This window comes from Haliotis rufescens, unplaced genomic scaffold, assembly GCF_023055435.1.
Source record: "Haliotis rufescens isolate VD_foot unplaced genomic scaffold, xgHalRufe1.0.p SCAF_41, whole genome shotgun sequence".
NCBI classification, from domain to species: Eukaryota; Metazoa; Mollusca; class Gastropoda; order Lepetellida; family Haliotidae; genus Haliotis; species Haliotis rufescens.
In genome coordinates, this window is record NW_025964124.1 from 1,393,874 (window position 1) to 1,460,977 (window position 67,104).

At 43.5% G+C, this 67,104-nt stretch overlaps 2 protein-coding genes across 2 annotated transcripts in view; both read right to left on the reverse strand.

Annotated features, from left to right (window-relative positions):
• Nucleotides 1–16,720, reverse strand: part of LOC124119916 — a 26,108-nt gene extending 9,388 nt beyond the window's left edge. The window contains exons 1-2 of the mRNA XM_046482586.2: nt 16,583–16,720; nt 14,219–14,495 (exon numbers count right to left, since the gene is read on the reverse strand). Coding sequence (XP_046338542.2) covers nt 14,219–14,464 — 246 coding nt within the window. The 5' untranslated portion in view covers nt 14,465–14,495; nt 16,583–16,720. The remainder of the gene's footprint in view (nt 1–14,218; nt 14,496–16,582) is intronic.
• Nucleotides 16,721–33,019: 16,299 nt separating this feature from the next.
• On the reverse strand, nt 33,020–59,896 carry LOC125371585. Its single transcript, XM_048382745.1, has 9 exons — nt 59,766–59,896; nt 57,378–57,654; nt 37,166–37,451; nt 36,406–36,966; nt 36,064–36,191; nt 35,272–35,521; nt 34,807–34,890; nt 33,781–33,845; nt 33,020–33,721 (listed from the first exon to the last, which is right to left on the reverse strand). The coding sequence occupies exons 2-9, from the start codon at nt 57,621–57,623 to the stop codon at nt 33,080–33,082; spliced, it is 2,262 nt and encodes a 753-aa protein (XP_048238702.1). The 5' UTR covers nt 57,624–57,654; nt 59,766–59,896; the 3' UTR covers nt 33,020–33,079.
• Nucleotides 59,897–67,104: the final 7,208 nt, after the last annotated feature.

The window sequence follows — 67,104 nt, forward strand, 5'->3', positions numbered from 1 at the left end:
CCTACCGTCCCAAGCGGACACGCCTACCACTGAGAAGCCATGATCAACCACTAACGTCCATAGTGGACACGCCTACCACCGAGAAGCCATCGGAAACCCCTACCGCCGTAACGGACATGCCAACCACGGAGAAGCAATCGGGAACCCTCTACCATCCCTAGCGGATACGCCCACCACTGAGCAGCCATGAGAAACATTTACCGCCGTAGCGGACACATCCTACCACTGAGAAGCAATGGGAAACCCCTACCGCCCCTAATGGACACGCCTACAACTGAGAAGCCATCAGAAACCACTACCGTCCCCAGTGGACACGCCCACCACTGATTAGCCATCAGAAACCCCTACCGTCCCTAGCGGACATGCATACCACTGAGAAGCCATCGGAAACCCCTACCATCCCTAATGGACACGCCTACAACTGAGAAGCCATTGGAAACCCCTACCGTCCCCAGTGGACACGCCTACCAGTGAGAAACCATCGGAAACCCATACCGCCCCTAGCGGACACGCCTACCACTTAGAAGGCATCGGAAACCCCTACCGTCCCTAGCGTTCACGCCCACTACTGAGTAGCCATGAGAAACCCTTACTACCGTAGCGGAAACACGTACCACTGAGAAGCCATCGGAAACCCGAACCGTCCGTAGCGCACACGCCTTCCATTGAGACGCCATCTGAAACCCCTACCGTCCCTAGCGGACACGCCCACCACTAAGAACCCATGATACACCCATACCGCTGTAGCGGACAGGCCTACCACTGAGAAGCCATCGGAAACCCCTACCGTCACTATCGGACACGCCTACCACTGAAGAGCCATCGGAAATGCTGAAATGCATGCCACTGAGAAGCCATCGGAAACCCCTACCGCCCCTAGCGGACACGCCTACCACTGACAAGACATGAGAAACCCCTACCGCCATAGCAGACACACTTAGACTGAAAAGCCATCGGAAACATCTACCATCCAAAGCAGACAAGCCTTCCACTGAGAATCATCGGGAAACCCCTACAGACTATATCGGACACGCCTACAACTGAAGAGCCATCGGAAATCCTGAGATGCATGCCAATGAGAAGCCATCGCAAACCCCTACCTCCCCTAGCGGACACGCCTACCACTGATAAGACATGAGACACCCCGGGATTGCCTAAAAGTCGGGCCAAGAAAAGTCGGGCCGGGCCGGGCAAGCGGGTACTACTAAAAATGAATTGCAGAATAATAAAACGAAACGTGCATATCTAGGCAGATCTAAAATGTCCAGAAACGGATAATTTTGCTCATTTAATTGAGTTTGAATCAAAATGTATCTTCAGCAATGTAATAAACTGATAATTATAGCTACATACCGAGAGTTCATACCGAAAAGTCAGTGTCTTGACTGTGTCTTAACTTGGATGAGAAGGTTTCTCACCGACCTTAGCGTGCAGGGGTGTGATGTCCTGGGCAGGAATTCGAAATGACAGTGTTTTGACTACTCTTCTTTCATTAATTAACGTGTTTGGTATACCTAATTAACCTTTACTAATTCATGTTAAACCAACACAGGATGTTTTCTGCAAGTGGATATTCGCGAATGTCATAGGACTGACACGACACGTGTTAATAACTGTCAAAGCACTTCTAAAATTACAACACATACTTGACATCTATAGACTAATTATAATATCATATCTACCTATATAACACTTTAGTGTCTCATATTTCAGTAGCAAACACGGTGCTTAAAAGTGAAGCCCTTTTCCCTCTACATTCTCTCTATCAGAAGTGTTTCGTTTGTGTTGGTCTGACTTGGCCCGGGCGGTCAAAATCAACTTTAAACACACAGACGTATCTTCAAATGTGTTTACATCTATAGATTAGTGTTATATCTACCTAAATACCACTTTATAGTGTCTCAGATCGCTCTACTTAAAGAAAAGGGGCTCAAAGTGAAGGCCTTTTCCCTCTACATTCTCAACATAGTCTCTTTTTAGAAGTGTTTGTCTTGTGTTGGGTCCGACTTGGCCCGGGCTGTCAAAATCAACTTAAAACACACCAGATGTATCTCCAAATGTGTTTACATCTTTGGATTAGTGTTATATCTACCTATATACCACTTTATAATGTCACGGTACATCGTATTTAAAGAAAACAAGGGGCTCAATGAAGCATTTTTACTGTATTTTCTTAAGAAAATCTATGTCAGAAGTGTTGGGTCCGACTTGGCCCGGGCTGTCAAAATCAACTTTAAACATACAGATCTATCTTCGAATGTGTTCACATCCATAGATTAGTGTTATATCTATCTATGTACCACTTTAAAATGTCACAGTTTATCGCATTTAAAGAAAACCATGAGTTCAAAGTGAAGCCCTTTTTCCTCTACATTCTCAACATGACTAGTATTATATCTACCTATATAACACTTGATAATGTTGCACGATAACTCAAAGAAAACTGGCCTGTTAAAGTCGAGCACTTTCACTGTCTCTTCTCAAGAAAATTTCACCAAATGTGTTGGAGTGAAGTATACTCTTTAAAGTGAAGCCCTTTTTTCATAGTATGTGTCTGGTCGGAAAATCCCTTGCTTTTACATAATCCGTCGTGTTTGTTTTCAAGGATCATACTCACAGGGTAACAGTTGGAGAAGGTAAGGTGAGACACTTTGCATTTCAGGATAAACCTCTCCCTCAACCCTGCTTAATGCTTCTATTATCTATGAGTGTGTTTAGGAAAACAGGATTATCTGAGAGAGTTGTAATCTGCCATACCGCAAGAATACGTGCTGCATCTCCGAGCAGCTCGTTCTGTGGAAACACACTTCTCCTGAACCTGACTTGGACCACTCAGTATTATTGTCGTGATGGTTAATAGACGCCATAAATTAAAGTTCTCTATATATCTAGCAATTTTTTTTATATAAGCAACCCCTAAAGCCCCATCTTGGGTTGCAAACACCACTTTTGCCCCTTTCGGAAACACATTAAATGGCCTGACCGGGCCCGTGTGCGAAATACGCATCAGTCGGAAAGCGCACGTTAAATCTCCAAAGTAAGTAAGTAAGTAAGTAAGCAAGTAAGCAACTTTGTTTTACAGTCGTGATGTTTAAGATTATCAACCACCCGGGACAAGTCGATCCGACAGGTTGAATGATACGCAGGATGCAAAAGGAGGTAAGCGCAAGTACGGTACAGAAACTGAAGTAAGTTGGGCTCTCTTAGTTTTCTGTATGCTTACACATCATCACGTCATACTGGATTCGATTTAGTTTCTTATTCTAATACTGCTAATCTTTGTCAGTGGCCAGTGAAAGTATCACAAGGGAAAATTCCAATATATGCAAAATATACAATTTGTATATATGGTATATCCAAAAATATACAATTTTGTATATATGGTATATAAAAAAATATACAATTTTGTATATATGGATAGATTTTACCACTGCTTTACTCAGTTCCTTTTTACTGGATTCTCACAATATGTGGTTGATATTGAAAATATTACTAATAATACCGGACAGTATTAATGCATGTGACAAATATACTTTAAAACTATGTTCATTATGACAACTATATTTGGAGTGTTATGAAATAATTGGCATTTATTCATGTTGACAGCATTTAACATAATAAAGAAATAGAAGATTTCAGCAGACTTTTGTAACTGTTAGATATATAATACGTCCGCCTACTGTTTACAAATAAGATGATCTATACATACAAGTAGTTCAGAGTAGTTTAAAACAGTGACGGTAAAATAAATTTATCGTGAATAGCGGGAAATATGAATATATACAATTTAATATATATGTTTCTGTTATGCCATGGTATGTTGATTCTGAATCTAAAATATTGCTTGATATTGTTTGCCAAACAGTTGTATGCACTGTCCATCGTGATACTTCTTCTTAAGTATATAAAAAAGGATGTTTGTTTAGACATGCGTTCATTGTAAACAACACCGTGTTTTCGTTTGCTGGTTAGCTTTTACAGGTAAAAGCAAAGTTAATCGCATTACTTCCGTGACGCATTTTAGGCCTGTCATACACTTCCTGAAACAAATATATCCAATACAGCCGATGCAAGTCAATCATATTTGGCAAGACTAGATTACTGCAGTTATATATTTTATCAATATAATCAAACGATTGTTTTTATTTTTGTAAAATATGTTCATTTCAGAAACTAGATGTTAGTCTAGCCAGCAGTCTAAACTCGCATTAATTTGGTTACACGTTTCATGATTTACAGTATTCGTGAAGAATATGTAACAATTAGCCACAATTAGAGCCTTTGGTAGGAGTAGAGGGAATGATAAGCAAAGACTTGCTAAGTATTTTATGATATTCATGATAGCTCAAAAGAAACTTTGATTTATGTTTGTAGTACACCCCAAAAAGAGGGATAACACAAGTGATATATTAGGATGACATACAACTTATACATACTTACGTGTATAAACTACTATCAAACAGTGAGAATAACAGGTGTTTGCATAGAGGTGAGCGTAACCTGCACCACCGGTGGAACAAACACACGCAGAGGCAAGTTAGTTGTTAAACCCGATTATCACAAGTCAAAACAGAGAATTTCATCGGACATAACTCCATTTGCTACTTCTGTGGTAGTCACCAATCAACCCATTTATACTTACAAAAATAGCTTTAACCCTTTTAAAGCTTTGAGAAATTCAACAGTATGGGTTTGGTCTGACAGAGCAAGAAGCACAAATGGGGCATGTTTCGGCCAATGATTAGAGTATTCTTGCAAGTCTAAGGGTCCAACAGGAGTTATTTCTGCGACATGCAATTTCAAAACCCAAAATTCAGAGGGATATATATGAAAAGAAAAATTGAAATAATACAAATATATATTCCTTCCAGGTGAAGGCTATCACTTGAAATCAAATTAACAAAGCAGATTTTAGTCAATGACACATCTCTTGGGGTAGAAGTGCATCTCTGTCACCATGCTATGGTATTTCTGGAAAGGAAAGTTAACTTACAAAGTTGTAATATACGTGAAAGGCTTAATGTTGCTGATTAAGCGCAAAGATATAAACTCTAACTGACTGCTCAGTAACATTCATGTAATATTAGTAATATTCAAATAAGTGTACTTGTTCTAGGTGTGTGTGACGTGGAAACATATCTAAGCGTATAGAAGAAACGTCAACAAACTTGTAACTATGTATAAAATAATAAATAAGCCATGTCCTTCATATGTAACTGATCTTATACCACCAGCTGTGTCACAGAAGGTCAGTTATAATCTCAGAAACCGCCATGATTTTGTAGTTCCATTTGCACGGACATCTACGTTTAAAAGGTCTTATATTATAGATACATTAGGCCAATGGAATAATCTATCAACAGGAATCAGGGATAGTCCGTCAATATCTTATTTTAAAGCTGTCGCATCTGAGCAGCCTACATCACCACCTATGCACTATAATTGCAGTGAGAGATCTACAAACATATTGCACACTAGATTGAGACACAATTGTAGCACACTAAATTCCAACCTGTTTCGTGTTAATTATCTGATACTATTTCCTGTAAACGCGGAGCTCCTTGTGAAAATTCATTCCATTTCTTCTTCCAATGTACCTTATATGATGATATTAGGGAGACATTACTGACAGCTATCGATAATCTTGGAGGACAAAAAACTCTAAATAGTATTCTTTTTTGTGATCCAAACTTAGATGTTTTCCTGAATACAAAAATATTCTTGTCTGTACACAAATTTATAGAAAAAACTAACAGATTCAGTAGCTAGCATATTATTGTTTCCAAACTGTTAATCATTAATATTGTTAAATCTATATACAACACTAACATGTATTATATCAGCATACTGTCTTCACTTTCCAGCACATTGTACATATCCTTCATATGAGCACTGTATATAAATTTATATTGCGCACTATGTTTCCACAATGTGATGCTTCAACTGTAAATTGTTAATTTTCATTATGCAATATTATGTATAAATGTATATAGGGAGAAGGTGGTAATAAGTGCTGCACTTGTGCCCAATCCCTTTGTCTTTTTGGACAATACAATATGTTTAATAATAATAATAATAAGCAACCAATGTATTATGATCAGGGTCCATTGTGAAAAGAATGGCAAAAATGATTTATGAAGGATCGACCAATAACTAATAAAATACATTGTGCTGTAAAGACCTACGCAGCATGCTGTGACAGCGCACTGCATTATTGAAACGGCTGAAGAAATGCATATGTAACCTAGTTTAGACTATGCACTTGTTTTGTATACCAATACGACGGCGAGGTTGGGGCAACCTGACACACATGAGCATGAATTGCCATGTTTACCTGTACTAGTTGAAAGCCAAGGTTGAAGTCATTCATGTGTGAAAAATGTTGTCGAGGCATCTGTAAACGGCTAAAGCAATGAAAATGTAGCCTAGTTTAGTCTATGCACTTGCTTTGTGTACAGATACGACGGCGAGGTAAGGGCAACCTGACACACATGAGCATTAATAGCCATGTTTACCTGTACTTGTACTTGGCTGCCAAAAATGCTGTCGAGGCATCTGTACATCTTCTTTGTCGAATTGCATTATTAAAGTACATCAAGATGAGACATCATATACATTCATATATATTTGTTGAGCACGAAACCTTGAAGTGTAGCCAGGACATTTCCAAGAAACTATGGGCGGCCATGTAGCTTCAATATCTTATAAATTGTATCACTGAACATAGGTCATAGGTGTATTCAGTAAACAAAGATCTGAAGGGCTGTATTTCCTTCATCGAACACACTATGCGCTCATCACAGTTTGTGACGGATTACGGATACGATCGAACTAGCAGTTGTTTGGCAAGTGGGTTTTGCTAAGATTTGTTATCTTTTTCTCTCTCTACCCTTTACTTCCTTAATCACAATTTAAATCCTAAATAGACTTTCGGGCCTAACACTGTGGCAATTTTAGACCCTCTGTTTCTGTATTTACTTGAGCTCATTTCCCCTAAGGTATACACATCTCATAAGACTAAGTCATCAATGATGTCAAAGCTGTCTGAAATGTTTCTTATGAACAGTTTATGAAGCTAAACAATGTCCAAGTGACTTAAGCACAAAAATACGCGAACACTTCTGACATAGAATTTCTTAAGAAAATACAGTAAAAATGCTTCACTTTGAGCACCTTGTTTTCTTTAAATACGATGTACCGTGACATAATAAAGTGGTATTTAGGTAGACATAATACCAATCTAAACATAAGAATCCATTTGATGATACATCTGTAAGGTTTAAGTTGATTTTGACAGCCCGGGCCAAGTCGGACCCAACACAAGACAAACACTTCTAAAAACAGACTATGTTGAGAATGTAGAGGGAAAAGGGCTTCACTTTGAGACCCTTTTGTTTAAGTAGAGCGATCTGAGACACTATAAAGTGGTATTTAGGTAGATATAATACTAATCTAAAGATGTGAATCCATTTGATGATACATCTGTGAGGTTTAAGTTGATTTTGACAGCCCGGGCCAAGTCGGACCCAACACAAGACAAACACTTCTAAAAAGAGACTATGTTGAGAATGTAGAGGGAAAAGGCCTTCACTTTGAGCCCCTTTTCTTTAAGCACAGCGATCTGAGACACTATAAAGTGGTATTTAGGTAGATATAATACTAATCTAAAGATGTGAATCCATTTGATGATACATCTGTGAGGTTTAAGTTGATTTTGACAGTCCGGGCCAAGTCGGAACCAACACTTTTGACATAGATTTTCTTAAGAAAATACAGTAAAAATGCTTCACTTTGAGAACCTTGTTTTCTTTAAGTACAGTGATCTGAGACACTATAAAGTGGTATTTAGGTAGATATTATACTAGTTTATAGATGTGAATCCATTTGATGATACATATGTGAGTTTAAAGTTGATTTTGACAGCCCGGGCCAAGTCGGACCGAACACCTGTGTGACTGTTGAGAGTATAGGGAGAACAGGTCTACTTTAACCAACGTGTCTCAGTGACAGTATAAAGTGGTATTTACTTATATATAGAACGTTCCTATTAATATAAACACTTTGCTCACAGATGGAAATTTGTATCATGATAGCTAGAAGTATTTGATACGTTTCAAATCTTACTTCGTTTAACGATTGCTCTTTTACATGTTACCAAGATCAGCGACGCTTACACACTGCTCCACTTTCTGGTTTTCAAGCGATTTACTCCGAATTACTTATTAATGGTGCACTTTTTTGTTTGGTGATTGTTCATTAATGTCATGTGTGTATGTTGCATCAATTATATGTAGGTATGATCGCCGATAATGAAGTAATTAGCCAGTAACACTTTGGCCCGTCTTGGCCCGGCCCGGCCCGACTTTTAGGCAATGCCAGAAACCCCTAACCGCCATAGCAGACACACGTAGACTGAGAAGCCATCGGAAACCCCTACCGTCCCTATCGGACACACCTACAACTGAAGAGCCATCGGAAATACTGAAATGCATACCAGTGAGAAGCCATCTGAACCCCCTACTGTCCCTTATGGACACGCCTACCACTGAGAAGCCATCGCAAACCCCTACCGCCCCTAGCGGACACGCCTAACACTGATAAGATATGAGAAACACCAACCGCCATAGACGGCACAAGCAGACTGAGAAGCCATCGGAAACATCTACCGTCCCTAGCCGACACGCCCACCACTGAGAAGTCATCGGAAAACCCTACCGTCCCTACCGGACCCTCCCAGCACTGAGTAGTCATGACAAACCCTTATTGCCATAGCGGACACACGAAGTCTGAGAAGCCATCGGAAACCTCTGCCATACCTAATGGACACACCTACAACTGAGAAGCCATCTGAAACCCCTACCGTCCCCAGTGGACACGCCTACCACTGAGAAACCATCTGAAAACCCTACCGTGCCTAGCGGACACGCCAACCACTAAGAAGGCATCGGAAAACCCTACCGTCCATAGCTTTCACGCCCACTACTGAGTAGCCATGAGAAACCCTTACTGCCGTAGCGGAAACACGTACCACTGAGAAGCCATCGTAAACCCGTACCGTCCATAGCGCACACGCCTTCCATTGAGACGCCATCTGAAACTCCTACCGTCCCTAGCGAACACGCCCACCACTAAGAACCCATGAGACACCCATACCGCTGTAGCGGACAGGCCTACCACTGAAAAGCCATCGGAAACCCCTACCGTCCCTATCAGACACGCGTACCGCTGAAGAGCCATCGGAAATCCTGAAATGCATACCACTGAGAAGCAATCGGAAACCCCTACCGCCCCTAGCGGACACGCCTACCACTGACAAGACATGATAAACCCCTACCGCCATAGCAGACACACTTAGACTGAGAAGCCATCGGAAACATCTACCGTCCCAAGCAGACAAGCCTTACACTGAGAAGCATTGGGAAACCCCTACAGGATATATCGGACACGCCCACCATTGAGAAGCCATCGGAAATCCCTACCATCCCTATCGGACACGCCTACAACTGAGAAGCCATCGGAAATCCTGAAATGCATGCCACCCAGAAACCATCGTAAACCCCTACCGCCCCTAGCGAACACGCCTACCACTTAGAAGTATTGGAAACCCCTACCGTCCCTATCGGTCACGCCTACACCTGAAGAGCCATCGGAAATACTGAAATGCAGACCAGGGAGAAGCCATCTGAAACCCCTACCGTCCCTAACGGACATGCCTACCACTGAGAAGCCATCGCAAACCCCTACCGCCCCTAGCGGACAAGCCTACCACTGATAAGATATGAGAAACCCCAACCGCCATAGCGGGCACACGTAGACTGAGAAGCCATCGGAAACATCTACCTTCCCTAGCCGATAAGCCCACCACTGAGAAGCCATCGGAAAACCCTACCGTCCCTTGCGGACCCGCCCACCACTGAGTAGTCATGAGAAACCCTTACCGTGCCTAACGGACACGCCTACCACTGAGTAGCCATGACAAACCCTTACTGCCATAGCTGACACACGAAGACTGAGAAGCCATCGGAAACCCCTACCATCCCTAATAGACACACCTACAGCTGAGAAGCCATCAGAAACCCCTACCGTCCCCAGTGGAAACGCCTACCACTGAGAAACCATCTGAAGCCCCTACCGCCCCTAGCGGACACGCCTACCACTTAGAAGGCATCGGAAACCCCTACCGTCCCTAGCGTTCACGCCCACTACTGAGTAGCCATGAGAAACCCTTACTGCCGTAGCGGAAACACCTCCCACTTAGAAGCCATCGTAAACCCGTACCGTCCGAGGCGCATCCGCCTTCCATTGAGACGACATATGAAACTCCTACCGTCCCTAGCGAACACGCCCACCACTAAGAACCCATGACACCCATACTGCTGTAGCGGACAGGCCTACCACTCAGAAGCCATCGGAAACCCCTACCGCCCCTAGCGGACACGCCTACCACTGACAAGACATGAGAAACCCCTAACGCCATAGCAGACACACGTAGACTGAGAAGCCATCGGATATGCTCAAATGCATACCAATGAGAAGCCATCGAAAACCCCTACCGTCCCTAGCGGACACGCCTACCACTGAGAAGCCATCGGAAGCACCTACCGTCCCTAGCAGACAGGCCTACCACTGAGTAGCCATGAGAAACCCAAACCTCCGTAGGAGACATTCCTTTCACTGAGAAGCCATCGGAAGCACCTACCGTCCCTAGCGGACTCGCCAACCACTGAGTAGCCATGACAAACCCTTACTGGCATGGCGGACACACGAAGACTGAGAAGCCATCGGAAACCCCTACAGTCCCTACCGGACACGCCTACCACTGAGAAGCCATGGGAAACCCCTATCGATAGAAGCGGACACACCTTCCAATGAGTAGCCATGACAAACCCTTACTGCCATAGCGGACACACGAAGACTGAGAAGCCATGGGAAACCCCTACAGTCCCTAGCGGACACGCCTACCAATGAGAAGCCATCGAAAACCCCTACCGTCCCTACCGGACACGCCTACCACTGAGAAGCCATGGGAAAACCCTACCGATAGAAGCGGACACACCTTCCACTGAGTAGCCATGACAAACCCTTAAAGCCATAGCGGACACACGAAGACTGAGAAGCCATCGCAAACCCCTACCGCCCCTAGCGGACACGCCAACCACTGAGAAGACATGAGAAACCCCTAACGCCATAGCAGACACATGTAGACTGAGAAGCCATCGGAAACATCTACCGTCCCAAGCAGACAAGACTTCCACTGAGAAGCATTGGGAAACACCTACAGGCTATATCGGACACGCCTACCACTGAGAAGCCGTCGCAAACCCCTACCGTCCCTCGCGGACATGCGCACCACTGTGTAGCCATGAGAAACCCTTACCGTGCCTAGCAGACACGCCTACCACTGCGTAGCCATGACAAACCCTTACCTCCGTAGCGGACATGACCATCACCGTCCCTATCGGACACGCCTACCACTAAGTAGCTATCGGAAACCCCTAGCGTCCCTAGCAGACACGCCTAATACTGATAAGACAAGAGAAACCCTTACTGCCGTAGCGGACACACCTACCACTGAGAAGCCATCGGAGACCCAAAACGTCCCTAGCATTCACGACCACTACTGAGAAGCCATTGGAAACCCCTACCGTCCCTAGCGGACACGCCCACCACTGACAAGACATGAGAAACCCCTAACGCCATAGCAGACACACGTAGACTGAGAAGCCATCGGAAACAGCTACCGTACCAAGCAGACAAGACTTCCACTGAGAAGCATTGGGAAACCCCTACAGGCTATATCGGACACGCCCACCACTGAGAAGCCGTCGCAAACCCCAACCGTCCCTCGCGGACATGCCCACCTCTGTGTAGCCATGAGAAACCCTTACCGTGCCTAGCAGACACGCCTTCCACTGTGTAACCATGACAAACCCTTACCTACGTAGCGGACATGACCACAACTGAGTAGCCATGAGAAATCCTTACCGTTGTAGCGGACACGCCTACCACTGAGAAGGCATTGGAAACCCAAACTGTCCCTGTCGTTCACGCCCACTACTGAGTAGCAATGAGAAAACCATACCGCCGTAGCACACACACCATACCACTGTGAAGCCATCGGAAACACCTACCGTCCCTTGCGGACACGCCTGCAACTGAGAAGCCATCGGAAGCCCCTACCGTCCCTATCGGACACGCCTACCTCTAAGTAGCTATCGGAAACCCCTAGCGTTCCTAGCAGACACGCCTAATACTGATAAGACAAGAGAAACCATTACCGCCGCAGCGGACACACCTACCACTGAGAAGCCATCGGAAACCCCAACCGTCCCTAGCGTTCACGCCCACCTCTGAGGAGCCATGAGAATCCCTTACAGCCTTTGCGGAAACACGTACCGATGAGAGGCAATCGGAAACCCTTACCGCCGTAGCGGACACGCCCACCACTGAGAAGCCATTGGAAACCCCTACCGTCCCTATCGGACACGCCCACCATTGAGCAGCCATGCGAAACCCTTACCGCCGTAGCGGAAACGCCTACCACTGAGAAGCCATCGGAAACCCCTACCGCCGTAGCAGACACATCCTACCACTGAGAAGCCACCGGAAACCCTTACCGCCGTAACGGACACGCCTACCTCTGAGTAGCCATGAGAAACCCTTACCGTGCCTAGCGGACACGCCTACCACTGAGTAGCCATGAGAAACCCCTAGCATCCCTAGCGGACACGCCCACCACTGAGTAGCCATGAGAAACCCTTACCGTGCCTAGCAGACACGCCTACCACTGAGTAGCCATGAGAAGCCCATAGCGTCCCTAGCGGACACGCCTACTATTGAGAAGCCATCGGTAAACCAAACCATCCCTAGCGTTCACGCCAACTACTGAGAAACCCTGTGCGCCGTACCGGAAACACGTACCACTGAGAAGCCATCGGAAACCCTTACAGCCTTAGCGGACACGCCTACCACGGAGAAGCCATCTGAAACCCCTACCGTCCTTAGTGGACACATCCTATCACTGAGAAGCCATCGGAAACCCCTACCGTCCATAGCGCACACGCCTACCTCTGAGAAGACATCGGAAACCCCTACCGTCCGTAGCGGACACGGCTAATACTGATCACATTTTAGTTGATGAGAAACCCTTACCGCCGTAGCAGACACATCCTATCACTGAGAAGCCACCGGAAACACCTACCGAGTTAAGCGGACACGCCTATCACTGAGAAGCCATCAGAAACCCCTACCGTCCGTAACGGACACGCCCACGACTGAGTAGCAATGAGAAACCTGTACCGTCCTTAGCGGACATGCATACCACTGAGAAGCCATCGGAAATACTTACCTCCCAAACGAACACGCCTACCACTGAGAAGCCATCGGAAACCCCTACCGTCACCAGCGGACACGCCTACTACTGAGAATCCATGGGAATCCCCTACCGTCCGTACCGGAGACGCCTACCACTGAGAAGCCATCGGATACCCCTATCGTCCCTAGCGGACACGCCTACTACTGAGAAGCCATGGGAAACCCTTACTGCCGTAGCGGACACGCCTACCACTGAGATGCCATCGGAAACCCAAACCGTCATTAGCGTTCACGCCAACTACTGAGTAGCCATGAAAAACCCTTCCGTCCCTAGAGGACACGACTACCAATGAGTAGCCATGAGAAAAAACTACCGTCCCTATCGAACACACCTACCACTGAGAAGCCATCGGAAGCCCCTACCGTCCCTATTGGACACGCCTACCACTAAGTAGCCATCGGAAACCCCTAGCATCCCTAGCGGACACGCCTAATACTGATCACATTTTAGTTGATGAGAAACCCTTACTGTCCCTATCGGACACGCCTACCACTGAGAAGCAATCAGAAACCCCAACCGTCCCTAGCGGACATGCCTACCACTGAGAAGCCATGGGAAACCCCTACCGTCCCTAGCGGACATGCATACCACTGAGAAGCCATCGGACATGCAGGTATTGTCAAGCGGTCATTTCACGAGAGTTAATTCATTTACGTACTGTTAATCGAGGAACTTAATACAAAGGCATAATGTGGCTGAATATGAACAATTACGACAGTTCTAGCCAATGTTAATAGCCTCAGAAATCATGGAAATATACATCAATATACAGGACGGTATACAAACATCGTTGATTTTTTCAACCTTACTCTTACTAGAATCAAGCCTTGTCGATGAGCCTACCTGCCAGATGCCCCCGTCATACCCAGATCTGTATGTCTTGGCATCTGTTCCGTCTTTTGTCTCCACGTAGGCCAGACGTCGCAGGAACAGACGGTCGTCCCCGAGGATGCAGTTGGACCTGATCCTGTCAACGACAGCCTTGACGACAGCGGTGCCGGAAGCACCTGAGGACATGGTCAAGTCCACGCTCCCTCCAGTCCCCAGAGCGCTGGGCAGGAACAGCGCCCAAAGTAGATACATCAGCATTCTTCTTCACTGTTGGTTCTCTGGACCGCTTCTGCAGGTGGAATATATATATACTGTACCTGGGTGTTGAGGAACTATTGCGGTATCAGGTTTAGAGGTAAATTAAATCACATGAGATTCTACAGAGTACAGATCCATGGGGTCGCTTGGCAGATAGCTACAGACAGGTACGAGAGATGTCTACGCCCACTAACTAGCCTGAAGGGTCACGAAGACTTGTGCAGATACCTACATAAGTTAAAACAATGACCACCTGAGCGCTTAAAACCCCGTTACCTAGCATTTGGCTCCCGGACCCTACAATATGCGTCGAGAATGGCTGATCAATTGTACTTGCTGGGGATGCAAAATCAGCCATTTTGGGCGCGTTTGTTGTTTTATGCTGCATTCGGCAATAGTGCAGCTGTATGACGTCGGTCTGTACATAATCGAGTCTGTGGTTGATATTGTGAACATGGTTACGATGACACGATTTGTCGGCATGTCCGGGACGGCATCCAGTAACATCCACAGATAGTAGAACTGGCAACTGGCATATCAAAGCACATCACATTCACATCGACTTTAAATCGACTTCATATCAATACCACTTGTGGGCATTAAGGCACATCCTTGATTACAGACGCATTGTCATAACATATACTATCTACATACATAAGATAACAACGCGATAAATCCAAAAGATCAATAAGGAACGAAGTGTGTGTTTTTTCACGTTAAAACATTGTTCTATCATTATGTTATTTCTGGAAATTCGAACATGCGCTGGCAATATGCTGACGTTGTACATTGAACGACATCCATTTTGAGAGGGACGTGTCTAGTGAGTTGTTACCCATAGATGTAGCTGGGCAACGCAAATAAACGCAGGAGAGATGTGACAATCTGTATTGAGATTAAAGGTAGACATATGAGAGTATGCAGGAATGATCAACGTGCGCATACAATGGACGTGTCCAACATATCCGAGGTCGGATTTTATTGAGGGAGTCATCATTTTGAAAATACGGGTAAATAGTTTTATCATCAGAGGCTGTAAATAATGTTGATATATCATCTAAGGAATGAACGACTCGTTGTCGTCGTTTATCGTACGATAACACACTGCAGGAAGAATAAACCACAGGCTCCCCTCGTGGTTTATTCTGCTTGCAGTGTTTTATTATACGATAAACAACCTTCACTCGTTGTTTTGTTCTTAAATGTACACCAGGAGATCTACACAGTAGCCAGGGGGCAATGAGATGTACGTCTTGCAGGAGGTGAGGTGAAATTGGGTTTAACGTCGCGTCCAAGATTATTGCACTTATATTGCGACGTGCATGCACACGTGTGTGTGTGGCCGCTTGTATTAGTCCGGACTGATGCCGATTTAAAGTGCTAGCACACTTACCATGCCGCAGTTTAACATGAATACCCTACTCAGACACAGTACACAGACTCCGAGCCGACCAGTCCTTGTCTTCCGTGGTTTAATGCCGAGCGCCAGAAAGGATAGCAACAAGTACCATCTTTTAACGTCTTTTGGTATGACGATGCCGGGGATCGAACGTCGGGCCTTCCGCTTTCCGGGCGGACGCCATACCACTAGACCACAGAGGCGGTCACGTCCTGCTGGAACCCTCAGGAATCCGTGAGAGAGTGAGTTTGGTTTAATGCCACGGGTGTAACTCTGCACGGCGAAATGTTTGACCTCAGACGACTGAGCCACCCTTTACCCCTCATACAGCGGATTGACGTGCGACATAAATATCACACGGATCATTGCTATGCTTGTCTGCTCGCTCCCGGCATCATGGACAAACATACGTATTGATCGGCCTCTATATCGCACAGACCCGTGTAGATCCGGGGTAGAATAGGTCTTCAGGAACCCATGCTTGACGTACAAGGCGTTCTTGTCGTGAGAGGAGACTAACGGGATCAGGTGGTCAGGTGTCATCGTATCCCAATTGCGTGGATCAATGTTCATGACGTGAATCACTGAATTGTCTGGTCCTGACTCGATTCTGTACAGACCGCCGTCATTTAGCTGGAATATAGCGGCGTTAGACAACAAACAAACAAAACTGTATCGTACCTCAGCATGTTTGCGACAAGGACACTGGTGGAACTTACCTTGCGTGACGTGGTCCTGATGCTAGATGAGCTGTGGGACAAAAGACATGGGTATTTAATACCCTGATGGCATGCCATTCAGTTGAAGGTGTGCCCAGGAGGTGGCGCTGTCGAGAACGTGTATTCACACTGTGATGTAACACTTGTGATGTAACACATGTATAGCGTTACACATGGATAGTTATATTCACAGTTTACTGAATGTCACACTCGGAACCTACTGCAGTAATATGAGACAACACATCCGAGTGCAGATCACAGCAACAGGACACCTTTCCTAACACTTTTCAGGTACTTTGGAAATACAACAGGATGCATGCATTTCATCAGCTCTACAATTGTTAAACAAGCAATATCGTTTAGGATGATCATTCTGTCAAGAGTAGAAACGAAAACAACCAGAAAGGAAACAAGTCATATGTAATATTGCAGATTGGTCAACACGATATCCGCACACAGTAACTGAAAAAAATCTTAAAGAACCAAAATTCTAATTTCTTTTCCGTTCGTGTGTGGAATTAAAGTTGCCCCCCTAAAGTACAAAATAAAAGGGCATGAACGGTGTCATGTTGTACATGTTAGAAACGTCTGATGTATAGAGGTGTGTACAGTCCATCTTGCATTCACTCTCACCTCCCCCACTGTAATCTTTAGTCTCCTCTCGAAGCATCATCGGTATATAACTTATGACTGCATACCTTGAAATCCCCTAATCTATAATTTCAGCACTGTACATCTCGTGCGGTGGCAATAGATAGGGGAGGAAGTAAGATATTATGCAAGTTCACAGTACATCAATGAGGACGTAAGTGTATAGTAAGGAGGCTATTGTTCAGTAAGTGATTAAGGGATACAGCAATGAGGCTATAGATCAGGGAGGAAGTAAGTGGTACAGCAATGAGGCTATAGATCAGGGAGGAAGTAAGTGGTACCGCAATGAGGCTATAGATCAGCGAGGAAGTAAGGGATACAGCAATGAGGCTATAGATCAGTGAGGAAGTAAGGGGTACAGCAATGAGGCTATAGATCAGGGAGGAAGTAAGGGGTACACCAATGAGGCTATAGATCAGCGAGGAAGTAAGGGATACAGCAATGAGGCTATAGATCTGTGAGGAAATTAGTGGTACAGCAATGAGGCTATAGATCAGGGAGGAAGTAAGGGGTACAGCAATGAGGCTATAGATCAGCGAGGAAGTAAGGGGTACAGAAATGAGGCTATAGATTAGTGAGGAAGTAAGGGGTACAGCAATGAGGCTATAGACCTGTGAGGAAGTAAGGGGTACAGCAATGAGGCTATAGATCAGGGAGGAAGTAAGGGGTACATCAATGAGGCTATAGATCAACGAGGAAGTAAGGGGTACAGCAATGAGGCTATAGATCAGGGAGGAAGTAAGGGTACAGCAATGAGGTTATAGATCAGTGAGGAAGTAAGTAGTACAGCAATGAGGCTATAGATCAGTGAGGAAGTAAGGGGTACACCAATGAGGCTATAGATCAGGGAGGAAGTAAGGGGTACAGCAATGAGGCTATAGATCTGTGAGGAAGTAAGTGGTACAGCAATGAGGCTATAGATCGGGGAGGAAGTAAGGGGTACAGCAATGAGGCTATAGATCAACGAGGAAGTAAGGGGTACAGAAATGAGGCTATAGATTAGTGAGGAAGTAAGGGGTACAGCAATGAGGCTATAGATCTGTGAGGAAGTAAGGGGTACAGCAATGAGTCTATAGATCAGGGAGGAAGTAAGGGGTACAGCAATGAGGCTATAGATCAACGAGGAAGTAAGGGGTACAGAATAAGGCTATAGATTAGTTAGGAAGTAAGGGGTACAGCAATGAGGCTATAGATCAGTGAGGAAGTAAGGGGTACAGTAATGAGGCTATAGATCAGCGAGGAAGTAAGGGTACACCAATGAGGCTATAGATCAGCGAGGGAGTAAGGGATACAGCAGTGAGGCTATAGATCTGTGAGGAAGTAAGTGGTACAGCAATGAGGCTATAGATCAGGGAGGAAGTAGGGGATACAGCAATGAGGCTATAAATCAGCGAGGAAGTAAGTGTTACGGCAATGAGGCTATAGATCAGGGAGGAAGTAGGGGATACAGCAATGAGGCTATAGATCAGTGAGGAAGTAAGAGGTACAGCAATGAGGCTATAGATCAGTGAGGAAGTAAGTGGTACAGCAATGAGGCTATAGATCAGCGAGGAAGTAAGTGTTACGGCAATGAGGCTATAGATCAGGGAGGAAGTAGGGGATACAGCAACGAGGCTGTAGATCAGCAAGGAATTAAATGGTACAGCAATGAGGCTATAGATCAGCAAGGAATTAAATGGTACAGCAGGAAGGCTATATATCAGTGAGGAAGTAAGGGAAACAGCAATGAGGCCATAGATCAGGGAGGAATTAAATGGTACAGCAGGAAGGCTATAGATCAGTTAGGAAGTAAGGGGTACAGCAAGGAGACTATAGATCAGGGAGGAATTAAATGGTACAGCAGGATTATGGTTACAGTCTGCGGGTGATTCAGTGATTTGAAATGCGAAGTGATCAGCTGCCCAGACTTGTCACGTGAGCAGGTGTTTCTCACACATGCGCCGTCACGGCCACGCCTATCACACGACGAGGCACGCTCAGGTGTCTGAAACGCTTAAGTGCATAGCTTCTGTTGAGAAAAAAAGTACGTGTATCACTTGCATGCATCCGTATCAGCAGACACAGCGTCCCGGCCGTATCTGTACATCAGTAGCGACACCTCCACCTCGTGGAGGAATAGGTGCACATCGATACTCAACCCCCCACGTACTGTCGCGTCCAACATTATTGAACTTATGTAGCGAATGTGTGTGTGTGTGTGTGTGTGTGTGTGTGTGTGTGTGTGTGTGTGTGTGTGTGTGTGTGTGTTTGTGGATGTTTGTACTGCTCCGGACGAATGCCGATGTTATAGTGCTAGTCTACTGAGATACCATGCCTCAGTTAAAACATTAATACCCTACTTAGATACAGTATAATGACTCCGAACTGACCAGCCCCTTAATTTCGAGCGTCAGGCAGGATAACAACAAGTACCAGCTTTAAACGTCTTTTTGGACGCGGGCGGGGTTCGAACCCCTGACCCTTCGCTGTCCAAGCGGACGCTCTACCACTAGACCACGGAGGCGGCCCCTACAGTAGAACACATGACACGCAGTACGTCACACAGCTATACAGTTTTTTTGCACTGATCACAGTATCTTTGGTCTTTGAGAGATAGGGAACAACTGCACCAAGGAAAGCATAGAGACTATGTTCCCCGAGGACAGTGTCTACACGAGCTACAGAGAGCATAACTACCGAGGGGGCGTGTCTGTGTGTGTTCACACTTCACTGTTACATGGTCTGCGCCGTGTTATCACTGACTACACAGACATGTTATTTCTGTTATCTGATAAGAGCATATTTAGTCTCATACGTAATTTACTTATTGGTTTTGTATATATCCATCTTGTAAATACTTCAGTAATGACAGACAATAGAATCAATAAGGGTATAGAGTACTGAGATAAATGCTGTGCTATATGAACATCCAGAGTGGGAAATTATTCCTCCTGGCGACTATAATGCACGGTGTGGTAATTTGAAAGATTTTATTATCGACGACAACAACAGATTTATTACATGTTTAGACGACAAGGAGTATGAATGATCTTTATTTCCTCCATTAATTTCGGAGAGTGATATACATTTGGAATCATGTTAACACAGCATATTTACACGAACATTATATTATGCAGAGAAATTGGCAATACTGAATATTTACATGTCCTGGTCCTGGTATGAGATATACTGTCTATAGATAGAGCAGTGATCGCAGGTTCCAGGAGCTTATGTCTCGTGATACAGAAGATATGAATTCAGCCCATCTGTCAAGGCTCATATCCTCTACAATAGGGGTTATACCACCTAGCAATGTCACAAGTTTGACTTCGTCAACTGCGCAGTCCTCAATACGCATGTATTGTTCGAGGTTTAAAGAGTCAAATAGATGTTCATAGAGGGTGTTCCTTGCATCAGCTAAAGCTGTACAACACAGCAGTTGGTGCTTTATTATGTCATCGCACTCCTCATCACACATTAAACACTGTCCAGGTGTTATTGGTAGTGTTCCTAGTTTCACAAGTGCATACAAAGGTCTAGTTGGTATATTGTACAGAATACACATATTCCACAGTCTATGAGGTACAAGCTTACTGTGAATTTTAATAAATCTGTTTAATTCAGGGTGATCTCGCAGACTCGTGTGCCAATGAGCAGTTTCATGTTCTGTTATTTTAGTCTGTACGGTTTTGTTCCACACATCCTTGGATGGAAACTGGTTAGTTTTCATAAAGTGAACTCTTATGGTCCATAATTCATATTTCTTTGCCACATTGAGTAGATCATGTGTTACAGACTTACTTTTGTCACTGCCTGTTATATATTGAGCACACTTGAAATAGAACACCTTTTTCGGGGCATATCTGTGGCTGCTTCTACACATCCTCCCAAGGAACATCAGCTTCATTTTGTCAATCACGGATGTCATTGTCCACGATCCCAGCGTCTGAATAGTTGCAATGGTCGAAGATCTTACATGAAAATTTTGTACATTACGTGCAAAGTAGCGCTGGAGTTTTTCAATTTCATTGTGTTCTGTCTTGGACATATTTGACCACAGTTCACACGCGTAGAAGGCACCTGGAATTATTACTCTACGCCATATGTTCATACAGCAGACTGGGTTCAGACCACCTGCTCTTAGACCAATATCTCTCAGGGAATTCAAATTCTTCCTCGCCTTAGCGCAAGCTCTCCTGGTCCTTTCGGATTCTAAATGAGTACTGATAATAGAACCTGCATATATTGTGTTCGATTTCATTTCCAGTATATGGTTACCTAGTCTAAAAGAACCTGGTTGGTTGATTTTGTTTCCACCTTTAAACACCAGAACACAGCTTTTTCTTGCATTATATGTCAATCTCCATTGGCAAGCATATTGATGTACAGTCTGTAAGGACATGCATATGCCACTACTTGTTGAGCTTATGAGAGTTGTGTCGTCCGCGAGTAGAACAACTGGGAAGTGATCACGTCCAAGCATAACACCTTGTTTCAAATGGTCAAGGCGGATTATAAGCTCGTTAATATACACAAGGAACATCCAGGCGGATAAGACACGTTCGACTTGTCTCACCGGCATATTTGACACATGCAGTAGATTCGTGATACGACTGACGTATGATATGCCAGGCTTTCCCTTGCACACCAAGGATGAATAATTTTAGGAGTAGTCCATTGTGCCAGATGCGATCAAACGCTTTCTCATTATCAAGAAACACAGTGTATACGTTAGAAGACCTTTTCCGTATAGAAATATATGACTTCTTTGAGTATGTAGGTAGCTATGTTTGCACCGTGTTCTCGCCTGAAGCCACATTGTAATCTATGTGGGAAGTCGGGCTCCATATATTTGATATGTCTCTCAATTCTCTCTAATAGGATCTTTTCGAACAGTTTTCCCACCACTGACGTCAGAGTGATACCTCTGTAATTTGCAGGATCCGATCTGTCCTTATTGTTTCCTTTATATATTGGAATAATTGTTCCAGATCTCAACAGTGCAGGGCTGTAGCATGTTCGTATCATCATGTTAAACAGTTGAGTTAAGTGTTTTAGAAGCATATCTCCAGCGAAATAGATATGTTCATTTGTGATTTGGTCCGGTCCTGGTGACTTTCTCATTTTTAAGCTTTGTTTCAGTCGTTTTAGTTCGTGTATTTCTATGTCTCTCTTCAGTATAGGATCATCGTCCAGAAGTGGTATCTTTGAGATGTTGTTTATTCTAGAGTCTGTCTCAACACGAAAGTCGTTGTCAAACTCCGGCCGGTCGAGAGGTGATAATAAATCTGCATAGTAGTCTGCCCACAAGTTGCACACCTCTGATGGTGTATTGCAACAGCGTTCTTTGTACTTGAGGTGTGTATTTACAGTCTTAGATTGTCTTTGTTTCTTTACAATCCTGTAGAATTCAGCAATATCTACTTCACATGCTGAGTTTATTTCAATATATTTTTCTTTATTCCATTGTCTCTCAGCCTGTCTTTTGCAACGTCGGAAGTCACATTTAGCCTGTTTGTATAGGGTATACGAGTCGTTACCGGCACCCCGAGGCCTGTCTTCTGCTGACCACAATCTTTTCGCCTGGCGCATCTTGTAATGATAGAGGTCAAGGTTTGAACTCTTCCAGTAAGGTTTCAGGTGAGCTCTATAGTGTCCACGTGGTATGAACTTAGCAGCAGACGTCTTTAGTGCGCTGACAACCGAGTCAAAATAACTCTCTATTACATCAGCTCCTATATTCCCAGTGTCAGGCATTACATCACCAAGCAATCTGTGAACCTCGGCTTCATACATACTTAGTTCTAAGTGACTAGCTTTTGTCCATTTGTATGGAGTCGACGGCATGTCCGCTTTACATGTAGTGCTGTTTAGCTTGTCATCATGTATGGACACTATAACAGGGAAGTGGTCAGACACATCGAAAGGAGTTGAATCATATATACGTGTCTTGTTGACAGATAGTTGTAGATGTTGAGGTACAAATACATAGTCAATTATGGACGATTGTGTGAAGTTCTTGTTCCTCCATGTCATTAGTTGTCCTACTACTTTACCGCTGTCATAGGAAGATACCATATTCCGCACAGACAGATAATCTATGAGTAGGCGTGATCGATGCGAGTTTTGATTATTGGTTATGTCTGTATTGAAGTCGCCGCACAGGATAGTATGACTGGTTTGTGAGAGTTCATCAACAATGTCGAATGTTTCCTTCAATCGTTCTTGATAGGCACACACATTCTTATTGGTGGATGGAAGGAGTGTACAGATCACAGATAGGTCAACATAGTTGGGTCTAGATAGCCTTACAGCAACTACTCCGTCATACCCAGGGACGTACGTCTGTATATCACTGAACGAGTCCTTTTTAACTAAAATAGCAACTCCACCTTCGCCTCTGTATCCTCTCTGGTCTTCTTTGATTTTTACCACGGCGTCATATGACGAACTCAGCGAGTCGAAAAATGTCTCAGTTCTTTTGGTCAACCAGTGTTCAGAAACAGTTAACACATCACATTTGTTAGCTATGTTTTCAAGGTACTGGCGACTGTACAGTGCACCTCTGGTATTCCAAGTGCCGATGTTCAGCATGAACAGTATTAGGAGCAACCTAAACGTGTTTATGGTTACTTATTTCCAGCATCCCGCCGCGGGTAGGACACCCATTCGCGGCATTTTACATTCTTTGGCCAAAAATGTTCATTTTCAAGAACTTTATGTCCTGATCCAGTGTCAATGTTGATCCGCAGTGTATATGTTGGGTACATACCGGTCCAGTGTTTCAAAAGTCTGACCATGCTCACATGGACATCTTGTTTCTTGGTGTATGCTACAATAGCATCACGAACTACGTCAAAGGGCATATCAGCTTTGATGTTTGACAGTACAAGTCTTTTTCTTTTAAATCTAGGTGAAGCCCCCTTGAAAGCCCTCTCCCATTCACCGTCAAAGTGTATGTTTCTTTGTGAGTGAGATATATCATTGTTGGATCGTTGCCCGTACTCTTGTAATGTCTCGCGACGTATACTTTGTCTATCCTTTGCCTGAATCCGTGTATCACTGTGACATGTGCTCAGGATTACGTCAGCGCTATCATCGTCACATGATCCATCACCCCTGGCGGGTGTATGGGAATTATACTCCACCTCTTTGGAATATGTTGCCTGTGTATCTATGGATGCTCCAGGCTGTATACTGCCGTTTTCAGGAGTTTTGGTGGATTTACGCATTGGAAGACTCGTTAGTGTTTCAGAGTACAATAGTCTATCTCTGTTATTCAATGAATTCAGTTTTCCATCAATATCACTTGTCTTGCGAGAGATTGTGTCAATGCTCGTTTTAAGTTGATCTTTAATAATAATATTCCTAGATATACATGGAGAAATGAAATATGTGATGCCTTTAAACATAGTGTTTCTGAGTCATTGTCTGCACTTGACATGGATTGGTTTATGCATTTATTGTCTTTGAATGGTGATTTAGTTGTTGAAGCTTTGACTAATGCTGCACATAATGGTTCTATTTAATGCGGATTACTTTCTAGAGATAGAAAATCAAAACGTACATCTGGAGAAAAATGGTGCGATAGAGGCGGTGAGGATATGAAGACTAAAAGGTTTAATGTATTAGACAAGTTTAGAGTTACTGGTGGTAAGGGGATTTTTTCTAAATAGTCTACATTAAGGAATAGTTACAGGTATTTATGCAGGAAGAAGAGATGAGAATACGAAGAGACTTCGTGAACTTGTAGACAGTAGTGGAGATAGTAAAACATTTGGAAAAAGATATGTGCATTGACAAACAAGGCAAGTTGTAATCCTGTTTCCAATAAGATTTGCATAGAAGATTGGTTTGGTTATTTTAAGAATAGTTTAAACAATACTTATATACTTCTGGACTCGGATATCATGGAGCAGGTAGATTATGTTATTAATAACCACAGTGAACAATTGTGTGATTATCTGTACTGATGACGATGTAAATGATATTCGTAATGATGATATTACACAGGAAGAGATCGAATCATCCATAAAAGATCTGAAGCAGGGTAAAGCTGCAGGACCAGATGGTATTAAGGCTGAGATGATCCAATGTTGCAGTGTTAGTTATGTATAATATTTTGTCAACGGGTAATTTTCCTTTCGAATGGGCTGAGAGTGTTATTGTACCACTCCATAAAAAGGAAGCTTTGACTGTGTTAATAATTATAGAGGCATATCTTTTCACTTTGCAATATCTTGTACAAAATTATTCATCTAAAAGTGGCGGACGTTTTTTATTAATGAAGACTTCAAGAAAACATTTGATTCTTTTAATTGGAAATTACTTTGGTATCAATAATGAATAAAGGCGTTCATGGTTAATTATTCTCTGTACTGAGAAATATTTATTCAAATAGATAAGCAGCTGTAAGAGTATCCAACACTACTATTACTGATTATTGTGATAGTTTAATTTAGTGGAGTCAGACAAGGTTGTGTTATCAGACAACATTTTTTGCAATCTTATTTCAGAATTTCAATCCATGATGGAAGATGCAGATGTAAGATGTATATTCACAGGTGTAGACTATTTGGAACTACTGTTATTATTGTATGGTGATGATTTATGTATTTTTTATGACAGTGTTATTGGTTTGCAAAGAAAGATTTATGTACATGTTGTACATCATGGGGCTTACAGATAAATATGGATAAGACAGAAATATTAGTTGTTCGAAATGGGGGCAATTTACTACATTATGAGAAGAGGTATTTTGATGGAGAGCTACTAAAGACATCAACTTATTATGATTTTTTTAGGTATTATGTTTTGCTACTAGGTTGTCATGGACAGTGTGTACAAATACTTTCGTTTCAAAAGCCAGTAAAGCTCTGTTTGATATAAAGCAATTACAGCATAAATACCCAAAAAGTCCTGTCAATATGTTATCTAAGTTGTTTGATTGTAAAATAAAACCTATTTTGTTGTTTTGGGGCGGAGGTGTGGGGCTTCCAAGAAAGAGCTGTTATTGAAAGATTTCATAATATGTTTTTGTAAATATGTATTGTGTGCTGGTACACAAGTACCGATTAGTGCTTGTAGACTTGTAATATCAGATGTAAAGAAACTATAACTGTTAAGCGAATTTGTAGGATGTGTAGTACTAATAACACTGAAGATGAACTCCATTTCATATTTGATTGCGAGGCATGTGTATTGTTGAGAAATAAGTACATATTGCATATGTCATATGTCATCAAACATTTGTTAATTTCACAAATTACTGCCTTATAATGATGATGGTTTGCACGGAGATACTGGAAGATCTGAATTCAGTAATGTTTGTTTTTTTAATATATTTTTTTATTTTTTCAATCATTTTACATTTTTTTGATAAAGTGTGACATTCCAGTACATAGTTGATTATTCATCTAAATAGATGATGGCACGTTGACCAAAATTTATAGAATAGGCTAATGTCACACTCAATATTCGCTGAACATTTAGTAAGGTTTTAGTAGTTTCTTTTTTCGTTCTGAAAGACTTGAAATGACGGAAGTCTCTTATTTAACTTACTTTTAAATATAAGATCTTTTGTTATTAAAAAGATGATATTTAGAGGGCCATTGCGCTTTTCTGGAAAACCAATCATCACATGTTTATTTGTAATTTCGATTTGGATGTTAGCCTTTTGAAGTAGCCAAACTTCAAGTTGACGCCAGATTTGATGAACCATATTACAGGACCAGAAAAGATGGATTGGGGTCTCGATATCAACTGAACAAAAACTGCAATTTCGACTTTCAACATTACCTAATTTACACAAGAGAACATTAGTCGGAAGTATATGATGAAGTATTTTGTATTGGAGCCATTGCAGTTCAGTGTCTCTCGAACATCGATAAGGCATTCTATTGTATTGGGACCAGTTATCAATTGAATCATCCTTTAGAATATTCTTTTCCCATTTCGTACAGTGTACATTTTTTGTAATGATATCTGGAATTAGTAAGTTGTAGAAGCATTTCGATCCATTTGCAAATTTAAGCACATTTTTGATACTTGGGGGTATAATTGGATTTTGCAACTTGTTCAATTCTTCTAGTTCAACATTACTTGCCTTGAAATAGTGTTTAATGGCCACGGTAAGGCCGTTATATAGTAAGAAGTTCGTTTTTATATCGAAAGATATTAAAAAGTTGTCAAACGACAGAAATTTTCCATCTTTGTCAAGGAGGTCATTTATGAAACATACCCCCTTTTGATTCCAGGTGCTATAAAAGACGGGCTTACGCCCAGTACATGTATTACTGTTAAACCAAATATTATTGGCCAGTAAATGATTTGTGTCATGTTCCAGTTAAGCGTTTAAATCCCATCAGGCAGTCAAAATATCTTTGTAGTAATTGTCTGGGGTAAGTGGTAGTAGTTTATTTCTTAAATTGTTACAGTTTTTTTCTAATATAATGCCTGCACCTGCCGGTAACTTGGGAAGATTAAGATTAAATAGATAACTCCACTTGGATTTCGAAGTAAGAAAGCGTCTTATCATTGATATTTTTTTAGCCTGGATTGTTGCTTTAATGTTAGGGACATTGAACCCTCCATCCTTTTTTTCACAAATGATTTGGTTTCTCTTAATTTTGCCAGGCTTATTCTTCCAGATAAACTTAAAACAATTTCTTCGAAACGCATGAACAACATCAGTGTTTGGATGTGGGCTATTGGGATGTGGGATATTTAGTAAGCTGAATAAGTAATGTAGCCTAGGAATAATTAACAATTTTAAAATCGTGTTTCTGCCAAGGGGAGTAAGGTTGCGGGCTGACCAAATATACATTAACCGTTCACATATTCTAATCTTTTCTTTATAATTTGTTACTGTCATATCATCAAGATCCTGGGTAAATGTAAGTCCTATAAGGTCAAAGTCACTTTGGTCCCAATTGAGATTAAGTTGGGGGCATAATTTCATTTTTGAGCGTTTTTTTTTATCCAATCCATATGAGACGCGTTTTTTCAATGTTAACTTTTAGACCTGAAAATCTCGCAAAGACGTTTAATACATTAAACACAGCAAAGAGACATTGTTGGGAACCATCTAAAATACATGTTGTATCGTCTGCAAACTGATTGATTAGAAATTCTACAATGTCTATTGTTACCCATTTGACATATATATATAAATATATTTTTATCATTACGGCAAGAATCTCTGCACAGACAATAAATATGTATGGAGAGAGTGGATCACCCTGACGACATCCCCTTTGTATATCAAACATAGGCGAACCATAACCATTTACAAGTACACTGGGTTCTATCCCGTTTTATAATGTCATGAACCACGAACGTATTGATCGTCCAAAATTGAAAAAAGCTAGTGTCTTATCTATGAAGGACCAGTCAACGGTATCGAATGCCTTTTTAAAGTCGATAAGTAGAAGTAGTCCAAGGAATTTGGTGTGATTCTGTGTATTCCATAAGGTCATAAATAATCTCGTTATCTCGCCGATGTACCTACCAGACATAAAGTCTTTTTGGTTGTCGCTAATTAATATATGGAGCACAGATTTAATTCTTTTGGAGATAGCAAGGGAAGCTATTTTGTAAATTTGTAAAAAACTGATAAAAGTGAGATAGGTCTCCATTTTTTTAAAAACATTTTTGGTTTGTTACCTTTTGGAATGCTAGTAATAAGTCCCCTTTTTAGAGTTATGGACAATTCAACTTTATCATATGATTGATTTATAGATCGGATTAAAATTTTGTTGATATCTGACCAAAAGGATTTAAGAAATTCAGCAGTAAAGCCATCGGAACAGGGGCTATTATCATTTTTCAAACACTTCAGTGTTGCAAGTAGTTCTTCATAGTCAAGTTTGCCTTCTAGTGATGATGATAAGTTTTTATCCAGCTTAGGCACATTACAATTTTTCAATAATTTTTTCAAGATTAACATTACTAACATCATTTTTCTTATGATAGAAGTTGGAACAGAATTTTCTAATTTCTTCTTGAATTTCCTGTTGATTTGTTAAAACATCTCCATACTCGTTTTGAAGACAAGAGAAAGATTTATTTAGGAAATTTCTAGACTCTAACGATAAGAAATATTTGGTTGTTTTTTCCCCCTTTTCGACTGTGTTTACTTTTGCCCTTATCATAAGCCCTTGCGTTTTGATCTTATAATTATATTTTAATTTTTCATTTATCGTATCAATTTCCTTTAATATCTTAGATTAGGCTTCAGTGTCGTTCGTTGCATCCATGTCCTCGGTTAACTCATTAATCTTAGATTCTGTTTCTCGTTTTTTTTTTTTTTGTAAGATGAATATTTAATAGTCTCGCCCCTTATCTGCAAGAAAAGAATTTCGAAAAACATCTGGTCGTCTATGGTAAAGTCTCTGTCAGTAGAGTCATAGTTCTTGTATTGTTAATTTTTTTTCCGATATTGTTTTTTGGACAATAGCTACATAGTCTTTGTCCCTGAGAAGCGAGTTTTAAAATTTCCAGAATCCTCTCGCTTTTGGATTATTTTTGTGTTTATAATTGAAGGTGTCAAAGTAATAATCTTGAACTACATTCCAATCTCCACAGATAATTATATGATCGCTATTTAGTGATTTTATCGCTGTTTCAAGATCGTTGTAAAAGGTAGGGTCGTCAACATTCGGACCATAAAGGTTGATGATAGCTAACTTATATTTATCGATTGTGATTTCGACGATTAAACTATTACCATCATTATCTTTTACAACATTATCAAGAGCAAAGTCTATATTTTTAGCAAATAGGATAGCAGCACCTGTTGAATTACTGCTATAGGAACTGTAGAAGCGGTGTTTACAGCCCCAGTCTTCCGTTACTAACTTTTCCATATCTTCAGTAGAGTGAACATATTTTAAGCAGTATATAGATGAGCGCTTCTTTTTCAAGAATCTAAACATTTCCCTCCTTGTTTTCCTATTATTCAAACCTCTACAATTTAGAGATGTTATCTTTATCTTAGTCATGTTTTGAGATGATATGCTAGCAAGGTGCTCACAATGAATGAATGAATGAGAATATCCCGTAGGTACAGTATAGTTAGGGAACATGGATGGATATGAGCGAGAGCGGGAGTTGAGTGTAACATTGTCCAAAAGCATACATACAGCTATATCTATAGCACATGAAAAACTCAGAAAAGTATAACAAAGAGTTGATAAAGATGAAAAATGAATGGTAACTGAGCGTTGGGTATTCATGAAGTAATGTCGGTTTGCACGAAGATACTGGAAGATCTGAATTCAGTCATGTTGGTTTGCACGGAGATCCTCGAAGATCTGAATCTAGTCATGTTGGTTTGCACGGAGATCCTCGAAGATCTGAATCCAGTCATGTTGGTGTGCACGAAGATCCTGGAAGATCTGCATCCCATAAAGAAAGGTTTTCTATTTAATGTGAATCAAGGTGTAATGATCAGGATGAAATACATGTTTTATTTATCTGTAAGCTGTATGATAAGACATACGTGTATTCCCCCTTCTGTTCATATATCAGATACCAGCCACAACTTGATACATGTACTTGGTAGAAGAAACGAGACTTCTAAAACACATTTATACTACTTCTTAAGATGTGTAAACAAACTTAGGAAGTCTATCATTGTGTCACACAAAAATCATTTGCAGTTTGCTTTCCTTGATTTAGAGTGCATCTGAAACATTACTTGTGACGACGATGTATTCTGGGCCGGCCCTGTTCGACACATCAAGTATCTGTTGTCTCACTGCACGTGACCTTGTTATAGGGTAAACACGTCATACACGCTTCCGTGGTGGTATTGCTGTGTTGTGGTAATGTGGTAACATAGTATTGTGGTGTGTTGGAATGATAATAATGTTGTATTGTGGTATGGTGGTGTTGTGGTGTGGTGGTATGACAATAATGTTGCTTTGTGATGTGTCGGTGTGTTGGTGTTGGTGTTGGTGTTGTTGAGTTGTGGTGTGTTGGAGACTGTGCCTCCAGACCCACTCCGGAATGGCCTTGACACCTCACCAGGGACGTCACAGATTGAGGAGGGCCGTCAGCTAATTGCTTGATCGAATACGGACAACCTCCACCATGCTTATGTATTGTGGTGTGGTGGTGTGGTAGTAATGTTGTATTGTGGTGTGGTGTGGTGGTATTAGTATTCTGGTGTGGTGGTGTGGTGGTGTGGTGGTATGATCGAATAACGGACAACCTACGCCATCCTTATGCTTATGTTGGAATGATAATAATGTCATATTGCGGTGTGGTGGAATAATAATGTTGTATTGTGGTGTGTTGGAATGATAATAATGTTGTATTGTGGTGTGTTAGAATGATAGTAATGTTGTATTGTGGTGTGGCGGTATGATCGAATAACGGACAACCTGCACCATGCTTATGCGTATGTTGGAATGATAATAATGCTATATTGCGGTGTGGTGGAATAATAATGTTGTATTGTGGTGTGTTGGAATGATAATAATGTTGTATTGTGGTGTGGTTGAATGATAATAATGTTGTATTGTGGTGGGGTGGTATGATCGAATAACGGACAACCTGCACCATCCTTATGCTTATTTTGGAATGATAATAATGTTGTATGGCGGTGTGGTGGAATAATATTGTTGTATTGTGGTGTGTTAGAATGATAATAATGTTGTATTGTGGTGTGTTGGAATGATAGTAATGTTATATTGTGGTGTGGTTGAATGATAATAAGGTTGTATTGTGGTGTGGTGGTGTGGTGGTATGATCGAATAACGGACAACCTACGCCATCCTTATGCTTATGTTGGAATGATAGTAATGTTGTATTGTGGTGTGGTGGTGTGGTGGAATAATAATGTTGTATTGTGGTGTGGTTGAATGATAATAATGTTGTATTGTGGTGTGTTGGAATGATAATAATGTTGTATTGTGGTGTGGTTGAATGATAATAATGTTGTATTGTGGTGTGGTGGTGTGGTGGTGTGGTGGTGTGGTGGTGTGGTGGTATGATAATAATGTTGTATTTTGGTGTGGTGGTGTGGTTGTATAGTGGTATGATAATAATGTTGTATCGTGGTGTGGTGGTGTGGTGGTATGATCGAATAACGGACAACCTCCACCATGCTTATGCCAATGTTGGAATGATAATAATGTTGTATTGTGGTGTGGTGGTGTGATCGAATAACGGACAACCTACACCATCCTGGTGCTAATGCCATATTTTACTTCGTGTAGTTTCTTTTCCACGAGAGTGTGCATCTCAGTCTTTTTGTAGTCCTTGCCGATACCGATACTATATCAAAACCCATGCACATTAATATGCTTGTGTATACCTGCCTATTTGCTGCAAGTGAGATATGTTGAAAAATAGATGTGATCCAGGAAGTGGGGCCCATTTATTGTTCTAAATTAGTTTCTAGTTTCAAGTTTATATGAGTTAAAACAGATTGAGGTAGCAAGGGGCAGTCGGGTAGCCCAGTGGTGGAAGCGTTCACTTGTCACTCGGGATTCGATTCCTCACATGGGTACAACGTGTGAAGCCTACTTCTGGTGTCCCCCGCCATGGTATTGCTGCATCATTGCTAAAAGCGGCGTAAAACCTCACTCACTCACTCACTCACTCACTCACTCACTCACTCACTCACTCACTCACTCACTCACTCACTCACTCACTCACTCACTCACTCACTCACTCACTCACTCACTCACCATTTGTCCATTCCGTTTATTTAACTTGTGAAACTGATACGGGAATGAAACTGTAGAAGCAATGACAGACAAGGGGAAATAACTCTATGGGACATACACAACAATGCACTGGTTGCCACTGTCATTTTATTTCGTTCAGTACGTGACACGTGCCGGTACAGTGCGGCCGCTAGCCATAGTTGCAGCGCTTGATGCTGACGTCAAACTTGAGTGACGGAGGACAGGACATCACCACCTCCGTACCGTGGTTGCAGAGGATGTACTTATTTGGGTCAGCGTGGGGGAGCAGTGCGCCGTTGTTGTTGCCGTTGCAGCCGGTGGAGACAGGGGTGACTTGGGAGATGGAGGGGGTGGAGGTTCCGAGGGCGGATGGTTTCACCCCAGATTGGCCAGTACACGATCTCCTGGCGTCATCCCATACTGTGCCGCTGGGACAATCCCTCATCCACAGTTTCCCAAATGCATCACACCGGATGTACCTGGACGGGTTTGGCGGGTAGGGGAAGTCGAATCGATGCTTGGCAATATTTGCAGGAGTGCATGGATTGGTGACATTGCAGGAGATCCCTCCCTCGACTGGTTCCGACCCACAGCTGATTGTGTCAGGGTTGTAGTGGGCTTTGCCGGGACATTGGGTGACGTACATGTTGCCCTTGAGGTCGCACCGGATGAACTTGGTGGAGTCAGAGGTGTGAGGTGAGGTGAAATTGGGTTTAACGTCGCGTCCAAGATTATTGCACTTATATAGCGACGTGCATGCACGTGTATGTGTGTGTGTGGCTGCTTGTACTAGTCCGGACTGATGCCGATTTATAGTGCTAGCTCACTGAGATACCATGCCGCAGTTTAACATGAATACCCCACTCAGTCAGAGGTGTGGGCGTGGTCACAGGCGTTGCCAGGGGAACAAGGGTTGGTAACATTGTAGAATGTATCTGAAACACATAAACTCTTGTAAATATCCCTTCTACACAGACAAGAAGTATTGTTAACGTTGTCATGTGATGGTATAAACTGAGTTATCACTGAGTTATATTCTGAGTTACATACTGTGTTATATACTGAGTTATTTACTGAGTTATATACAGAGTTATATACTAAGTTATATGTTGAGCTATATACTGAGTTATGTACTGAGTTATTTACTGAGTTATATACTAAGTTATATTTTGAGCTATATACTGAGTTACATACTGAGTTACATACTGAGTTATATACTGAGTTCCAAACTAAGTTATATACTGAGTTATATACTGAGTTACATACTGAGTTATATGCTAGGTTACATACTGAGTTACATACTGAGTTATATACTAGGTTACATACTGAGTTACATACTGAGTTATATACTGAGTTATATACTGAGTTACATACTGAGTTATATACTGAGTTATTTACTGAGTTATATGCTAAGTTACATACTGAGTTACATACTGAGTTACATACTGACTTATATACTGAGTTATATACTGAGTTACATACTGAGTTATATACTGAGTTACATTCTGAGTTATGTACTGAGTTATGGACTGAGTTATGTACTGAGTTATATACTGAGATATATCCTGGATTATATGCTAAGTCACATACTGAGTAACATACTGAGTTATATACTGAGTTATATGCTAAGTTACATACTGAGTTATTTACTGAGTTATATGCTGAGTTACATACTGAGTTATATACTGAGTTATATACTGAGTTATGTACTAAGTTATGTGAAGATATACCACTCAAATGAGAGCTGAAACAAAGTCATAAGAATCAACATAATAATTATGAGCAAATACGGCATGAGCTGACTGCTTAACCTATGAAGACAAATGTGAGTCATATACACCACCTGCCACACGTTAGATGGTTTGTGTAAACGTCCAAAATTTAATAAAACCGCACCATCACAGTTGTATCCGTTGTCCTCCAAGTCCTTCTTGGAGCACGGCCTTTCCTTCCCGCCTTCCTTACAGATTATCTGGGCCTCTGTTGAGACAAAACAATGTAGAGAAATATTGCTATAAGGGTAACTCTATATTTCAGGGCATTGTCATTTGAAGAAGACCATTAACTGCCCCACGAAGTCTATAAAGACATTTAGACACTAATCCCTCTGGCAAACAATGCAGAATGCCTACAACGTAGGTAGAAGCGATTGTATCTTTAAAAATATATCTTATTCCATGTGTCAAATCAGGTTACTTCCGCTACTCAGGAGCCGATAACGTTTGTAAAATCCAAATATCCCGTTGTTCATTTCGGACTGATGGTTTATGTAAAATATCTAGATTTTGGTGGATAAGATCTGGTCCCTTTGGTCCGAGACTAACGGACTAGTGTCCTTGTCTAACGCTGAAGGTGACCCACTTGTTGGTTGCTGGGAAATCCGCACGCTGAAACTGGCGTTGACACACGAAGCCAACTGGGCAACTAATACAGACAACCGAGTTCCAATGACAGTAATGTACAGTTGTCTCCCCTTCATCGTCTTGTTAAAGAAGATGACGCCAGGTTTGTTATCACTTGCAGTCTCTTTGACGTCATAGTAGGCGGGGCCTGGACGACGAATGGTGTAGGAAGCGTACATTTTGAGAGTGCCACACACCACCTCGCCCACCTGTGTAGTAACAATAAGGGTGAGTTACTAGGGGCACTAGTAAACATAGATTATGAAGGTGTCATTAACCCAGGAGAACGAAACGGTACTGACAGTTTGCAGAATAGACCTTGAACAAGACAGATACTGAAGAACAGGACTATCAAACTTAACTATGAAATCATCGTCAACATTTGATGTGTTTGTAGACAATAATTTCCATCACCCGTCAATACATTGGGCCACTTTGGTGTAGTCCCTTAACCAACGACTCAAGCGATGAGGGTGCTAATCATCGCTGATGTCATTGCTGCCACTTCACATCGTTCACAACATTGACAACAGCCTTGGGTTTAGAAAGAGTTTTGAATCTCCTGATAAACGACCACATTTGATTATCGGTCTGAAAGTTTACTTTCTTCGGAATTACACAGCAGAGTAGTGAAGGATGATAGAGTGTACGCACTGACGCCGGCATCAGATTAGGCATTGAAGAACCGACTACTGGCTGATTTCTAATTGTACAATCTGTACGGGAACGGTCCAGAGTCACTGCTACTTACCACTGCTTTTTCTTTGCCTGAGTCGGGTGTTGTGGTGTTATCGTCCTTAAATTCAAATGCGTCCTCCACAGTCTGGTTCACAGGTAGTGTTGTGTTGATGGTCGTGTTCACCTCCACTGCAGTCAGGGCTAAGGAAACCAATGACTATTAAACATTGAGTGTTTGCAATGTATTGGGTCTTTCGTTTCACAATATGAACAAAAGGGAATCATGCTGTCAGACGCACTTTCCCCTCATCATTTTTGGAGTATTAGATTATTGCTAGCATAGTTAAAGCTTTTGTTAGATTTTGTTAAAACACTGTTCCTAATCCTCCAATTTTGGTTTTTAACAACTACCTACCTCCACAGGAACTTTCCTTCAGTTGGTACAGGAGACTGTCAATCTCCCTGAAGCTGTTGAGCATGATCACGTGGGTACAGTAAGGATCTGTGGCCACGCCCCTCAATTCAGCCTCATCAGCGTTTCCTATACCGACAGATATCATGGTAATACCTGCACCTCTAGCCTTCTTAGCAGCACTGATAGTAGCTGTTTTACTGTTTGACCTGCCGTCAGTCATAAGGATCGCTACACGCTTGGCATTTGGCCGCGCACCTGCTGCTGGTCTGAACAGGACGTTGACAGTGTGGAGGATGGCTGCAGCTGTGTTGGTGCCACCACCACTCTTTCTGATTTTAGCTATGGCAGACACCAAGCTGCTTTTGGATGCAAAGTCTTTGAATTCAATATCATCTCCAACTGAGGAAGCATATTCAACAGTAGACCCTTTTACCTCATCTTCCGATATGTCTAGATTTTTCGTCACATTTTCCACGAACTTGATCATGTGATTAAAGTCACTTCTTGATACGCTCCCAGAACCGTCCAGGATGAATGCAAGGTCAAGCTGAGTCTTGCAATCTGGTGAAACACAAATGTATCAATGAAATGTTCTGCATGTTTAGTCTGTTCCTGTTCCAAAAAGTAATCTTAGCTACGAATGTTGAACGTCTACGTTAAAGTGTGAGAGTTATGATCACCTTAGTGCTACGGAAGCTTTGCAGAATGGAGTCCTCCATGTCAAGATTTAATAAAACCATATAATAAGTTAACAGCATACCAATTCCTTTCATTGCTCTGGCTTTTGTAACGAATCCAGACTGGCTGCCACTCGGTCTCAGCTTTGAGGCCCAGAACGAGGCCTGACTGCTGACGTCACCGGGAGGGCTGCTGCTGTGATACTTCTTTATGTAGAGAGCCGCTGCCAGCCCGGAGTACAGAGGCTTCCTCAGGTCTGACCAGGATGTGGTGCGCCAGTTGATGTTGAAGGCTGATTTAGCTTTGTTACACTCAGCCACTATGGACGAGGGGCAGGTCTTCGTCTCCAGGAACTTGCGTTCATCAATCTGTACCAGGGAAAGCATGTGTAATACATCTAGAACAGTAACAAAGTTACACTGTAATATGATACATATCTTAATAGTATTGGTTTAAACAAGATATTGTATCGATGACTTCTATATTCTAATACGATGCGATGATTCGGTACAGATCCTTATACGATTGTCAAGCGTACCAAATCGTCACATCTTAAAAGAGCAAAGAACTTGTCATCCATAAAGTATCTTAATTTCGCTAACCAACTTCTAAAAATGCGAATTAAAATTCAGGACATTTCAACCAAACTGGATCCCGGTGCAAACATAAACATCATGAGTACAATGGCAAAGAGCTGCAGTATTCCAGCATCAAAGTGACATCTTACAGAAGCGAACAAGGTCCAGGAACAAGGCCATGCTGAAGTAGAACTAGGGCCGGACATACTCCTCCACTTTCGTCATAACTGTGAAGAATAACAAGCAGTTTGTTGGTTACAAGACCTCGAGAGACTAGCTCTTGTCATGGGGCAATATGAAGTGACGAGATTTTCGACCTACATTCGGAAGTGTTTTGTGGGCTGGGAGGATGCCTCCACATCACACTGAAGGAAAGCGTTAAGCCAGTTGTAGAACCATGAAGCAAATCCCCTACTCAGTAAGATATCCATTTGAGAAATAATTCAATCACATGAAGGCTTTGAAGTCAAAGATCTAACAAAGTCGGTCATGCCACTGGTGGTCGTTCACATGAGAGGGAAAAACCATTCACCTGGACCCCAAGAATCTAAATAAGACTATTCTCTTCAATCTACCAACAGGTGAAGAAACATCAACGTTTGCAACAGCAAGTCTGCAGTAAAGTGGATTATCCATCAAAGATATTGGCTGCTGAAGCTGGACCACCAACATCCTGAGTTAACCAAACTCTCAAACCCATTCGCTGTCACCCTTCAGCAGGCCCATTGTTCAGCATCGATCCAGAGGTTACCACAGGATATTTCACTAGATGAAACACAACTAGGCATGGACACAAGCATTAATGACATGATAATCGTGGATAACCTGATCAATGTCCTTGAAAACTTTGGTGTTGTAGGACTCTAACTGAACAAAGAAAACTGTGAAAATTTGTGGCAATAAAATCCCCAAAGAAGGTATACCCCCAGATTGCGTAACAATCACATTTAGATGGCATACAAATCCAAGCAGGAAAGATTTCAGAATGGTCATATGAATAGAGGGTACATCCCTGAAGTGTCAATAGCCCACGAGGACACATTATGAGAAATAGAGAATCTCACCCGGGTGGTTTTTTTTTATATACAATATTTCACCAGGGGTGTCCTCTTTTAGCAACGAGTGTTGATAAATTTGATATTAAAAGATACGGGGGTGAAATTTTACTTATCATCCAACATCATTCTTCAAACTTTTTCAACTTAGTAGCATTGAGAAACCCCTACCGCCCCCAGACGACACGCCCACAACTGAAAAGCCATGAGAAACCCCTACCGTCCCTGACGGACACGCCCACCACAGAGTAGCCTTTGGAAACCCCTACCGTCCCTAGATGACACGCCCACAACTGAGTAGCCTTGATAAACCCCTTCCCTACCTAGCGGACACACCCACCACTGAGTAGCCATCAGCAATCCCTCAAGTGCCTTGCGGAAAAGCCGCCACTTATTAGCCATGATAAAACCCCTACCGTCCCTAGTGGACACGCCCACAACTGAGTAGCCGTGATAAACCCGTTCCCTCCTTAGCGGACACACCTACCACTGAATACTCACGAAAAACCCATATTGTCCCTAAAAGACACACCCACCATTGAGTGGCCATCAGCAATCCCTAAGGTGCCTTGCGGAAAAGCCCACCACTGAGTAGCCATGAGAAACCCCTACCATCCCTACTGGGCACGCCCACAACAGATTGGCCATGAGAATGTCCTAATTAAATAACGTCCCTAGCGGACATGCCCACAACTGAGTAGCCATGAAAAATCCACATTGTCCCTAGTGGACACGCCCATTACAGAGTAACACGGAAAACCCCTACCGTCCCCTGTAGACACGCTCACAACTGAGCAGCCATGAGAAACCCCAACCATCCCTTGCGAACACACCGACCACTGAGTAGGCATGAAATGTAGAGTAGCTGAAATGCCCACCACTGAGAAGCACAGGCTGGATTTCATACAGGTTCTGAATCAAGGGTACAGTTTTAATCATTACAGTGAGAGACCCCTACCGTCCATAGCGGACACACCCACCCGTGGGTAGACATGAGAACTCCTACCGTCCATAGCGGACACACCCACCACTGAGCAGTCACGAAAAACCCCTATTGTCCCTAAAGGACATGACGACCATTGAGTGCCCATCAGCAATCCCAAAGGTGCCCTGCGGAAAAGCCCACCGTGAGAATCTCTTACCGCCGTAGCGGACACGCCTACAACTGAGAAGCCATCGGAAACCCCTACCGTCCCCAGTGGACACGCCTACCACTGAGAAGCCATCTGAAACCTCTACCGCCCCTAGCGGACACACCTACCACTAAAAAGCCATCGGAAACCCCTACCGTCACCAGCGTCACCACTGATAAGAAATGAGAAACCCGTACAGCCATAGCGGACACACGTAGACAGAAAAGCCATCGGAAACACCTACCATCCCAAGCAGACAAGCCTTCCACTGAGAAGCATTGGGAAACCCCTACAGTCTATATCGGACACGCCCACCACTGAGAAACCATCGGAAACCTCTACCGTCCCTATCGGACACGCCTACAACTGACAAGCCATCGGAAATGCTGAAATGCATACCACTGAGAAGCCATCTGAAACCCCTACCGTCCCTAATGGACATGCCTACCACTGAGAAGCCATCGCAAACCCCTACCGCCCCTAGTGGACACGCCTACCACTGATAAGACATGAGCAGCCCCTACCGCCATAGGCAGACACATGTAGACTGAGAAGCCATCGGAAACATCTACCGTCCCTAGCAGGCACGCCTACCACTGAGAAGCCATCAGAAAACCCTACCGTCCCTTGGAGACTCGCCCACCACTGACATGCTTACAACTTAGGACACGCTTACCACTTAGGAGCCATGACAAACCCTTACTGCCATAGCGTGCACACGAAGACTGAGAAGCCATTGGAAACACCTACCGTCCCTAGCGGACACGCCTACCACTGAGAAGCCATCGGAAACACCTACCGTCTATAGCGGAAACGCCCACCACTGAGTAGCCATGAGAAACCCTTACCGTGCCTAGCAGACACGCCTACCACTGAGTAGCCATAACAAACCCTCACCGCCGTAGTGGACATGCCAACTACTGAGTAGGTATGAGAAAATCCTTACCGTGGTAGCGGACCCGTCTACCACTGAGAAGCCATGGGAAACACCTACCGTCCCTAGCGGACACGCCTACAACTGAGAAGCCATCGGAAATCTCTACTGCCCCTAGCGGACATGCATACCACTCAGAAGCCATGGGAAACCCTTACCGTCCCTAATGGACACGCCTACAACTGAGAAGCCATCGGCAACCCCTGCCGTCCCCAGTGGACACGCCTACCACTGAGAAGCCATCTGAAACCTCTACCGCCCCTAGCGGACACGCCTACCACTGAGAAGCCATCGGAAAGCCAAACTGTCCCTGGCAGTCTCGCCTACCACTGAGTAGCCATGAGAAACCCTTACCGTGCCTAGCGGACACACTTACCACTGAGTAGCCATGGCAAACTCTTACTGCCATACCGGACACGCCTTCCCACTGAGAAGCCATCGGAATCCCCTACAGTCCCTATCGGACATGCCTAACACAGCGAAGCCATCGGGAACCCTCTACTATCCCTAGCGGATACGCCCACCACGGAGCAGCCATGAGGAGTGAGTGAGTGAGTATGGTTTAACGCCGCTTTAAGCAATATTCCAGCAATATCACGGCAGGGGACACCAGAAATGGGCTTCAAACATTGTACCCATGTCGGGAATCAAACCCGGGTTTTCGGCGTGACGAGCGAATGCTTTAACCACTAAGCTACCCGACCGCCCGCAGCCATGAGGAACCCTTACCGCCGTAACGGACACGCCTACCGCTGAGAAGACATCGGAAACACCTACCGTCCCTATCGGACACGCCTACAACTGAAAAGCCATCGGAAATCCTTACCGCTCCTAGCGAACTTGCATACCACTGAGAAGCCATCGGAAACCCCTACCGTCCCTAATGGACACGACTACAACTGAGAAGCAATCGGAAACACCTACCGTCCCAAGCGGACACGCCTATCACTGAGAAGCCATCGGAAACACCTACCGTCCGTAGCGGAAACGCCCACGACTGAGTAGCCATGAGAAAATCCTTACCGTTGTAGCGGACACGCCTACCACCGACAAGCCATCGCAAACCCGTACCGTCCCTAGCGTTCACGCCCACTACTGAGCAGCCATGAGAAACACTTACTGCTGTAGCGGAAACACGTACCATTGAGACGCCATCGGAAACCCCTACCGCCCCTAGCGGACACGCCTACCACTGAGAAGCCATCGGAAGAACCTATGGTCCCTAGCGGACAGGCCTAACACTGAGAAGCCATGGGAAACCCCTACCGTCCCAAGCGGACACGCCTACCACTGAGAAGCCATGATAAACCACTAACGTCCATAGTGGACACGCCTACCACCGAGAAGCCATCGGAAACCCCTACCGCCGTAACAGACATGCCTACCACGGTGAAGCAATCGGGAACCGTCTACCATCCCTAGCGGATACGCCCACCACTGAGCAGCCATGAGAAACATTTACCGCCGTAGCGGACACATCCTACCACTGAGAAGCCATGGGAAACCCCTACCGCCCCTAATGGACACGCCTACAACTGAGAAGCCATCAGAAACCACTACCGTCCCCAGTGGACACGCCCACCACTGAGAAGCCATCAGAAACCCAAACCGTCCCTAGCGGACATGCATACCACCGAGAAGCCATCTGAAACCGCTACCGTCCCAAATGGACACGCCTACAACTGAGAAGCCATTGGAAACCCCTACCGTCCCCAGTGGACACGCCTACCAGTGAGAAACCATCGGAAAACCCTACCGCCCCTAGCGGACACGCCTACCACTTAGAAGGCAACGGACACCCCTACCGTCCGTAGCGTTCACGCCCACTACTGAGTAGGCCTGAGAAACCCTTACTGCCGTAGCGGAAACACGTAGCACTGAGAAGCCATCGTAAACCCGAACCGTCAGTAGCGCATACGCCTTCCATTGAGACGCCATCTGAAACCCCTACCGTCCCTAATGGACACGCCTACAACTGAGAAGCCTTTGGAAACCGCTACCGTCCCCAGTGGACACGCCTACCAGTGAGAAACCATCGGAAAACCCTACCGCCCCTAGCGGACACGCCTACCACTTAGAAGGCATCGGACACCCCTACCGTCCGTAGCGTTCACGCCCACTACTGAGTAGGCCTGAGAAACCCTTACTGCCGTAGCGGAAACACGTACCACTGAGAAGCCATCGTAAACCCGAACCGTCAGTAGCTCATACGCCTACCACTGAGAAGCCATCGGAAACCCCTACCGTCACTATCGGACACGCCTACAACTGAAGAGCCATCGGAAATGCTGAAATGCATGCCACTGAGAAGCCATCGGAAACCCCTACCGCCCCTAGCGGACACGCCTACCACTGACACGACATGAGAAACCCCTACCGCCATAGCAGACACACTTAGACTGAAAAGCCATCGGAAACATCTACCGTCCCAAGCAGACAAGCCTTCCACTTCCACTCAGAAGCATTGGGAAACCCCTACAGGCTATATCGGACACGCCTACAACTGAAGAGCCATCGGAAATCCTGAAATGCATGCCACTGAGAAGCCATCGGAAACCCCTACCGTCCCTAATGGACATGCCTACCACTGATAAGACATGAGAAACCCCGGGATTGCCTAAAAGTCGGGCCAAGAAAAGTCGGGCCGGGCCGGGCAAGCCGGTAATACTAAAAATGGATTGCAGAATAATAAAACGAAACGTGCATATCTAGGCAGATCTCAAATGTCCAGAAACGTATAGTTTTGCTCATTTAATTGAGTTTGAATCAAAATGTATCTTCAGCAATGAAATAAACTGATAATTATAGCTACATACCGAGTTCATACCGAAAAGTTAGTGTCTTGACTGTGTCTTTACTTTGATGAGAAGGTTTCTCACCGACCTTAGCGTGCAGGGGTGTGATGTCCTGGGCAGGAATTCGAAATGACAGTGTTTTGACTACTCTTCTTTCATTAATTAACGTGTTTGGCATACCTAATTAACCTTTACTAATTCATGTTAAACCAACACAGGATGTTTTCTGCAAGTGGATATTCGCGAATGTCATAGGACTGACACGACACGTGTTAATAACTGTCAAAGCACTTCTAAAATTACAACACATACTTTACATCTATAGACTAATTATAATATCATATCTACCTATATAACACTTTAGTGTCTCATATTTCAGTAGCAAACACGGTGCTTAAAAGTGAAGCCCTTTTCCCTCTACATTCTCTCTATCAGAAGTGTTTCGCTTGTGTTGGTCCGACTTGGCCCGGGCTGTCAAAATCAACTTTAAACACACAGACGTATCTTCAAATGTGCTTACATCTATAGATTAGTGTTATATCTACCTATATACTACTTTATAATGTCACGGTACATCGTATTTAAAGAAAACAAGGTGCTCAAAGTGAAGCAATTGTTATGTATTTTCTTAAGAAAATCTAAGTCAGAAGTGTTCGGTCCGACTTGGCCCGGGCTGTCAAAATCAACTTTAACCTCACAGATGTATCATCAAATGGATTCACATCTATAGATTAGTATTGTATCCACCTAAATACCACTTCATAGTGTCTCAGATCGCTGTAATCAAAGAAAACAAGGTGCTCAAAGTGAAGCCCTTTTCCCTCTACATTCTCAACATAGTCTCTATCAGAAGTGTTTGTCTTGTGTTGGGTCTGACTTGGCCCGGGCTGGCAAAATCAACTTTAAACACACAGCCGTATCTTCAAATGTGTTTACATCTATAGATTAGTGTTGTATCTACCTATATACTACTTTATAATGTCACGGTACATCGTATTTAAAGAAAACAAGGTGCTCAAAATGAAGCATTTCTACTGTATTTTCTTAAGAAAATCTATGTCAGAAGTGTTCGATCCGAGTTGGCCCGGGCTGTCAAAATCAACTTAAACCTCACAGATGTATCATCAAATGAATTAGCATCTATAGATAAGTATTATACCACTTTATAGTGTCTCCGATCGCTGTAATTAAAGAAAACAAGGTGCTCAAAGTGAAGCCCTTTTCCCTCTACATTATCAACATAGTCTCTATCAGAAGTGTTTGTCTTGTGTTGGGTCCGACTTGGCCCGGGCTGTCAAAATCAACTTTAAACACACCAGATGTATCTTCAAATGTGTTTACATCTTTGGATTAGTGTTATATCTACCTATATACCACTTTATAATGTCACGGTACATCGTATTTAAAGAAAACAAGGGGCTCAAAGTGAAGCATTTTTACTGTATTTTCTTAAGAAAATCTATGTCAGAAGTGTTGGGTCCGACTTGGCCCGGGCTGTCAAAATCAACTTTAAACATACAGATCTATCTTCAAATGTGTTCACATCCATAGATTAGTGTTATATCTATCTATGTACCACTTTAAAATGTCACAGTTTATCGCATTTAAAGAAAACCATGAGTTCAAAGTGAAGCCCTTTTTCCTCTACATTCTCAACATGACTAGTATAATATCTACCTATATAACACTTGATAATGTTGCACGATAACTCAAAGAAAACTGGCCTGTTAAAGTCGAGCACTTTCACTGTCTCTTCTCAAGAAAATTTCACCAAATGTGTTGGAGTGAAGTATACTCTTTAAAGTGAAGCCCTTTTTTCATAGTATGTGTCTGGTCGGAAAATCCCTTGCTTTTACATAATCCGTCGTGTTTGTTTTCAAGGATCATACTCACAGGGTAACAGTTGGAGAAGGTAAGGTGAGACACTTTGCATTTCAGGATAAACCTCTCCCTCAACCCTGCTTAATGCTTCTATTATCTATGAGTGTGTTTAGGAAAACAGGATTATCTGAGAGAGTTGTAATCTGCCATACCGCAAGAATACGTGCTGCATCTCCGAGCAGCTCGTTCTGTGGAAACACACTTCTCCTGAACCTGACTTGGACCACTCAGTATTATTGTCGTGATGGTTAATAGACGCCATAAATTAAAGTTCTCTATATATCTAGCAATTTTTTTTATATAAGCAACCCCTAAAGCCCCATCTTGGGTTGCAAACACCACTTTCGCCCCTTTCGGAAACACATTAAATGGCCTGGCCAGGCCAGTGTGCGAAATACGCATCAGTCGGAAAGCGCACGTTAAATCTCCAAAGTAAGTAAGTAAGTAAGTAAGTAAGTAAGTAAGCAACTTTGTTTTACAGTCGTGATGTTTAAGATTATCAACCACCCGGGACAAGTCGATCCGACAGGTTGAATGATACGCAGGATGCAAAAGGAGGTAAGCGCAAGTATGGTACAGAAACTGAAGTAAGTTGGGCTCTCTTAGTTTTCTGTATGCTTACACATCATCACGTCATACTGGATTCAATTTAGTTTCTTATTCTAATACTGCTAATCTTTGTCAGTGGCCAGTGAAAGTATCACAAGGGAAAATTCCCATATATGCAAAATATACAATTTGTATATATGGTATATCCAAAAATATACAATTTTGTATATATGGTATATAAAAAAATATACAATTTTGTATATATGGATAGATTTTACCACTGCTTTACTCAGTTCCTTTTTACTGGATTCTCACAATATGTGGTTGATATTGAAAATATTACTAATAATACCGGACAGTATTAATGCATGTGACAAATATACTTTAAAACTATGTTCATTATGACAACTATATTTGGAGTGTTATGAAATAATTGGCATTTATTCATGTTGACAGCATTTAACATAATAAAGAAATAGAAGATTTCAGCAGACTTTTGTAACTGTTAGATATATAATACGTCCGCCTACTGTTTACAAATAAGATGATCTATACATACAAGTAGTTCAGAGTAGTTTAAAACAGTGACGGTAAAATAAATTTATCGTGAATAGCGGAAAATATGAATATATACAATTTAATATATATGTTTCTGTTATGCCATGGTATGTTGATTCTGAATCTAAAATATTGCTTGATATTGTTTGCCAAACAGTTGTATGCACTGTCCATCGTGATACTTCTGCTTAAGTATATAAAAAAGGATGTTTGTTTAGACATGCGTTCATTGTAAACAACACCGTGTTTTCGTTTGCTGGTTAGCTTTTACAGGTAAAAGCAAAGTTAATCGCATTACTTCCGTGACGCATTTTAGGCCTGTCATACACATCCTGAAACAAATATATCCAATACAGCCGATGCAAGTCAATCATATTTGGCAAGACTAGATTACTGCAGTTATATATTTTATCAATATAATCAAACGATTGTTTTTATTTTTGTAAAATATGTTCATTTCAGAAACTAGATGTTAGTCTAGCCAGCAGTCTAAACTCGCATTAATTTGGTTACACGTTTCATGATTTACAGTATTCGTGAAGAATATGTAACAATTAGCCACAATTAGAGCCTTTGGTAGGAGTAGAGGGAATGATAAGCATAGACTTGCTAAGTATTTTATGATATTCATGATAGCTCAAAAGAAACTTTGATTTATGTTTGTAGTACACCCCAAAAAGAGGGATAACTCAAGTGATATATTAAGATGACATACAACTTATACATACTTACGTGTATAAACTACTATCAAACAGTGAGAATAACAGGTGTTTGCATAGAGGTGAGCATAACCTGCACCACCGGTGAAACAAACACACGCAAAGGCAAGTTAGTTGTTAAACCCGATTAGCACAAGTCAAAACAGAGAATTTCATCGGACATAACTCCATTTGCTACTTCTGTGGTAGTCACCAATCAACCCATTTATACTTACAAAAATAGCTTTAACCCTTTTAAAGCTTTGAGAAATTCAACAGTATGGGTTTGGTCTGACAGAGCAAGAAGCACAAATGGGGCATGTTTCGGCCAATGATTAGAGTATTCTTGCAAGTCTAAGGGTCCAACAGGAGTTATTTCTGCGACATGCTATTTCAAAACCCAAAATTCAGAGGGATATATATGAAAAGAAAAATTGAAATAATACAAATATATATTCCTTCCAGGTGAAGGCTATCACTTGAAATCAAATTAACAAAGCAGATTTTAGTCAATGACACATCTCTTGGGGTAGAAGTGCATCTCTGTCACCATGCTATGGTATTTCTGGAAAGGAAAGTTAACTTACAAAGTTGTAATATACGTGAAAGGCTTAATGTTGCTGATTAAGCGCAAAAATATAAACTCTAACTGACTGCTCAGTAACATTCATGTAATATTAGTAATATTCAAATAAGTGTACTTGTTCTAGGTGTGTGTGACGTGGAAACATATCTAAGCGTATAGAAGAAACGTCAACAAACTTGTAACTATGTATAAAATAATAAATAAGCCATGTCCTTCATATGTAACTGATCTTATACCACCAGCTGTGTCACAGAAGGTCAGTTATAATCTCAGAAACCGCCATGATTTTGTAGTTCCATTTGCACGGACATCTACGTTTAAAAGGTCTTATATTATAGATACATTAGGCCAATGGAATAATCTATCAACAGGAATCAGGGATAGTCCGTCAATATCTTATTTTAAAGCTGTCGCATCTGAGCAGCCTACATCACCACCTATGCACTATAATTGCAGTGAGAGATCTACAAACATATTGCACACTAGATTGAGACACAATTGTAGCACACTAAATTCCAACCTGTTTCGTGTTAATTATCTGATACTATTTCCTATAAACGCGGAGCTCCTTGTGAAAATTCATTCCATTTCTTCTTCCAATGTACCTTATATGATGATATTAGGGAGACATTACTGACAGCTATCGATAATCTTGGAGGACAAAAAACTCTAAATAGTATTCTTTTTTGTGATCCAAACTTAGATGTTTTCCTGAATACAAAAATATTCTTGTCTGTACACAAATTTATAGAAACGACTAACAGATTCAGTAGCTAGCATATTATTGTTTCCAAACTGTTAATCATTAATATTGTTAAATCTATATACAACACTAACATGTATTATATCAGCATATGTATGAGATGCACACTGTCTTCACTTTCCAGCACATTGTACATATCCTTCATATGAGCACTGTATATAAATTTATATTGCGCACTATGTTTCCACAATGTGATGCTTCAACTGTAAAATTGTTAATTTTCATTATGCAATCTTATGTATAACTGTATATAGGGAGAAGGTGGTAATAAGTGCTGCACTTGTGCCCAATCCCTTTGTCTTTTTGGACAATACAATATGTTTAAAAATAATAATAATAATAATAATAATAATAATAATAATAATAATAAGCAACCTTGACTATGATCAGGGTCCATTGGTATCCCTTCAGCAAGTGCGAATCAGGTCCTAACACATTTTTTGTTTGGTCATGTATCACGTGCTATACAGTCGAACCTCGCTTATCCGGACAATTGCTTTTTCTAAAATGTTGTCCGGATAAACGAGTTTCTGGATATCTGAATACCTTGTTAACTGACCAGAAGTCCTTCCCCTACCTCAATTCTACCGAGGCATATGTGAAATGAATGGCAAAAATATGATTTATGAAGGATCGACCAATTACTAATAAAATACATTGTGCTGTACAGACCTACGCAGCATGCTGTGACAGCGCACTGCATTATTGAAACGGCTGAAGAAATGCATATGTAACCTAGTTTAGACTATGCACTTGTTTTGTATACCGATACGACGGCGAGGTTGGGGCAACCTGACACACATGAGCATGAATTGCCATGTTTACCTGTACTAGTTGAAAGCCAAGGTTGAAGTCATTCATGTGTGAAAAATGTTGTCGAGGCATCTGTAAACGGCTAAAGAAATGAAAATGTAGCATAATTTACTCTATGCACTTGCTTTGTGTACAGATACGACGGCGAGGTAAGGGCAACCTGACACACATGAGCATTAATAGCCATGTTTACCTGTACTTGTACTTGGCTGCCAAAAATGCTGTCGAGGCATCTGTACATCTTCTTTGTCGAATTGCATTATTAAATTACATCAAGATGAGACATCATATACATTCATATATATTTGTTGAGCACGAAACCTTGAAGTGTAGCCAGGACATTTCCAAGAAACTATGGGCGGCCATGTAGCTTCAATATCTTATAAATTGTATCACTGAACATAGGTCATAGGTGTATTCAGTAAACAAAGATCTGAAGGGCTGTATTTCCTTCATCGAACACACTATGCGCTCATCACAGTTTGTGACGGATTACGGATACGATCGAACTAGCAGTTGTTTGGCAAGTGGGTTTTGCTAAGATTTGTTATCTTGTTCTCTCTCTACCCTTTACTTCCTTAATCACAATTTAAATCCTAAATAGACTTTCGGGCCTAACATTGTGGCAATTTTAGACCCTCTGTTTCTGTATTTACTTGAGCTCATTTCCCCTAAGGTATACACATCTCATAAGACTAAGTCATCAATGATGTCAAAGCTGTCTGAAATGTTTCTTATGAACAGTTTATGAAGCTAAACAATGTCCAAGTGACTTAAGCACAAAAATACGCGAACACTTCTGACATAGAATTTCTTAAGAAAATACAGTAAAAATGCTTCACTTTGAGCACCTTGTTTTCTTTAAATACGATGTACCGTGACATAATAAAGTGGTATTTAGGTAGACATAATACCAATCTAAACATAAGAATCCATTTGATGATACATCTGTGAGGTTTAAGTTGATTTTGACAGTCCGGGCCAAGTCGGACCCAACACAAGACAAACACTTCTAAAAAGAGACTATGTTGAGAATGTAGAGGGAAAAGGGCTTCACTTTGAGACCCTTTTGTTTAAGTAGAGCGATCTGAGACACTATAAAGTGGTGTTTAGGTAGATATAATACTAATCTAAAGATGTGAATCCATTTGATGATACATCTGTGAGGTTTAAGTTGATTTTGACAGCCCGGGCCAAGTCGGACCCAACACAAGACAAACACTTCTAGAAAGAGACTATGTTGAGAATGTAGAGGGAAAAGGCCTTCACTTTGAGCCCCTTTTCTTTAAGTACAGCGATCTGAGACACTATAAAGTGGTATTTAGGTAGATATAATACTAATCTAAAGATGTGAATCCATTTGATGATACATCTGTGAGGTTTAAGTTGATTTTGACAGTCCGGGCCAAGTCGGAACCAACACTTCTGACATAGATTTTCTTAAGAAAATACAGTAAAAATGCTTCACTTTGAGAACCTTGTTTTCTTTAAGTACAGTGATCTGAGACACTATAAAGTGGTATTTAGGTAGATGTTATACTAGTTTATAAGTGTGAATCCATTTGATGATACATATGTGAGTTTAAAGTTGATTTTGACAGCCCGGGCCAAGTCGGACCGAACACCTGTGTGACTGTTGAGAGTATAGGGAGAACAGGTCTACTTTAACCAACGTGTCTCAGTGACATTATAAAGTGGTATTCACTGATATATAGAACGTTCCTATTAATATAAACACTTTGCTCACAGATGGAAATTTGTATCATGATAGCTAGAAGTATTTGATACGTTTCAAATCTTACTTCGTTTAACGATTGCTCTTTTATATGTTACCAAGATCAGCGACGCTTACACACTGCTCCACTTTCTGGTTTTCAAGCGATTTACTCCGAATTACTTATTTATGGTGCACTTTTTTGTTTGGTGATTGTTCATTAATGTCATGTGTGTATGTTGCATCAATTATATGTAGGTATGATCGCCGATAATGAAGTAATTAGCCAGTAACACTTTGGCCCGTCTTGGCCCGGCCCGGCCCGACTTTTAGGCAATGCCAGAAACCCCTAACCGCCATAGCAGACACACGTAGACTGAGAAGCCATCGGAAACCCCTACCGTCCCTATCGGACACACCTACAACTGAAGAGCCATCGGAAATACTGAAATGCATACCAGTGAGAAGCCATCTGAACCCCCTACTGTCCCTTATGGACACGCCTACCACTGAGAAGCAATCGCAAACCCCTACCGCCCCTAGCGGACACGCCTACCACTGATAAGATATGAGAAACCCCAACCGCCATAGACGGCACAAGTAGACTGAGAAGCCATCGGAAACATCTACCGTCCCTAGCCGACACGCCCACCACTGAGGAGTCATCGGAAAACCCTACCGTCCCTAGCGGACCCTCCCAGCACTGAGTAGTCATGACAAACCCTTACTGCCATAGCGGACACACGAAGTCTGAGAAGCCATCGGAAACCCCTACCATACCTAATGGACACGCCTACAACTGAGAAGCCATCTGAAACCCCTACCGTCCCAAGTGGACACGCCTACCACTGAGAAACCATCTGAAAACCCTACCGTGCCTAGCGGACACGCCAACCACTAAGAAGGCATCGGAAACCCCTACCGTCCCTAGCTTTCACGCCCACTACTGAGTAGCCATGAGAAACCCTTACTGCCGTAGCGGAAACACGTACCAATGAGAAGCCATCGTAAACCCGTACCGTCCGTAGCGCACACGCCTTCCATTGAGACGCCATCTGAAACTCCTACCGTCCCTAGCGGACACGCCCACCACTAAGAACCCATGAGACACCCATACCGCTGTAGCGGACAGGCCTACCACTGAAAAGCCATCGGAAACCCCTACCGTCCCTATCAGACACGCCTACCGCTGAAGAGCCATCGGAAATCCTGAAATGCATACCACTGAGAAGCAATCGGAAACCCCTACCGCCCCTAGCGGACACGCCTACCACTGACAAGACATGATAAACCCCTACCGCCATAGCAGACACACTTAGACTGAGAAGCCATCGGAAACATCTACCGTCCCAAGCAGACAAGCCTTACACTGAGAAGCATTGGGAAACCCCTAGAGGATATATCGGACACGCCCACCATTGAGAAGCCATCGGAAACCCCTACCATCCCTATCGACATGCCTACAACTGAGAAGCCATCGGAAATCCTGAAATGCATGCCACTGAGAAACCATCGTAAACCCCTACCGCCCCTAGCGAACACGCCTACCACTTAGAAGTATTGGAAACCCCTACCGTCCCTATCGGTCACGCCTACAACTGAAGAGCCATCGGAAATACTGAAATGCAGACCAGTGAGAAGCCATCTGAAACCCCTACCGTCCCTAATGGACATGCCTACCACTGAGAAGCCATCGCAAACCCCTACCGCCCCTAGCTGACAAGCCTACCACTGATAAGATATGAGAAACCCCAACCGCCATAGTGGGCACACGTAGACTGAGAAGCCATCGGAAACATCTACCGTCCCTAGCCGATAAGCCCACCACTGAGAAGCCATCGGAAAACCCTACCGTCCCTTGCGGACCCGCCCACCACTGAGTAGTCATGAGAAACCCTTACCGTGCCTAGCGGACACGCCTACCACTGAGTAGCCATGACAAACCCTTACTGCCATAGCTGACACACGAAGACTGAGAAGCCATCGGAAACCCCTACCATCCCTAATAGACACACATACAGCTGAGAAGCCATCAGAAACCCCTACCGTCCCTAGCGTTCACGCCCACTACTGAGTAGCCATGAGAAACCCTTACTGCCGTAGCGGAAACACCTCCCACTTAGAAGCCATCGTAAACCCGTACCGTCCGAGGCGCATCCGCCTTCCATTGAGACGACATCTGAAACTCCTACCGTCCCTAGCGGACACGCCCACCACTAAGAACCCATGACACCCATACCGCTGTAGCGGACAGGCCTACCACTCAGAAGCCATCGGAAACCCCTACCGTCCCTATCGGACACGCCTACAACTGAAGAGCCATCCGAAATCCTGAAATGCATACCACTGAGAAGCTATCGAAAACCCCTACCGCCCCTAGCGGACACGCCTACCACTGACAAGACATGAGAAACCCCTAACGCCAGAGCAGACACACGTAGACTGAGAAGCCATCGGATATCCTCAAATGCATACCAATGAGAAGCCATCGAAAACCCCTACCGTCCCTAGCGGACACGCCTACCACTGAGAAGCCATCGGAAGCACCTACCGTCGTAGCGGACAGGCCTACCACTGAGTAGCCATGAGAAACCCAAACCTCCGTAGGAGACATTCCTTTCACTGAGAAGCCATCGGAAGCACCTACCGTCCCTAGCGGACTCGCCAACCACTGAGTAGCCATGACAAACCCTTACTGGCATGGCGGACACACGAAGACTGAGAAGCCATCGGAAACCCCTACAGTCCCTAGCGGACACGCCTACCAATGAGAAGCCATCGAAAACCCCTACAGTCCCTACCGGACACGCCTACCACTGAGAAGCCATGGGAAACCCCTATCGATAGAAGCGGACACACCTTCCACTGAGTAGCCATGACAAACCCTTACTGCCATAGTGGACACACGAAGACTGAGAAGCCATGGGAAACCCCTACAGTCCCTAGCGGACACGCCTACCAATGAGAAGCCATCGAAAACCCCTACCGTCCCTACCGGACACGCCTACCACTGAGAAGCCATGGGAAAACCCTACCGATAGAAGCGGACACACCTTCCACTGAGTAGCCATGACAAACCCTTACTGCCATAGCGGACACACGAAGACTGAGAAGCCATCGCAAACCCCTACCGCCCCTAGCGGACACGCCCACCACTGACAAGACATGAGAAACCCCTAACGCCATAGCAGACACACGTAGACTGAGAAGCCATCGGAAACATCTACCGTCCCAAGCAGACAAGACTTCCACTGAGAAGCATTGGGAAACACCTACAGGCTATATCGGACACGCCTACTACTGAGAAGCCGTCGCAAACCCCTACCGTCCCTCGCGGACATGCGCACCACTGTGTAGCCATGAGAAACCCTTACCGTGCCTAGCAGACACGCCTACCACTGCGTAGCCATGACAAACCCTTACCTCCGTAGCGGACATAAACACCACTGAGTAGCCATGAGAAACCCTTACCGTTGTAGCGGTCACGCCTACCACTGAGAAGGCATTGTAAACCCAAACTGTCCCTATCGTTCACGCCCACTACTGAGTAGCAATGAGAAAACCATACCGCCGTAGCACACACACCATACCACTGTGAAGCCATCGGAAACACCTACCGTCCCTTGCGGACACGCCTGCCACTGAGAAGCCATCGGAAGCCCCTACCGTCCCTATCGGACACGCCTACCTCTAAGTAGCTATCGGAAACCCCTAGCGTTCCTAGCAGACACGCCTAATACTGATAAGACAAGAGAAAACCTTACCGCCGCAGCGGACACACCTACCACTGAGAAGCCATCGGAAACCCCAACCGTCCCTAGCGTTCACGCCCACCTCTGAGGAGCCATGAGAATCCCTTACAGCCTTTGCGGAAACACGTACCAATGAGAGGCAATCGGAAACCCTTACCGCCGTAGCGGACACGCCTACCACTGAGAAGCCATTGGAAACCCCTACCGTCCCTATCGGACACGCCTACCTCTAAGTAGCTATCGGAAACCCCTAGCGTTCCTAGCAGACACGCCTAATACTGATAAGACAAGAGAAAACCTTACCGCCGCAGCGGACACACCTACCACTGAGAAGCCATCGGAAACCCCAACCGTCCCTAGCGTTCACGCCCACCTCTGAGGAGCCATGAGAATCCCTTACAGCCTTTGCGGAAACACGTACCAATGAGAGGCAATCGGAAACCCTTACCGCCGTAGCGGACACGCCTACCACTGAGAAGCCATTGGAAACCCCTACCGTCCCTAGCGGACACGCCCATCACTGAGTAGCCATAAGAAACCCCTACCGCCGTAGCAGACATATCCTACAACTGAGAAGCCACCGGAAACCCTTACCGCCGTGACGGACACGCCTACCTCTGAGTAGCCATGAGAAACCCTTACCGTGCCTAGCGGACACGCCTACCACTGAGTAGCCATGAGAAACCCCTAGCATCCCTAGCGGACACGCCCACCACTGAGTAGCCATGAGAAACCCTTACCGTGCCTAGCGGACACGCCTACCACTGAGTAGCCATGAGAAGCCCCTAGCGCCCCTAGCGGACACGCCTTCTATTGAGAAGCCATCGGTAAACCAAACCATCCCTAGCGTTCACGCCAACTACTGAGAAACCCTGTGCGCCGTACCGGAAACACGTACCACTGAGAAGCCATCGGAAACCCTTACCGCCTTAGCGGACACGCCTACCACTGAGAAGCCATCTGAAACCCCTACCGTCCGTAGCGCACACGCCTACCTCTGAGAAGACATCGGAAACCCCTACCGTCCCCAGCGGACACGCCTACCACTGAGTAGCCATGACAGACCCTTACCGCCGAAGCGGACATGCCCACCACTGAGTAGCCATGAGAAACCCATACCGTTGTAGCGGTCACGCTACCACTGAGAAGGCATCAGAAAACTCAAACTGTCCCTATCGTTCACGCCCACAACTGAGTAGCCAAGAGAAACCCTTACCGCCGTAGCAGATACACCTACCATTGAGACGCCATCTGAAACCCCTACCGTCCCTAGCGTATACGCCTACCACTGAGTACCCATGAGAAACCCATACCGCCGTAGCGGACACATCCTACCACTGAGAAGCCACCGGAAAGCCCTACCGTCCCTTGCGGACACACCTACCACTGAGAAGCCATCGGAAACCCCTAGCATCCCTAGTGGACACGGCTAATACTGATCACATTTTAGTTGATGAGAAACCCTTACCGCCGTAGCAGACACATCCTATCACTGAAAAGCCACCGGAAACACCTACCGTCCGTAACGGACACGCCCACGACTGAGTAGCAATGAGAAACCTGTACCGTCCTTAGGGGACATGCATACCACTGAGAAGCCATCGGAAATACTTACCTCCCAAACGAACACGCCTACCACTGAGAAGCCATCGGAAAACCCTACCGTCACCAGCGGACACGCCTACTACTGAGAATCCATGGGAATCCCCTACCGTCCGTACCGGAGACGCCTACCACTGAGAAGCCATCGGATACCCCTATCGTCCCTAGCGGACACGCCTACTACTGAGAAGCCATGGGAAACCCTTACTGCCGTAGCGGACACGCCTACCACTGAGATGCCATCGGAAACCCAAACCGTCATTAGCGTTCACGCCAACTACTGAGTAGCCATGAAAAACCCTTCCGTCCCTAGCGGACACGACTACCAATGAGTAGCCATGAGAAAAAACTACCGTCCCTATCGGACACACCTACCACTGAGAAGCCATCGGAAGCCCCTACCGTCCCTATTGGACACGCCTACCACTAAGTAGCCATCGGAAACCCCTAGCATCCCTAGCGGACACGCCTAATACTGATCACATTTTAGTTGATGAGAAACCCTTACCGTCCCTATCGGACACGCCTACCACTGAGAAGCAATCAGAAACCCCAACCGTCCCTAGCGGACATGCCTACCACTGAGAAGCCATGGGAAACCCCAACCGTCCCTAGCGGACATGCATACCACTGAGAAGCCATCGGACATGCAGGTATTGTCAAGCGGTCATTTCACGAGAGTTAATTCATTTACGTACTGTCATTCGAGGAACTTAATACAAAGGCATAATGTGGCTGAATATGAACAATTACGACAGTTCTAGCCAATGTTAATAGCCTCAGAAATCATGGAAATATACATCAATATACAGGACGGTATACAAACATCGTTGATTTTTTCAACCTTACTCTTACTAGAATCAAGCCTTGTCGATGAGCCTACCTGCCAGATGCCCCCGTCATACCCAGATCTGTATGTCTTGGCATCTGTTCCGTCTTTTGTCTCCACGTAGGCCAGACGTCGCAGGAACAGACGGTCGTCCCCGAGGATGCAGTTGGACCTGATCCTGTCAACGACAGCCTTGACGACAGCGGTGCCGGAAGCACCTGAGGACATGGTCAAGTCCACGCTCCCTCCAGTCCCCAGAGCGCTGGGCAGGAACAGCGCCCAAAGTAGATACATCAGCATTCTTCTTCACTGTTGTTTCTCTGGACCGCTTCTGCAGGTGGAATATATATATACTGTACCTGGGTGTTGAGGAACTATTGCGGTATCAGGTTTAGAGGTAAATTAAATCACATGAGATTCTGCAGAGTACAGATCCATGTGGTCGCTTGGCAGATAGCTACAGACAGGTACGAGAGATGGCTACGCCCACTAACTAGCCTGAAGGGTCACGAAGACTTGTGCAGATACCTACATTAGTTAAAACAATGACCACCTGAGCGCTTAAAACCCCCCGTTACCTAGCATTTGGCCCCCGGACCCTACAATATGCGTCGAGAATGGCTGATCAATTGTACTTGCTGGGGATGCAAAATCAGCCATTTTGGGCGCGTTTGTTGTTTTATGCTGCATTCGGCAATAGTGCAGCTGTATGACGTCGGTCTGTACATAATCGAGTCTGTGGTTGATATTGTGAACATGGTTACGATGACACGATTTGTCGGCATGTCCGGGACGGCATCCAGTAACATCCACAGATAGTAGAACTGGCAACTGGCATATCAAAGCACATCACATTCACATCGACTTTAAATCGACTTCATATCAATACCACTTGTGGGCATTAAGGCACATCCTTGATTACAGACGCATTGTCATAACATATACTATCTACATACATAAGATAACAACGAGATAAATCCAAAAGATCAATAAGGAACGAAGTGTGTGTTTTTTTCACGTTAAAACATTGTTCTATCATTATGTTATTTCTGGAAATTCGAACATGCACTGGCAATATGCTGACGTTGTACATTGAACGACATCCATTTTGAGAGGGACGTGTCTAGTGAGTTGTTACCCATAGATGTAGCTGGGCAACGCAAATAAACGCAGGAGAGATGTGACAATCTGTATTGAGATTAAAGGTAGACATATGAGAGTATGCAGGAATGATCAACGTGCGCATACAATGGACGTGTCCAACATATCCGAGGTCGGATTTTATTGAGGGAGTCATCATTTTGAAAATACGGGTAAATAGTTTTATCATCAGAGGCTGTAAATAATGTTGATATATCATCTAAGGAATGAACGACTCGTGGTCGTCGTTTATCGTACGATAACACACTGCAGGAAGAATAAACCACAGGCTCCCCTCGTGGTTTATTCTGCTTGCAGTGTTTTATTATACGATAAACAACCTTCACTCGTTGTTTTGTTCTTTAATGTACACCAGGAGATCTACACAGTAGCCAGGGGGCAATGAGATGTACGTCTTGCAGGAGGTGAGGTGAAATTGGGTTTAACGTCGCGTCCAAGATTATTGCACTTATATTGCGACGTGCATGCACACGTGTGTGTGTGGCTGCTTGTATTAGTCCGGACTGATGCCGATTTAAAGTGCTAGCACACTTACCATGCCGCAGTTTAACATGAATACCCTACTCAGACACAGTACACTGACTCCGAGCCGACCAGTCCTTGTCTTCCGTGGTTTAATGCCGAGCGCCAGAAAGGATAGCAACAAGTACCATCTTTTAACGTCTTTTGGTATGACGATGCCGGGGATCGAACGTCGGACCTTCCGCTTTCCGGGCGGACGCTATACCACTAGACCACAGAGGCGGTCACGTCCTGCAGGAACCCTCAGGAATCCGTGAGAGAGTGAGTTTGGTTTAATGCCACGGGTGTAACTCTGCACGGCGAAATGTTTGACCTCAGACGACTGAGCCACCCTTTACCCCTCATACAGCGGATTGACGTGCGACATAAATATCACACGGATCATTGCTATGCTTGTCTGCTCGCTCCCGGCATCATGGACAAACATACGTATTGATCGGCCTCTATATCGCACAGACCCGTGTAGATCCGGGATAGAATAGGTCTTCAGGAACCCATGCTTGACGTACAAGGCGTTCTTGTCGTGAGAGGAGACTAACGGGATCAGGTGGTCAGGCTCGCCGACTTGGCTGATGCATGTCATCGTATCCCAATTGCGTGGATCAATGTTCATGACGTGAATCACTGGATTGTCTGGTCCTGACTCGATTCTGTACAGACCGCCGTCATTTAGCTGGAATATAGCGGCGTTAGACAACAAACAAACAAAATTGTATCGTACCTCAGCATGTTTGCGACAAGGACACTGGTGGAACTTACCTTGCGTGACGTGGTCCTGATGCTAGATGAGCTGTGGGACAAAAGACATGGGTATTTAATACCCTGATACCCCATTCAGTTGAAGGTGTGCCCAGGAGGTGGCGCTGTCGAGAACGTGAATTCACACTGTGATGTAACACTTGTGATGTAACACATGTATAGCGTTACACATGGATAGTTATATTCACAGTTTACTGAATGTCACACTCGGAACCTACTGCAGTAATATGAGACAACACATCCGAGTGCAGATCACAGCAACAGGACACCTCTCCTAACACTTTTCAGGTACTTTGGAAATACAACAGGATGCATGCATTTCATCAGCTCTACAATTGTTAAACAAGCAATATCGGTTAGGATGATCATTCTGTCAAGAGTAGAAACGAAAACAACCAGAAAGGAAACAAGTCATATGTAATATTGCAGATTGGTCAACACGATATCCGCACACAGTAACTGAAAACAATCTTAAAGAACCAAAATTCTAATTTGTTTTCCGTTTGTGTGTGGAATTAAAGTTGCCCCCTAAAGTACAAAATAAAAGGGCATGAACGGTGTCATGTTGTACATGTTAGAAACGTCTGATGTATAGAGGTGTGTACAGTCCATCCTGCATTCACTCTCACCTCCCCCACTGTAATCTTTAGTCTCTTCTCGAAGCATCATCGGTATATAACTTCTGACTGCATACCTTGAAATCCCCTAATCTATAATTTCAGCACTGTACATCTCGTGCGGTGGCAATAGATAGGGGAGGAAGTAAGATATTATGCAAGTTCACAGTACATCAATGAGGACGTAAGTGTATAGTAAGGAGATTATTGTTCAGTAAGTGATTAAGGGATACAGCAATGAGGCTATAGATCAGGGAGGAAGTAAGTGGTACAGCAATGAGGCTATAGATCAGGGAGGAAGTAAGGGATACAGCAATGAGGCTATAGATCAGTGAGGAAGTAAGTGGTACAGCAATGAGGCTATAGATCAGTGAGGAAGTAAGGGATACAGCAATGAGGCTATAGATCAGTGAGGAAGAAAGTGGTACAGCAATGAGGCTATAGATCAGGGAGGAAGTAAGGGTACAGCAATGAGGTTATAGATTAGTGAGGAAGTAAGGGGTACAGCAATGAGGCTATAGATTAGTGAGGAAGTAAGGGGTACAGAAATGAGGCTATAGATTAGTGAGGAAGTAAGGGGTACAGCAATGAGGCTATAGATCTGTGAGGAAGTAAGTGGTACGGCAATGAGGCTATAGATCAGGGAGGAAGTAAGGGGTACAGCAATCAGGCTATAGATCAGTGAGGAAGTAAGGGGTACAGCAATGAGGCTATAAATCAGGGAGGAAGTAAGGGGTACAGCAATGAGGCTATAGATCAGGGTGGAAGTAAGGGTACACCAATGAGGCTATAGATCAGCGAGGAAGTAAGGGATACAGCAATGAGGCTATAGATCTGTGAGGAAGTAATGGGTACAGCAATGAGGCTATAGATCAGGGAGGAAGTAAGGGGTACAGCAATGCGGCTGTAAATCAGCGAGGAAGTAAGGGGTACAGAAATGAGGCTATAGATTAGTGAGGAAGTAAGGGGTACAGCAATGAGGCTATAGACCTGTGAGGAAGTAGGGGGTACAGCAATGAGGCTATAGATCAGGGAGGAAGTAAGTAGTACAGCAATGAGGCTATAGATCAGGGAGGAAGTAAGGGGTACGGCAATGAGGCTATAGATCAGGGAGGAAGTAAGGGGTACACCAATGAGGTTATAGATCAGTGAGGAAGTAAGTAGTACAGCAATGAGGCTATAGATCAGGGAGGAAGTAAGGGGTACAGCAATGAGGCTATAGATCAGCGAGGAAGTAAGTAGTACAGCAATGAGGCTATAGATCAGGGAGGAAGTAAGTGGTACAGCAATGAGGCTATAGATCAGCGAGGAAGTAAGGGGTACAGAAATGAGGCTATAGATTAGTTAGGAAGTAAGAGGTACAGCAATGAGGCTATAGATCTGTGAGGAATAAGTGGTACAGCAATGAGGCTATAGATCAGGGAGGAAGTAAGGGGTACAGCAATGAGGCTATAGATTAGTGAGGAAGTAAGGTGTACAGCAATGAGGCTATAGATCAGGGAGGAAGTAAGGGTACACCAATGAGGCTATAGATCAGCGAGGAAGTAAGGGATACAGCAATGAGGCTATAGATCTGTGATCAAATAAGTGGTACAGCAATGAGGCTATAGATCAGGGAGGAAGAAAGGGGTACAGCAATGAGGCTTATAGATCAGTGAGGAAGTAAGGGGTACAGCAATGAGGCTATAGACCTGTGAGGAAGTAAGGGGTACAGAAATGAGGCTATAGATTAGTGAGGAAGTAAGGGGTACAGCAATGAGGCTATAGACCTGTGAGGAAGTAAGGGGTACAGCAATGAGGCTATAGATCAGGGAGGAAGTAAGGGGTACATCAATGAAGCTATAGATCTGTGGGGAAGTAAGGTGTACAGCAATGAGGCTATAGATCAGGGAGGAAGTAAGGGGTACAGAAATGAGGTTATAGATCAGTGAGGAAGTAAGGGGTACAGAAATGAGGCTATAGATTAGTTAGGAAGTAAGAGGTACAGCAATGAGCCCATAGATCTGTGAGGAATAAGTGGTACAGCAATGAGGCTATAGATCAGGGAGGAAGTAAGGGGTACAGCAATGAGGCTATAGATTAGTGAGGAAGTAAGGTGTACAGCAATGAGGCTATAGATCAGGGAGGAAGTAAGGGTACACCAATGAGGCTATAGATCAGCGAGGAAGTAAGGGATACAGCAATGAGGCTATAGATCAGCGAGGAAGTAAGTAGTACAGCAATGAGGCTATAGATCAGGGAGGAAGTAAGTGGTACAGCAATGAGGCTATAGATCAGCGAGGAAGTAAGGGGTACAGAAATGAGGCTATAGATTAGTTAGGAAGTAAGGTGTACAGCAATGAGGCTATAGATCTGTGAGGAATAAGTGGTACAGCAATTAGGCTATAGATCAGTGAGGAAGTAAGGGGTACAGCAATGAGGCTATAGATTAGTGAGGAAGTAAGGTGTACAGCAATGAGGCTATAGATCAGGGAGGAAGTAAGGGTACACCAATGAGGCTATAGATCAGCGAGGAAGTAAGGGATACAGCAATGAGGCTATAGATCTGTGATCAAATAAGTGGTACAGCAATGAGGCTATAGATCAGGGAGGAAGAAAGGGGTACAGCAATGAGGCTTATAGATCAGTGAGGAAGTAAGGGGTACAGCAATGAGGCTATAGACCTGTGAGGAAGTAAGGGGTACAGAAATGAGGCTATAGATTAGTGAGGAAGTAAGGGGTACAGCAATGAGGCTATAGACCTGTGAGGAAGTGAGGGGTACAGCAATGAGGCTATAGATCAGGGAGGAAGTAAGGGGTACATCAATGAAGCTATAGATCTGTGGGGAAGTAAGGTGTACAGCAATGAGGCTATAGATCAGGGAGGAAGTAAGGGGTACAGAAATGAGGTTATAGATCAGTGAGGAAGTAAGGGGTACACCAATGAGGCTATAGATCAGCGAGGAAGTAAGGGGTACAGCAATGAGGCTATAGATTTGTGAGGAAGTAAGTGGTACAGCAATGAGGCTATAGATCGGGGAGGAAGTAAGGGGTACAGCAATGAGGCTATAGATCAGCGAGGAAGTAAGGGGTACAGAAATGAGGCTATAGATTAGTGAGGAAGTAAGGGGTACAGCAATGAGGCTATAGATCTGTGAGGAAATAAGTGGTACAGCAATGAGGCTATAGATCAGGGAGGAAGTAAGGGGTAGAGCAATGAGGCTATAGATCAACGAGGAAGTAAGGGGTACAGAATGAGGCTATAGATTAGTTAGGAAGTAAGGGGTACAGCAATGAGGCTATAGATCAGTGAGGAAGTAAGGGGTATAGCAATGAGGCTATAGATCAGTGAGGAAGTAAGGTGTACAGCAATGAGGCTATAGATCTGTGAGGAAGTAAGGGTACACAAATGAGGCTATAGATCAGGGAGGAAGTAAGGGGTACAGCAATCAGGCTATAGATCAGTGAGGAAGTAAGGGGTACAGCAAGGAGGCTATAGATCAGGGAGGAAGTAAGTGGTACGGCAATGAGGTTATAGATCAGTGAGGAAGTAAGTGGTATAGCAATGAGGCTATAGATCAGTGAGGAAGTAAGTGGTACAGCAATGAGGCTATAGATCAGGGAGGAAGTAAGGGGTACAGCAATGAGGCTATAGATCAGCGAGGAAGTAAGGGGTACAGAAATGAGGCTATAGATTAGTGAGGAAGTAAGGGGTACAGCAATGAGGCTATAGATCAGTGAGGAAGTAAGTGGTACAGCAATGAGGCTATAGATCAGGGAGGAAGTAGGGGATACAGCAATGAGGCTATAAATCAGCGAGGAAAAAAGTGGTACAGCAATGAGGCTATAGATCAGTGAGGAAGTAAGTGGTACAGCAATGAGGCTATAGATCAGGGAGGAAGTAGGGGATACGGCAATGAGGCTATAGATTAGATCAGTGAGGAAGTAAGAGGTACAGCAATAAGGCTATAGATCAGTGAGGAAGTAAGTGGTACAGCAATGAGGCTATAGATCAGCGAGGAAGTAAGTGTTACTGCAATGCGGCTATAGATCAGGGAGGAAGTAGGGGATACAGCAACGAGGCTGTAGATCAGCAAGGAATTAAATGGTACAGCAATGAGGCCATAGATCAGCAAGGAATTAAATGGTACAGCAGGAAGGCTATATATCAGTGAGAAAGTAAGGAAAACAGCAATGAGGCCATAGATCAGTGAGGAATTAAATGGTACAGCAGGAAGGCTATAGATCAGTTAGGAAGTAAGGGGTACAGCAAGGAGACTATAGATCAGGGAGGAATTAAATGGTACAGCAGGATTATGGTTACAGTCTGCGGGTGATTCAGTGATTTGAAATGCGAAGTGATCAGCTGCCCAGACTTGTCACGTGAGCAGGTGTTTCTCACACATGCGCCGTCACGGCCACGCCTATCACACGACGAGGCACGCTCAGGTGTCTGAAACGCTTAAGTGCATAGCTTCTGTTGAGAAAAAAAGTACGTGTATCACTTGCAGGCAACCGTATCAACTGACACAGCTTCCCGGCCGTATCCGTACATCAGTAGCGACACCTCCACCTCGTGGAGGAATAGGTGCACATCGATACTCAACCCCCCACGTACTGTAGAGGAGTAACGTCGCGTCCAACATTATTGAACTTATGTAGCGACGTGCATGCACGAGTGTGTGTGTGTGTGTGTGGCTGTTTGTACTAGTCCGGACTAATGCCGATTTTATAGTGCTAGTCTACTGAGATACCATGCCTCAGTTAAAACATTAATACCCTACTTAGATACAGTATAATGACTCCGAACTGACCAGCCCCTTAATTTCGAGCGTCAGGCAGGATAACAACAAGTACCAGCTTTTAACGTCATTTTGGACGCGGGCGGGGTTCGAACCCCTGACCCTTCGCTGTCCAGGCGGACGCTCTACCACTAGACCACGGAGGCGGCCCCTACAGAAGAACACATGACACGCAGTACGTCACACAGCTATACAGTTTTTTTGCACTGATCACAGTATCTTTGGTCTTGTAGAGATAGGGAACAACTGCACCAAGGAAAGCATAGAGACTATGTTCCCCGAGGACAGTGTCTACACGAGCTACAGAGAGCATAACGACCGAGGGGGCGTGTCTGTGTGTGTTCACACTTCACTGTTACATGGTCTGCGCCGTGTTATCACTGACTACACAGACATGCTATTTCTGTTATTTGATAAGAGCATATTTAGTCTCATACGTAATTTACTTATTGGTTTTGTATATATCCATCCTGTAAATACTTCAGTAATGACAGACAATAGAATCCATAAGGGTATAGAGTACTGAGATAAATGCTGTGCTATATGAACATCCAGAGTGCGAAATTATTCCTCCTGGCGACTATAATGCACGGTGTGGTAATTTGAAAGATTTTATTATCGACGACAACAACAGATTTATTACATGTTTAGACGACATGGAGTATGTATCGGACGTATTTGACGTGCCCCGCAGTAGGCGAGATGATGTGTGAAATGAATAAGGGAGGGATCTGCAGACTTTTGTTGTACGTTTTCTGTCCACATTGTAAATGGACGATTTCCTGGGGGTAAGGAAGGATCATTTACTTGTTTTAAGAAGAGTGACGCTAGTTTGGTTAATTATGTACTCTGCTCAACTAGCTTTTTTGACAACATTCCTACTTTAGCATACATACTCGCTTTGAATCAGATCACTTTCCTATCATACTTACCCTCCATGGATGTGATAGACAGGTCGATAATGTTAATGAAATTCATGTTAATAATATTCCTAGATATACATGGAGAAATGAAATATGTGATGCCTTTAAACATAGTGTTTCTGAGTCATTGTCTGCACTTGACATGGATTGGTTTATGCATTTATTGTCTTTGAATGGTGATTTAGTTGTTGAAGCTTTGACTAATGCTGCACATAATGGTTCTATTTAATGCGGATTACTTTCTAGAGATAGAAAATCAAAACGTACATCTGGAGAAAAATGGTGCGATAGAGGCGGTGAGGATATGAAGACTAAAAGGTTTAATGTATTAGACAAGTTTAGAGTTACTGGTGGTAAGGGGATTCTTTCTAAATAGTCTACATTAAGGAATAGTTACAGGTATTCATGCAGGAAGAAGAGATGAGAATACGAAGAGACTTCGTGAACTTGTAGACAGTAGTGGAGATAGTAAAACATTTGGAAAAGGATATGTGCATTGACAAACAAGGCAAGTTGTAATCCTGTTTCCAATAAGATTTGCATAGAAGATTGGTTTGGTTATTTTAAGAATAGTTTAAACAATACTTATATACTTGTGGACTCGGATATCATTGAGCAGGTAGATTATGTTATTAATAACCACAGTGAACAATTGTGTGATTATCTGTACTGATGATGATGTAAATGATATTCGTAATGATGATATTACACAGGAAGAGATCGAATCATCCATAAAAAGATCTGAAGCAGGGTAAAGCTGCAGGACCAGATGGTATTAAGGCTGAGATGATCCAATGTTGCAGTGTTAGTTATGTATAATATTTTGTCAACGGGTAATTTTCCTTTCGAGCTGAGAGTGTTATTGTACCACTCCATAAAAAGGAAGCTTTGACTGTGTTAATAATTATAGAGGCATATCTTTTCACTTTGCAATATCTTGTTCAAAATTATTCATCTAAAAGTGGCGGACGTTTTTTATTAATGAAGACTTCAAGAAAACATTTGATTCTGTTAATTG

What these genes read in the sequence shown, in the direction of transcription:
- LOC125371585 (XM_048382745.1), bottom strand. Translation starts at nt 57,623, where the DNA reads ATGCTGATGTATCTACTTTGGGCGCTGTTCCTGCCCAGCGCTCTGGGG. An exon ending in ATGACGGGGGCATCTGGCAG is followed by an intron (nt 37,452 to 57,377) that starts GTAGGCTCATCG and finishes TCCCTGGTACAG; the next exon opens with ATTGATGAACGCAAGTTCCT. An exon ending in GATTTCCCAGCAACCAACAA is followed by an intron (nt 34,891 to 35,271) that starts GTGGGTCACCTT and finishes TTGTCTCAACAG; the next exon opens with AGGCCCAGATAATCTGTAAG.